Source organism: Ambystoma mexicanum, chromosome 4q (assembly GCF_040938575.1).
Source record: "Ambystoma mexicanum isolate Mex_15411 chromosome 4q, UKY_AmexF1_1, whole genome shotgun sequence".
NCBI lineage: Eukaryota > Metazoa > Chordata > Amphibia > Caudata > Ambystomatidae > Ambystoma > Ambystoma mexicanum.
This window is the reverse complement of record NC_090928.1, coordinates 1,212,923,818-1,212,995,906: the sequence shown is the minus strand read 5'-3', so window position 1 is coordinate 1,212,995,906 and position 72,089 is coordinate 1,212,923,818.

Below are 72,089 nucleotides of genomic sequence, written 5' to 3'. Positions count from 1 at the left end.
TACCAACCAATTACAGGCCCATCACGACCGTCCCATTCATGCTCAAAATACTTGATCGTGCGGCCTACCTGCAGATCCAAGACTATCTGGAACGTAACAACCTCCTTGGATTAAGACAATCTGGCTTCCGTCCCAGGCATGGGACGGGACTGAAATGGCTCTGATAGATTTGAAAACTCAAATTGAAGTCCTGAAACATAATGGGAAACTAGCCTTGCTACTACTCCTAGACCTGTCTGCGGCTGCGGCTTTTGATCTGATCAATCACAAAATCCTATGCCAGCACCTCCGCTCTGCCGCCTACTTCTCCGATTCAGCCAATGCGTGGATCAGCTCCTTTCTCAGCAACAGGCACATGAGGGTATTCTCCCCATCAGCAACCGCTGACCCCTCCCCTATCCAATGTGGGCTCCCTCAAGGCTCATGTGTGCCACCTACACTCTACAATGTGTTCACCAAACCACTCTTTGATGTTCTTGATTATCTGGGTGTCTCTTACACTAATTATGCTGATGACACCCAGATACTCATCCCCATCACAGGTGACCACATTGCGGACGCCAAGGCACTGAATGAAGTATATCTGATAATCCAGGCTTGGATGGTCCAACACGAACTCTGCCTCAATGATGACAAGACTGAGCTACTCATCTTGGGCTCCTCTCAACGGCTTAATAAATCAGATCCCTCCTACCAGTCCTTCATCATTGATGGCAATGTCATTAAAGTGTCCAAGGATACCAAAACCTTGGGCATCTATCTCGACTCCACCTTTTCCCTGACAAGACAAACCAATGCCGTCAGATCAGTGTCAGCATATACCTGCAGACTTATTGCGGCCTGCAGACCTTTCCTGACTACCCCTAATAGCATCACTCTAGCTAGAATGCTTATCATGTCTAAGATAGACTATTGTAGTACCCTTTATCTGGGGACTAGCAAGGCCAACCACAACAAACTGCAAATCACCCAGAATAACGCCATTAGAGCAGCCTTTAATATTCCTAGAAACAAACATATTTCCGATATCAGAACTAACCTGCACTGGCCAAACAGAGAATTTCGCTGAAAACACTTGCCCTTACTCACAAATGCTTGGCCAACAAGGCCCCCCTCTACCTATCCAACCGCATAACACTCCACACTTCCTCCCGACCCCAAAGAACTGCTCAGACACACATCCTATCTCTACCGAGATTCAAACGGCAAAAAGCTGGGGGCGTGAACTTCCCTGTTCTGGCCACCAAGCTCTAGAACACTCTTCCGCCCATTATCAGAGCTGAGCCCTCATTCAATTCCTTCAAACTGAAAACGAAATCATGGCTCCTCGCTCAAATCTGATTCAACCTCTGCTTGCAGCTATCACCTAGAGCTATCTGCCCCCACCAAATTTTGCCTCGCTCAAATCATGTTCCCATGATAAACTGCCTAAATGTGATTGGCTATGTAACACTATTATCCAATCTACTCACTACTGTATGTATATGACACTACGCTCAGCTTGACCAAGCCTTCGTCTGCTGTATATTACTATGTTTCTTGTAAATATACGCCTGACGGTTTATTCTACTTACCTCTGTAACTATGTCTATTTTAATATACATTATATATTAAATTTGTGTACTCTACTGTAAAACCACGCTCTGTTGTATATCTTGTATCTGTTGTACACTTCTGTAACTATGCCTATTAAGTTTTCGCGCCCGGATGCCCCTGGGCCTGGCGCGCGCTACAAATAAATAAAATACAAATACAAAAAAGGAAGTAGCTAATAACGGTACCGCAATTTGCGGTACCGTTATTAGTGCCCTGGTCCCTTAGCGGGACCCGTAAAGGACGTGTGGTCAGACCACACGTTCTTTGAGGCTCCCGCTAAGGGACCTCGGAATTGGGCGGTAAGGGATTACTGGCACCGGTCTCCTTACCGGAGCCCGGTATCCCTTACCGCCCAACTTGTAATGACCCCCATTGTCTGTTATCGCCTGGCTGATGGAAAACAGAATACATTAATTATCTCATGCAAGCCAAAACGTTTAGGCTTTTAAGATAGCTCATTGGGTTATCTGCTGCCACAATTTACGAGCAATTTGCAGGTCCGGTATGAACCCCATCTGTATCACCCTTTGTTTCCCAACTCGTGCAAGGTGTGGTGGCCCACCTCCGGCCACCGGGGCGGGCCACACTGAGTGCCAGGATCACCTGGGGCTTCCACAGGGCTGCGAGCTCACAGCTCCCAACGGGACAACAGGGGTCTCCCTGCAGGATTCGGGGCACTGAATCCAGACACACAGGCTGGGGGCACCCAGCTAGTACGCTGCCACTCTGGGGGTCTTCCTCCCCCCCGCTCCACTTCAACTCACCTCCCCCTGGTGGTCCCCCCATGCTGGCCGGCATTGGGGCGAGGCACACCCTTGCGAAGTGATCCACCTTCCCGCACCACCCACAGATATGTCCCTTAGCCGGGCAGTCTTGCAGATGTGATAGATCCCACCCGCATTGAGGGCATATGGTGGCGCTGCGGTCTCTCTGTGGCCAGTCCCCTCTCCTCATGGGCTTCCCTCCTTGCCACTTGCTGACGCCTGCCACCTCCTCCAGCTTGACCCGTTGCATAGGGGCCTCCAGCTTGAGGTGTTGTCTGGAGGAGTCCATGGCCGAGGCCCGCACCTCTGCCAATTCCTGGGCCTGGCCAAGTTCTAATATACGGTCGAGGGCTAGCGCTGGGTCCCTCAGGACTTGCTTGCGCAGCTTGGATGAATTGCAACCAAAGATGATTTGCGCCCGGATCTCGTCCTCGAAATTGCCCAGCGCACAGGACAGCGTAATGCCCCGCAGCTTTCCATGAAATGCGTCGAGACTCTCCCCTTCCTCCTGTCTCGCGCACCTCATCCTGAATCGTTCGTAGTCCCTGGTGACCATGGGTCTGAAATATTCATTCAGGGCTGCAATGACTGCGACAAAGGACTGGTCATTGGGCTGTAGGGTCCTAAACAGCCCCTGGATGGCTAATCCGGCAGAGTACAGGAGGGTTGGGCGTTTTGCTCTGTTCTTGATTCCCACTGCCTCAAAGTATAGCTCCAGGTTCTCTACCCAGGCTGTCGACCGGGGTCCTAAACTGGCAGGCGCACCCACCACGTCAAACTGAGGTAATGGCGCCAGCTGCGCTCCTTGTCTACACGCCCCCCCATTTTCGTCGTCCGACATGATGGGTACTTAGGGCAGCCAAGAATGTTGCAAACTGCCGGTGGGTCTTAGGGTATCTGTCCCCTTGTGGACGTCTTTGAGGGCGCACAAGCACTCCAGGTGGAGCTGCTACCCTCGGGGCAGATGTAACGCCGGAGGGGTACTGACCCACCTTCCCGCAACTCAGGGGGAGGCCTTATTCCACTGTGCCACCTCACGTTGTAGATGGGAGAGGAAAAACAAACGTTGTTCTCCTCTCCCCTTCCTATTTTCTTTGTTTGCCCGTTTTTCTTGGGCTTCTCCTTAGGGCAGACTGCCTCAAGTGTTCCACAGGATTCACTGCTGCATGCCTGGTTCTATAGGCCACGCCCCTTTCGTTTGTGTCTTGTGGGCTGGGCTCTCAGTAGGCCTCAGCACCCCAGAGGCCACGTCCCTTTCGGGCCGCACAAAAAGCTGGGTCGAAAATGTTTTCACGTGTATTCTTTCCTTTCACCCTTGCAGGCCCGGGTCTTGATAGGGGGCCGGGCAGGATGGCAGAGCTGTTCACCGCCGCGGCGGGTGTGGGGATTGTTGTCCTCTCTTGTTTCCTGGTCCTCCCCTTGCACGCGGGCCAGACGGAGGGTTGGCTTGCCCCCTTCCTTTGTTCGGGGCCGGAGCATTTACTCCCCTCCCCTGCAGCCGATGTCGCAACTCCTCGTCATCACCACGCCCACTTGCAGGCACCAGGCGATCCGTGTCTTCTCACCGCACAAGGCCCCTGGCCCGCATGTGGCACGGAATGCGCCTCCACCTTTCTTTGCGGCTGACGCCACGATGCAGGCACCAGGCGACCCGGGTCTACTCACTGCACGAGGTCCCTGGGCCGCGTGTGGCACGGAATGCGCCTCCACCTTTCTTTGCGGCCGATGCCACGATGGAGGCTGCGGGCTTCTGGCAACCCCCACACAACAGTGTGCGGGGCCCAGATCCCATCCTCGTCGCCAATGTGGTGGCCTGCCTCTGCGGCGGGCCACACCGAGCGCCAGGATCACCTGGGGCTTCCACAGGGCTGCGAGCTCGCACTCCCAACGGGACAACAGGGGTCTTCCTGCAGGATTCGGGGCACTGGATCCGGGCACACAGGCTGGGGGCACCCATCAAGTAACAGCCGTGGCGCTGGGGGCATCCAGGCCGGGCTGTAGGGGAAGGCCGTGATCACACGGCAAGCACACCAGTAATGACACAGACACAAGTTGCCGCTTCCTGGGGCTCTGCTGCACTGCCTTGTGCGTGCCTACAGAGCCCCTTTTATTAGAGAGGCATCACGGCTGTTTCCACCTCGCCTGGTCCCTGCTGTGGGGAGTGTCATTTCCAGAATGAGTTCTCTATGTTCCAGGGGTGTCACTATCTTGGATCCTCCTTGACCCTGCCCGCAGCAGACCTTTCCTTCATTTGTGTGCTGAGGAAATCATTGTGTCACGTGATTTCCATGTGCCTAATGGGTTGGGTTGATGTGTGATTGCTTTTGGCATTCTTCAGAGATTGTTTTCGGACTCTTTGTCCGCAGCAGCTGAAAACAATCAATCGCCATCAGAAGTTGAGCTTCTGATGGCGATTGATTGTTTTCAGCTGCTGATTGGTTGCTGCCGTTGCTGGAGTGAGAGCTCCGTAATCCGAGGGTGCATGTGCCACCATCTTGGATCCCCTTTAGCCACACCTGCAGCACACCCTACCTCTAACCACCCTCTGATTGGATGCTAATGTCACATGACTGTCACCTGACAGTACCAGTCCTATTTTTAGCTGATATCCCAGGGTATCTCTAGGGAGGGCATCTTGCCTAAAGAAGTCTTGGGACTCATAATTTACACTTAACAGGCACACAATAGCCTATATTGAGTGCCTGTTAGGTGTAAATATTGAGTACCCATAACTAGTCTAATCAAATCATACTTATTCCACTTATATTAGTGTTGTTGAGGCATTTAAATAAGTAATGTGTTGCAATCAAGGAGTGGTCCCAGTTTGTACTTCACAACGCTTACCAGGGTCTAGAGAACCCCAAATTAATTTTTCACAGATTATTAATGTTAGAAGTCAAAATAGTCTAACTGAAATTAACATAAATAAAATGGCCAGCCTAAAATGTTTACTTTTAAATGCTCAAATAGCTATTTCAAATGCTTAACGATGTATCCATGGTTATCCATACGGTTTTCATTAACATCTTAACCACCTGTATGGGGTTGTCTTGGCCTGTCCTTGCTTGGATTCCTCCTTTTAGAAAGATGAAACTCAATCAGTTCAGGTGGATCCTTCCAGGTCAGACATCCTCCGGATGGAATGTGGTGGACCTCAGGGGACTATCCTCTCGCCTTTGCTTTTTAATACTTATAATGAGCCACCGGGAGATTACGCGGCTAGCTGATGTCTATGCTTGCACACTTTTAGCTTATTTTGTTTTTAACTTTGCTGTTGCTTCATTTTAACTGATAGACCTATTATTGGGCTTTTATTGCTGTCAGACTTCTCTATTTCTTAAGAAAAGTGCGGTTTGAATCAGAGTCTCATTGTACCCTCTGCACGCACTTCTAAACTAAAAGCTGTAGTTTCAGCACGCTCTTCCATTCAAATCCGGCACGAAGGGGGCAAGTCGGTCTGTGTTGGTCAGTGTCCGGGACGTGTCGGACCTGCTACGCTGTGGGTACGCTTTCCCTATTATGGGAATCGCGGAAGTTCTAATGGCAATTTCAGCCACGAAAAACAGCTCCAATGCTCGATTGGTGAGCATGAGGGATGAAGCCACTGTACGTTTCCTGTCCTCTAATGTTCATCTGCCTATGCTGAATGCGTTGTCTGTTGCCCATTTCAACACAGTGGACTGTGCTGTGCTCGCGCATCCCCTTACACAGGTAGCGAGTGAGCTGGGATCCCATAAAGACTGCACACCATTTGACAGTCGATTGCCAGATACCAGTAAAACATCTTTAGAGGCTTTCAAACGAATGGGCATTGCCGAATTGGGAAAACTACTTTTTGAACTCCCAGGTCTGCAGGCTGCAGAAGCTGCCAAGCAGATCACACTGCGGATATCGGAGGGATCCGGGCTACAACCCGACGAGGCCACTCATAACTCGCCACACGGAGAACTACTATCTAGGGGAGACAACCCAAAAGACATAATCCATCACATAAAAATAAAAAGAGGGAAGGGAGAGAAGAAAACAGCTATTCATGACCCCCAACAAACAAATAAACAAGTAAAGATGGTTAAAGAACTTAAAGTTAGTTTATTAAATACGAGGTCGCTGAACAAACACGCAGAATGCATTCATGACCTCATTATTGAGGAAGATTTGGACATGTTATGCATTACGGAAACATGGTTACAGGACCCCAATGGACCCACTTGTGCTATTTCTTTTTATTTTTTTATTTTGTTTTTGATGCTTACGCATCATTACAAATTTAGATCACATTCAAAAATACAGTAAAACTTTTTACAGCGAATTTACTTCAATTTTAAAATAAATAAATAAAACATGGTTACTAGACAGCAAAACGTTAGAGACATAACGAATATATGTGCGTTCACTTTTATCGAATATTCACAATGCACAAACGACTTTCACAATTAGGCAGACTACATAGTTCATAACCAAGTGCAAGCAAAATCATACAATTAGGCGAGCAGTTATTCATGAATAAGCCTTTCCACAGTCTAAAGGCTATATACATTAGCAAAGCACAAGTTCAATGCAATACATCAATTTTTTATGAGTTTGAAATCTCTGGCTGTAGAGCAATTGCTGCATCTATGATTTTTATCAAACGTACCGTTGCCAAAATTATTGCCTTTGAGGCACCCCACATGCAGCGCGACCAAATTAGATCTCTTCCAAGTTGGGTATTACTGGAACTAAAAGCAGAAATGATTTTTTGTCTATCTTCTTCAAAAACTGGACAAATCATAAAGAGATGTTTTAAAGTTTCGCTATATTCTGCAAGTTTGCAAAATCTGCAAGTAGTGTCAGCAGAAATATGTTCGTTGTAGGACCAAAATTGAGTTCTTGATTTAGTGTGAATAAGGTCAAATTGAAATCGCATGTAGATTTCCCGGGTCTCAGCACTAGGACACAGTGTCAGGATTAGTCAGGCGAGTACAAAGGCAGCAAATATGGCAAGGGAAATGTGCACCCAGGAACAACGACTCAGGTATGCTAGAACCCAGGAGTGCAAATAGAGTGTGACATCAAAACCAATATATGAAAAGGGATGTGGGGTAAGCACCTGACCGCGAGGAAAGTCGGCAAGCACCTTACCCCCAATTGCTGTTACAGGTACTGACAGCGCTAAACCCACGTGGAGGGCCAGCAATGACAGGATCTGTGTACTAACACTCTTGATGGTATTACATAAGGGAACTTAAGAACTGTACTCACGAGGACGAGATACACCTCTTGAATGTCAGCTAGCCCACGAATCCTGTTGATGAATCTGGGACCCAGAAAAGGCTATAACAGCAATGGGAGAAGTAGGGAGGTCCAGAGGACAAGGGCTGAAGGCAGCCGGAATGAGGCAGGCTGCCGGGCAGGGAGCCCAGAGGACAAGGGCTGAGGCTGGGAATCAGCAGAGCGAGATCCGCTGCAATGTAGAGAGCCCGGCAGGGCAAGGGCGGAGACTGGAAGGCAGCAGAGCATGATCCGCTGCTATGTGGAGAGCCCGCAGGGCAAGGGCGGAGACTGGAAGGCAGCGGAGCGTGATCCGCTGCAGAAAACTAAATACCTAAGTTGGAATAGGGATTACAAATTAGTGGGGAAAACATAAGCATTCACACAGGAGCTAGCTACCACCGCACACCACACCTAATGATCAAATGGGAAATGGATGCAGAAGTGCAATGGAAAACATGGAATGGATCCTCTAGAAAGTAAGGATCAGGAGCAGGGAAAAAACGAAATAACCTATGCAAACTTCTCCCTACCCCTCCAAAGAAAAGACAGGAAACTAAACTAAGAGGAAGGCTAAGGCAAATGGGTAACAGCAGCAAAGGACAGAGTCAAAGAAATATAGAACACAGACAAACTGGGCTGCATCTAAAAGGGGAAAGCACTGAGAATTGCTGCCTGCAAACAGGGGAAGACAAAAAGGGAAATCAAGGGAGCAGAAATCAATTAGCGCATGAATCCGAAATTCAGGGCGGAGGAAACAAGAAAACAGGAACAAGGAAGTAGGTACAAAGGCAAGGGACCAGGGACTAGTCAAAAACAGGAACACTGCAAACGATGACCAGTGCTGGACTGAAGTGAGACTGAGGCTTTTAAAGCTGTTTAACGAGCACACGCCTCAGGTGTGCTGACTGCTGCACCTGCAGCCACAGGTGTTGCCTATCCTCCACCCAACCTTGTCCTGCAAGGGTGGAGGTGGAGCAGTGGGCCAGGCATTCTGGGAAGCACAGTCATTTGGTTAAAGAAGCATGCTGGCTGCCAAAAACCTGGAATGGATCCGGAAGGGAAGTAGTTTGGAAAATAGGGATTTAGCGCTCCCAATTCATTACAGCACTGTGTCATTAGGTTCGGAGGAAATGTCCAGCAAGGAATAAGCCCCAAAACATGCCCCCAAGTGGCGGGAACGGGAGCGAAGGGAGCGAGTCGTGACAGTATACCCCCTCCTACGGCCCTCTTCGGGTGCCCGCCACCCGTACGAGACTTCTTCTTTCCATGATGGGAGTGCTTTTTCTTTGGAGGTGGCACTGATGGAAATGGTGGCATGTGGGCAAAGGCAGATGGGCTTCCATGATAGGAGTGTGTTGTCTTTGGAGGTGATACTGATGGAAACGGTGACTTCTGGTGAGGAAGAGACTCATGGTTCAAAGAAAGGCATGAAGAACTTGCAGGACCTGGAGCAGAGTTGGAAGGTCCAGGAAGCTCAGTCACTGGGATTGGACCCTTGTAAGTCTTTGAGGAGGGAGGCAGGCTGGTGCAACTTGCCTTAGACGATGGTAGAAGTTCTGTTAGCCTTTCCGCCGAGAGCGGACATGCGGGAGGTGAGGAAGTTGCTGGCTTCAGGAAATGTTCATGTTCAGCCATTAGAGAAGGTGGCGGCTGAGGTAGAGGTTCAGATCTTTTTTTGTCATCCATCTGGGAAAAGGCTTGTGGTTGAAAATGATTAAGGTTTGACTGCACATATTCTACGCCTTGGATGCCTGGAAGTCCCATGGGTTGTACGAGGCTGGTACTCCTGGTGACAGTCGTGTAGCCACTTTGTTGCACGTTGGATACAACAGCAGGGACGTTTGGCATACTGATAGGAGTGATAGACACAGTACTTGGTATTTCAGGCACACTCGCAGAAGGAGCAATAACAGACACATCTTGAACTGCAGCAGTCATTCCCTTCCTTTGGCTACTAGCACCCAACTGGTGCTTCTTGGCGGAATTCTGTTGCACAAGTTCTGTAGGTAATACGCCGGTCTGCACCACCCCCTGTGCACACCCAGGTGAGTGGTTCTGACTCACCACTTGGTCCAGCTTGATGACTCTGAAGCGGGAGCTGGCAAAAGTCTCAAACTCTGATGCTGCATTTTTAGGAGACTCTGATGCTAAAGTGAAGCAGTTGGGAGAATCGTCTTGTGGAAAAGGCAGGCATTCTGGTGCTCCTCCTGAAGCAAAAGAAAGGCAATCTAAACGTTCATCGACAGTAAATGTTTGGGATTCAGGAGGACTGTCTGGAGCAGTAGAAAATATAGCAGGATCTGATGGTGTAGACAGGTATACCTCTGATGTTGGAAGCGAAGCTAAGCAGGATACCGGTGTATCATGAACTGAAGGCAAACAAGCAATAAACTCTGGAACTGAAGACATGCACATATGATGGACTACCGGAGGCTCTCTGGCTGAAGGATGATCTTCTGGATGAGTCACTGTAGCTGAAGACAGGCAGGCCAGAGGAAACTTTGAAGCTGAAGGCATGCGAGTTGGAGCCATCTCGGTAGCTGAATCCAAACATGTCAGGGTCTTTGGTACTAACCCCGTGCATGGTGGAGGCTCTTGATTAAATGGCAGACATGGCAGCGGTTCATTGATTGAAGACACGTGTACCAAAGATGACTGCAGGGCTGTGGATTGGATCATAGAAGAGTCAATGGTTGTAGGAGGACACACAGAAGTCTCAGAAGTTGATAGACACATTAGTGGCTCAGGAATGGAGGGCACCTTTAGGGCATTAGACTCCTTGGCTCCAGTAACCAAGGACTGAACCGTACCCTTGCAGTCCTTTTCTTTAGTGGGTGACACAGAGTCTCTTTCTTTGTGGAAGTCAAAATCAACCAGTGGAATCACCATAGTAAAGTCTCTGTTAATCAGGATTTCGTCAATTGTCCATTCCTCTGTCTTAGCTTCTGAAAGAGGCAGATTAACAATCAACAGTTCAGGAATCGCCTGCTGGTCTTTTGGTTCTGTATACTGTGGAATGAGTTCATCAGAACATGAAATCTGTACTGTCTCTGACTGTTCGTATTGATCAGAATTGGCAGAAGGAAGAGTGAACCCAGAGGTAAGATCGTCTTCCACATCAGCTTTAACATCTACTTCAGTCTCAGCAGCTGTATCAAGAGCAGGACCTAAGCCTACTGTAGTGACAGAATCTGTGTATGCCACCATTGTGGATTGTGTTTGGGAATCAGAGGCTTGTATGTGTGCTAGCTCAGAATTATGAAAAACTGCTACACAGGGTATTTTTGGTAAAGGAGTGGCTTGTAACTCTTCGGCTAACTGCAATCCCTGATAAACAGCAGAACAATTGTTAGAACCCGTGCCTAGATTAAGCGCTGTGCTAGACGAAAGACCTTCACTCCCAATAGATCTAACATATCGACAAATATCATGGTTTACCAAAGTCTCTACACTCAGGGGCTGAACAGTGTTCACTTCCTCCACATCAACAGATAAAGTCTGAGGTGTATTCAGTAAAGAGTGTAAGGTTTTATTTTCCTCTTGTGCAGAAATGAGTTTTTGTCTTAACTCCTCAAGTTTAGCTCTTAGCATGCCCTGCATTAACTGTACATCACTATCAGTAGGCACAGGGGGAAGCATAGTGGCATCAGGACTGGATCCTGCACTAGCAATCTGAATATGCATCGATTGTACATTGTCCTCTACTGCTTGCAGGTTCTGTGATTTATAGTTTGTCTTTCCAACTTGGTCTGTGTTTCCCTTAAACAAACTATTGACTTTAGACCTCTTGGCATTAGGGACTACAGTCTGTACCTGTGCAACAGAGTATGCGTTAGACTGAGGGTAGAAAACAGAAGTTATGCAAGAAATCCCTCCATTCTTTATGTTGGTATCATGAAACTGTTCTATCTGAGGTGAAGCACAACTGGAATCATGGGGTTCAACAACAGAGGTACTCTCGTATAATAAGTCTAACAGTGTGTTGTTTTCTGCGGCTAAGGCTTGTGCTGACATAGAATCGGGATCAAAACCAAAGATAGAACTAGGAGCAGGCCATGTAGGATGTGCCATCCTATGGGAAAAATACTTTGCACGTAAATGCCCATTCGTGACAAGGAGTTCATTGGAGTCAGGACTAGTGATTTGATTGTCACAGGTAAATGTAGGGGAAGCTTTCTGTACAAACGTGTTAGAGGCCTTGCTGCCTTCTTTCTTAAACTTGCCATATTCAATGGGAATTTTGGGCTGGTCATACTGTCAGGATTAGTCAGGCGAGTACAAAGGCAGCAAATATGGCAAGGGAAATGTGCACCCAGGAACAACGACTCAGGTATGCTAGAACCCAGGAGTGCAAATAGAGTGTGACATCAAAACCAATATATGAAAAGGGATGTGGGGTAAGCACCTGACCGCGAGGAAAGTCGGCAAGCACCTTACCCCCAATTGCTGTTACAGGTACTGACAGCGCTAAACCCACGTGGAGGGCCAGCAATGACAGGATCTGTGTACTAACACTCTTGATGGTATTACATAAGGGAACTTAAGAACTGTACTCACGAGGACGAGATACACCTCTTGAATGTCAGCTAGCCCACGAATCCTGTTGATGAATCTGGGACCCAGAAAAGGCTATAACAGCAATGGGAGAAGTAGGGAGGTCCAGAGGACAAGGGCTGAAGGCAGCCGGAATGAGGCAGGCTGCCGGGCAGGGAGCCCAGAGGACAAGGGCTGAGGCTGGGAATCAGCAGAGCGAGATCCGCTGCAATGTAGAGAGCCCGGCAGGGCAAGGGCGGAGACTGGAAGGCAGCAGAGCATGATCCGCTGCTATGTGGAGAGCCCGCAGGGCAAGGGCGGAGACTGGAAGGCAGCGGAGCGTGATCCGCTGCAGAAAACTAAATACCTAAGTTGGAATAGGGATTACAAATTAGTGGGGAAAACATAAGCATTCACACAGGAGCTAGCTACCACCGCACACCACACCTAATGATCAAATGGGAAATGGATGCAGAAGTGCAATGGAAAACATGGAATGGATCCTCTAGAAAGTAAGGATCAGGAGCAGGGAAAAAACGAAATAACCTATGCAAACTTCTCCCTACCCCTCCAAAGAAAAGACAGGAAACTAAACTAAGAGGAAGGCTAAGGCAAATGGGTAACAGCAGCAAAGGACAGAGTCAAAGAAATATAGAACACAGACAAACTGGGCTGCATCTAAAAGGGGAAAGCACTGAGAATTGCTGCCTGCAAACAGGGGAAGACAAAAAGGGAAATCAAGGGAGCAGAAATCAATTAGCGCATGAATCCGAAATTCAGGGCGGAGGAAACAAGAAAACAGGAACAAGGAAGTAGGTACAAAGGCAAGGGACCAGGGACTAGTCAAAAACAGGAACACTGCAAACGATGACCAGCGCTGGACTGAAGTGAGACTGAGGCTTTTAAAGCTGTTTAACGAGCACACGCCTCAGGTGTGCTGACTGCTGCACCTGCAGCCACAGGTGTTGCCTATCCTCCACCCAACCTTGTCCTGCAAGGGTGGAGGTGGAGCAGTGGGCCAGGCATTCTGGGAAGCACAGTCATTTGGTTAAAGAAGCATGCTGGCTGCCAAAAACCTGGAATGGATCCGGAAGGGAAGTAGTTTGGAAAATAGGGATTTAGCGCTCCCAATTCATTACAGCACTGTGGCATTAGGTTCGGAGGAAATGTCCAGCAAGGAATAAGCCCCAAAACATGCCCCCAAGTGGCGGGAACGGGAGCGAAGGGAGCGAGTCGTGACACACAGCATAAGATAGGATAGACGAGGAACCTGTGCGTGTCTATAAAATGCATATTCCACAAATGATACATATTGAGATATCTGTAGGCAAGTTGCCGCCCAGTCGTTGTTGAAAAGCCGTTTATAGGCAATATTTAATTTGAACTCTAAATCTTCCGCAGGAAGATTGATCCCAGCTAGAATGTTAAGTATTTGCTGTCGAAAGTGTGTAATCGATCTAGGCTGCGATTCTCTCAACATGATGTGGAAATCTTCATAAAGCGAATTTTCCAGAGGGAAGTTCATTTTGAGGTAAAGTTTCAAAAGCCGCCACTGATGTCGAGATGCCAAAGAATTTAGGCCTAATTCATGGCGTACAAGTGCATTTGGCAGGAAGGTAGGGAGGCAAAGAGTCACTTTCCACAGTTTTGCTTGTATTTTGTTTAAGAAGACCAACAAATCTACCAGGCATATATCCAGACCATATAGTATAATGGCCTCCACCTTTTTGGAATAGAACTCATACAAGGGCGCTAAAGTAAACTTACAGTATTTACGATAAATTATGCCATTTGATTTTGCAACGGTAAGATTTTTTCAACTATTGCTCTTTTCCAAAAATTGGCGGAAGCATTATTTGCCAGGTTGTAACCAAGATAAGTCACATGATTAACGATTTGAAGGTATCTGGAATCGATTTGCCACTTAAATTTGCGAATTTTTTTTTAGAGCATAGTATGAGAATGTTTGATTTAGCAGCATTAATGGAGAGATTATTTTCTCTACAAAAAGAGGAAAAGGTATCTAGTTTGCTCTGAAGCCCAGAATGTGTGCTATCAAATAGAAGTACATCATCAGCATACGCAAGCCAAGATAGTTGAAGCTTGCCAAGACGGACCGAATTAGATTTAGAGAAATCCCAGATACCCTCAATGTCCGTCAGGTATAAGTTGAATAGGACTGCTGCAAGATTGCAGCCCTGCTTGACACCAGTAGCTGTGGGAATAGAATGAGTCAAAAGGCCATTGTTTGCAATCCGTACCCGGAATGAGGTATTATGATGTAAAAGAGCAATAAGTGCTACTAAATCAGGGGGGAAGTCGAGAAGCAACATTTTAGCCCATAGTCTGCTGCGAATTACAGAGTCAAAAGCAGATGATAAGTCCAGGGAAGCAATAAAAATTGGTCCGTTTGCAGGTTCATGGGATTTAGCAATCAAATGTGCAAGAATAGTGGTGTTTAATTGGGTCCCCATATATTTTCTGAAGCCAGTCTGTACTTTATTAAGGATCTTCCTTTCTAAGATATATTTTTCAATATCTTTTAGAAGCAATAAGGCGAAGATCTTTGCGGCCACATCAATAAGCGCAATTGGCCTAAAGTTAAGTGGATTATTTAAGGGGCCTGATTTGTGCAAAGGAATAATAATAGAGCAGGTCCAGGACGGGGGAATGCTTTTTGATTTAAATACTGATTGAAATGCCTTCAAAAGTACATTGGCCCAGAATAAAGGATCATCTTTTATCACACAAGGCGGCAGACCATCAGGGCCTGCACACCTTGAGGATTTTAGTTTTGCAATTGCTAGAAGAATATCATCTATATCCCATGGACAAGTCTCTGGTATATATTTAGTTAGATCTGATAAATTTACTTTATGAAAGCGCATAGGCAATGAATATTTGTGTTCGAAGAAATTAAACCAAGAGACGCCGTCGATTGCTGATTCCATATGAGGATGGTCCAGTTTGGACGAGGCTCTAAGAATTTTCCAAATGTCCCTGATGTTTTTTTTGCAGATTAGGCGAATCATGTTTTGATTGCCAATTAGATGAAAATTGGCACGGGCAGATTTAATTTGCATTTTAAAATTTCTTTGAAGAGTATTTTTAGCTTTTATATAGCAAGAAGAGCTCATGTTCAACAGATTTTTCCCAAGAAGACGAAGTGCAAAGTTTTTTTCCTTTTTTATATTAGCAAGACTAAAAGCTAAATTTGGCGTTAGGTTAGAAGTATTAGAATGCTTAGGAGAAGAATCCGCTATGTCTCTAAGGTGGTTCTGTATCATTTGAGTATTCCATGATAATAACGCTTGAGAGGAACTGTCATCAATATGCGGATCCGGCCACCAATCACGATTGACTAAAAAGGTCAGTCGTCGACATGTGGAATGATTCCAGCATATTGAAAGAAAGGGCCTATCATTTTGGACTAAAGCCAGAACAGGTGACTTAATAAATAAGTCAGTTTGGGCCGAAAAAGTGCTCACTAAGATAGCATGATCACCATACTGTGGAAAAAAGGGAATGATTGGCGAAAGTAGGCCTGACAAAAACTTTGAAGTGATTATGTAGTCAATAATAGAATTAGCATTCCCCCTATGCCAGGTACATGGGGAGCTTGAACAATGTGTTTTAATTACACAGAGGTCCCAGCCCGCAAGAAAGTTGGTCCATTAAACACCATTTTCATAGGAGTTTTTGGCATGTTGTGAAACAGCATGTAAAGGAATATCAGAAAAGGCTGCATATAAGTGTGCATTGAAGTCACCACCAATTAAAATCTCTGCAGGAGGATGACAATGATGGATATCCATGAGCGCATCGTTAAGCAAGGCAAGCGCATCAGCAATGGGGAGAGTGAAGGGATTCCAATATAAGCACCACTCTCTTTATCCCATAAATATTAATATTGACATCAACCATCAAAAATAATTGAGTAGCAACTTGGTTATTAATTGTGAATCGTAACTCATTGTTGAGTAGTATGGAAATGCCTCCCACTGGTCGCCCTATTGATGGTTGAGTTGCTACATGATGGAATGCTGTAAAGCCATCCAAAGAAAAATTATTGGAACACATAGTTTCCTGTAGAAACATAATAGTGGGGAGTGAGTTTGCAGCCTTATTTTGAAACCAATTTAAAAGGTTCTTAAAGCCACAACAATTCCAAGACTGAAGGATGAAGCTTTTACATTATGAGTTTATAGCTGCAGAAGAGATAGTCTGATGTGTCAGACAAAGAATCTTTCAAAATATTAGAATTTTTTGCCAGCCGGGGAGGAGTGAATTCTAGAAATTGCGTCGCCTTTTCCAGAGCAGAGAAAGCCTGCAAATCCAATCCCAAAAATAGCAAGTCGTTTTTGTGTTCCCAAATAAGTTTTGCAACAATCGGAGAAAAGACTTTGCAGAGCATCCGATTGTTGTTAGTCAAAGGCAGCTTTATCCAATCAACATCTTGTGAAATAAGGTTGCGTAATGAGGGAATTTTATACAACGTGTTCATCAAGAAGGAACGGTTAATAGGTGCCATGCCATTAATCAGGGGATTGCTAGACCAGCCGATCAGTGTTTGAGTTTCCTCAGGAATATCATTGAAGGCAACTAGGCTACTGTTGAATATTGTGAGTGTTGGAGTAGAGGGACCGACTGGCATGGATAAAGCCGACCCCTCGTGTCTCTCAACACAGATGGAAGCTGGCAGCGTAGAACCAGAACATGTAGAAGTTGCAATGGGCACAGACTGTGCAATGGTGGATTTTGACTCAGCTGACAACAGAGTAGAACTTTGTATAGACACATCAGAAGATAGAGGTTGAAGAGTACTATTCTGTAGGGAAGAAGTTGTGGGTTCTATCCGTGAGACTCTGAGAGAGGGAAGATGGTTTAACACTGGAGCAGAGGGCAGATTATCCACAACATCAAACTTAGAGTTAGCCACACTAATTGAGCATGAGGTTTTTTTATTCTCCATAGTAGGAAAAAACATGCACAGATTAGCTTGACAGGAGGCAACAGGCGGCACACTGCCTCCACCACATACAGCACCTACTACAGCCTTTTGGTCTTCTAAGGAATTTTCTACAATAGGTTGGAGATTTGTAGACCGTAAAAGTTTCTTTTTCCCTTTTTGTGTTTTTTTAACGGATTTCAGTTGTAGGGCAATTTGGCTTTCTTCATTTAATTGACTCGAATTTAGTTGTAAATCTTCAGATTCCAACTGCGAGATGTTCATTGAAGCATCAAGTGTTTCGCAAGTAGCAGCTGAGCCTTGTCGGAAAGGAGCTGCAAAATCAGTAGAAGATGAAGAGTTTTTATTTGCCTTTGATTTATTTCTGCGTTTCAACGCTCTCTGGTATGCCTTTTTCATTCTGCGTGACGGATGGTATAAGTTTGCTGGTCTGTCGGAGGCGTACAATGACTCACCAGAGTTATCACCATCTAAAAGGTTTGTAAGAACAGATGGACTATCTGGAGAAGGAAGAGTATTGTCATGAGGAGCAGTCAGAGGGGGAGGTACCGCAGTTCCAATAGCTTCCAAATCAAATAATTTTGAGTTGATCATAATTTGTTCTATTTGGAAAATTCTATCGTGTTGAAGTTTAGCTATTTCGGCTAACTCAGTGGAAGAAAAGATGGAATTTGTGCAATCCACTGATGGCGATTGTGCTACTGCATTCGCAAAAGGAGTAGGCATGCCATTAAGCAGAAGGGGAGCATCTACTGTTTGAGTGCTTTGTGAAATGCAAACTTGCATAGCAGGGATAGCAGGCAGTCTCTTTCCTACTGACTCAGCCAGACGTTGAGGGCAAGCTGCATGACAGTTATAACGAGCTTCTTGGTTCAAGATGAAGCCCTCGAGTTTAGCAAGTTGCAGCGAGTTAGATGAAATAGAATTTCTTAAGTCCTTTAGAAGTTCATGAGTAAATTCATGACCTTTGTCAAGTAAATTGAGAATACGAGACAGGACTGGGAAAGAGTGTAACTCTTGTTCAATCAGATGGGAAGAATTCACATCGGTCGGTATGGGAGAAATTAGAGGTTGGGAGTATACCTGAGCAGTGGTAAAGTCTTGAGATAAGTGTTTAAGAGTAGAGTCATGGCTGAGAGGATCTTCAAAAAGCTAATTTCTATTTGAAGGAAAAGTGCTTCGAGGCGAACTTCCCACTGTTTTCGGGGCAAGGCACTCTTGCGCAATTTTGTTGGATCGAAGTGAGTCTGGGAGTAAGATAGGATGGAAGTGTACTTGCTCACGTAAGCCACAAGAGGCTGCAGCTGGCGTAGAGGGTCCCAAAGAGAGGCTAATACGGCGCTCTAGGGCAGATATGACACCAGGCGCCAGCATCGAGGTGTCAGAGATGGCAAGGGGCGATTTACCAAGTTCCCCCGAAAAGACATCGGACATGGTGTCCACATCATTCGCTGTTTTTAATGAAAAGGGAGTATTTAGTTTGTCAACAAACAAAGTATCAGGCAACTGAGGAGCGTCTTGCAAAGACAAAAGGAGTCGAGGGGGAGACATTGTTTCTATGTCATGTGAGCTGACAGTATGAAAGGCACTAAAAGAAGGCGATTGTTTCGAAGCTTCCCTCAATTGATCAACCTCCGCAATTGATTTACGGGGCTTGAATGACTGTGGGATTTTTGCCACTTCTTTTAGGCATTTGCCATTCCTAAGTGTCGCGAGTGAGGAATCCATGGGAATAGCTATCTGCACCTGATCGAAGGAAGAAAACACAGTGCACACCAAATTGTAAATCACCCAGACTGAACCATGTGAAATGTAGAATAAATACGTCTGATAACGAGAGGCAAAGTAGATGTAAATCCCAACTGACACGCAATGCCTACCACAAAACCAGGGCAACCCCACGCCACGCGCCGCGCACCGCGAACAGCCAACAGTCCTTTGCGGTGCTTCGCGGTGCGCGGCGCGGGTGCGCCGGAGAGCCGAGGATAAGGGGAGGCGTAAGGGGCGTCACCAGGCGCGAGCCAATCACAGCGTACCTTTAAAGTAAAATGAAGAAAAACAAAATTAGTGGGATGCTAAACATATAATTTTTAAGTTAGCACCTCCCACAGTCCAAGAGCACACAGTCCTTTCTCCTTTCCCCAATGCCGTGAGGAAGTGCAATGAGAAAAAAAGCTCAATCACCTGGAACTGACGAAAGTCAGGCACTGCAAGGAGTTACACAGTAAGACGTCCTCCTTGTAAAACGGCAGCGCAAGTGTGGATACTGTGGCAGATTCACAGACAATTTTTTTCCAGGCGGCACACAAACAGCTAGCAACTCAGTCCAGGACAGCCAACAGTCCTTTGCGGTGCTTCGCGGTGCGCGGCGCGGGTGCGCCGGAGAGCCGAGGATAAGGGGAGGCGTAAGGGGCGTCGCCAGGCGCGAGCCAATCACAGCGTACCTGGAACTGACGAAAGTCAGGCACTGCAAGGAGTTACACAGAAAGACGTCCTCCTTGTAAAACGGCAGCGCGAGTGTGGATACTGTGGCAGATTCACAGACAATTTTTTTCCAGGCAGCACACAAACAGCTAGCAACTTAGTCCAGGACAGCCAACAGTCCTTTGCAGTGCTATTGCAGTCCCGGATGGGTACCATACACGTTACGCAAACAGAGAGACCGGGCTGGGAGGAGGTGTAGCTATTGTTATCAAGGGCTCTAACCATACATATACATCCACTACGACCTGTTCTGGCTGTGAAGTTTTACACCTGAAACATTCACCAACAAATAACAGCACTATAAACATAATTTGAATTTATAGACCCCCATCTCTCAAAACAGACTTTAATGTGGAATTAGCCCAGCAACTCAATTTGTTTCAAGGCCCAAATACCGCCACTCTGGTAATGTGTGACTTTAACCAATGGAGAGGGAACGCAAAAGACAAGGAAGCTATAAACTTAGAGAAAGCAATAAATAACAGTAATTTCCAGGTCACGAATTCTGACCCGACCATGACTAATGAGCACCAGCTAGATTGGGTAGTTACCCATAACTTAGAAACAAGTAACTGCAGCACAACATTGTGTATTTGGACAGACCATTTTACAGTAACTTTCAATCTGACTCCTCTGCATCCCAAACAGGACAGCCCCAATGAGTCAAAGAGGACCCCAAGCCACAACTACAAGAAAATTGAAAGGGCAGATCTGAACTGTGTATCAACGCAATCTTGGCTGAACACAAGGAAGAGGTCACGTGTGAAGCCATACTGTCAAATTTGTCCCACCATTTGAAGGTACTAGGAGATACAAAAGCACCTTCAACATCTAAACTGATTAAAACCAATAACACGCACCAAAAAAAAGAAAAAAAGAAAAAGAGAAAGGAGTTGGCTGAAAGAACCATCCGTAACAAATAAAGACAGTTGGAAAGAATATAAAAAGCCTACAGGAAAGGCATTCTCCTGGCAAAGAAAAACTTTTTTAGCAACCAAATTCAATCAGCAACTTGACTAGTAGACTTTGATTAGTAATGCGACTAGTAGACTTTTTTCGATATATTAAAATCAATCGAAAAGCCTACAGCCATAAATACCACCTTTATTCCGTCACAGGAAGACTTTAACAAAGCTCAGACAGCATTTTTTTATAAGATCAAAAAAGCCTGCAAGCAGATCACAAGTGCCCAAACATCTCAGCCGTTATTTGCTCCGCCACCTACTATAGTCACACCCAACCATTTTAAAACCTTCAACTTCCAAGAGATCTCAGTGGAAGATACACTGAAAACCCTTGCCACAATGAAACTATCAGCTTGCGTAGAGAATGTTCTGCCACCTAAAATGATTTCGGACAATGCAGACATCTTTGCTCAATTGCTTATGAGGATAATAAACGCCTCATTCGAAGGGATTGTGTCCTCCGACATTTTTTCTGTAGAGAGCGCTGCGCGTCGACTCCGCCGAGTCGATGTCCCTCGACGGCCACCGTATCGGCGCCGACGTCTCCATGCCCATAAATAGCCACGCACTGCGCCCGTTGCTCAGTTCCGTTTTTCCGCGCTTCGTGGGGCCTCGGAACGTCGTTGCTCAGTTCAGTCAGGTTTAATATCCATTTCGTCTCGAAATATTCCTTATCGTTCTCGATGGCTTCTTCATCAGAACCGACGACGCCGCGATCCGGCTTCAAGAAATGTCGTGACTGCGGTAAAAAAATGTCAATAACGGATCCACACAGGGTCTGTTTATGGTGCTTGGGGTCCGAGCACCATTGTTCGGAGTGTGAGGACTGCATGTCCATGACGGCGAAAGTCCTGAAGGAGCGAAAGGGGAAACTCGAGAGAGGTAAGTCAGCCAAATCCTCCTCGAAGGTTTCGTCGGCTGAGTCGAGGCATTCGTCTCCTCGGCGTCAAAAACACTCCCATTCTAGATCTCAAAGCAGCTCCCACCATTCGTCGAGATCGAGACACTCAAAAAAGAGACGTCGAAGGTCCCATTCCTCGTCGTCTTCTGTGTCTCCAAAAAGAGTTTCCTGTCCCACCAAACACAGTTCTCAAGCTGAGTAGGAGGAATTCAGAAAGAAAATGTTAAGCGTCTTCGAGAACGCGGCCTCGACCCCCTCGAAGACAGCTGAGGGTGATACCCCGGGTGAAAAACCCAAAAAATCAAAACGCCGCGAGTCGCAGCACCCGGCGAAACATTCCACCCGAGAGCGCCATGAGCCATCGGGTAAGAAGGCACCGTCTTCGACGCCGTCGTGGAAGATTCCTTCGACGCACGGATCGGCGCCATCAACGCCGTTGTCGAAGGGTTCCTCGACGCATCGGTCGATCGACTCGACGCTGACGTCGACGCTGACGCCGATGAAAGAGAGGACCAAGGCTCCACAGCCAACGGTGATTTCAAGGGCCTCCGGAACGACGACGAGACCGTCGTCGATGCCCTCGAGTAGGATCCCGATCTTCTCGAGTTCTTTGAGACCCCTTCCAGTTTTTTCGACGCCGTTTTCGGCGCCTTCGAAGCAGGTTACATCGGCGTCGATGACATCGACATTTTCTCGTCCAATAACGACGAGTTTAGCTCCTTCGGCCCTAGAGATGGGCTTTACTCCATTTCAGAGATCAGAATACCCTGGTCTTTCTTCAATTTATGAAGAAGGGGAAGACTCTGACCAGGAAACATTTGGTTTTCAAAGAACCACACTGCCTACTGCAGAGGATTTCACCTCTGAAGAAAGAAGGCTGAAGGATCTGCAGGAGTCACTTCATGAGGCAAGTGGACTGGACACTTCCCCAGAAGTGGAATTTGTAAAACCAGACCCAGGGGAACATGCCGAAACACCATATAGAACCCTGATGGCAAGAATAATTGAGTTTATGGGTTGGTCTGCGCCTTCACCTGTTTTCCAACAGGATGATCTGACAGATATATTGGACAAAGGCCCACAGGAGGACCCGGTGGTCCCCTTCCATGCAGCCCTACAACGAAAAATTGCATCCAATTGGGAAACTCCCGAAGTTATCCCAGCAGTCAATAAAAGATTGTCGACAAAGTATAGGGTAGCGGCTGCTGACCCTGAATACCTGTCAAAACACCTGACCCCAGAGAGCCTGGTGGTTCAAGCGGCAACTTCATCCAGCAGTAGGACTGCTTACCCTACTGTCCCACAGGATAGGGATGACAAGAGGTACGACTCTATGGCAAAGAAGGTCTTCTCTGCCTGTAGTATGGCGTTGAAGTCCATCAACGCCACCTGTACGCTCGCCAGGTTCAGTCACACACTATGGGAGTGTGCTTCATCGGCGGCTGACTGCATACCCGAAGGAGAGGAAAAGGAAGCCTTCCTTAACATCATTAAAGATGGCAAAGATGCCATGTGCGAATCACTTCAAACGAGCATCGATTCCGCTGACAGTATCAGCAGGGCCATGGCGGCAAGTACCACAATCCGCAGGCATGCGTGGTTGCGAAAGTCGGGCTTTGCCCCTGATGTACAGGCCAGACTTTTGAATATGCCCTTTGACGGCTCTTCATTATTCGGGAAAAAGGCTGATGACAGTCTGGAAAAGTTACAAACTTCTAAAGCAGCAGCAGAATCCTTAGGAGCTGCTATCCGCCAAACTCCTTTTTACCCCTCAGGAACCTCTGGAAGAGGAAAGTCCTTTCGCTATTATTCCGCATTCGGGAAAGGCAGAGGACAGCCGGCTCAAAGAGGCCAAAGGAGATCCACCCGAGGTGGACGAGTCAAAAGTACTAAGACCGCAGCAGCAGCAGGTGCCTCTTTACCCTCGGCATCTGCATCAGCCGCCCCCAAACCACTCTGAGACCTTCACACACAAGACACCTGTAGGGGGCAGGTTAACTCACCATCTGACGGAATGGCAGGCTATAACGTCAGATGCTTGGGCGTTGGAGACAGTTGCCCAAGGTTACTGCCTACCCTTTTGTACACATCCCTCAGAGTCATCCACCGGGGAACAGCTCCCTAAAAGTTCCAGATCCGCTCCTCTTGCAGGAAATTATGGACCTGCTAGAGAAAGGTGCCATAGAACCGGTACCTGTAGCGGACAGGAACAAGGGCTGGTACTCCCCCTACTTTCTCATACCAAAGAAGGACGGAGGACTGAGACCCATCCTGGACTTACGAGAATTGAACAAGTTCCTCAGGAAGGACAAGTTCAAGATGGTAACTCTCTCTCAGATCCTTAAGCCCCTCCAGCTCCAGGACTGGCTGGTATCTCTGGATCTTCAGGATGCTTATTTCCATGTGCCAATCCATCTCAAGCACAGGAAATACCTGAGGTTCGCGATTGGCAGCTCTCATTATCAATTTCGAGTTCTGCCATTTGGGTTGACCTCCGCCCCGAGGGTCTTCACCAAGCTGATGTCGGTAGTGGCGGCGAGTCTAAGGAGGGAAGGGATCCACGTCTATCCCTACCTAGACGATTGGCTGATCAGGGCCGTATCTTCGGAGCAGGCCCAGACCCAGCTAGATTATGGCTGCCTCTTCCTTCACAGACTGGGCTTCTCCCTCAATTTAAAGAAGTCACAGATGATACCATCTCATAGACTCCAGTTCATTGGAGCGGTCCTGGACACTTCCCTGGGAAAAGCCTCGCCACCAGAGGTGAGGGCTCAAGATATTCTACAGATGGTCACCAAGTTTCAAAATGCCCAGCGTCTCCCAGCCTTCAACTTTTTGAGGTTGCTAGGCCTCATGGCATCCTGCATCTTCCTTGTGTCAGAGGCTCGCCTGAGAATGAGATCTCTTCAGTGGGCACTGAGAAGTCAGTGGTCACAGTTCTCAGGGAGAATGACAGACCTCCTCCGGATTCCGGACAAGGTAGCCCACGACCTTCAATGGGGGGCCTATCCAGAGAACATCTTGAAAGGAGAACTGTTTTGGCAACCATGGCCGGAGATAACAGTAGTCACAGACGCCTCGCTCACAGGGTGGGGAGCCCATGCCAACGACTTGACCATCAGCGGTCATTGGTCTCCATCGGAGTGCAGACTACATATCAACCTATTAGAGCTGAGAGCGATCAGACTAGCGCTGAAAGCTTTCCTGCCATCAGTACAAGGGAGAAATGTCCTGATAATGACAGACAACACGGTGGCCATGCACTACCTCAACAAAAGAGGAGGCGTAGGATCACTGCCACTGTGCAGAGAGGCAATTCAGCTCTGGTTTTGGGCAATTCGGGAAGGAATCTCTCTATCGGCAGTCCACCTAGCCGGAGAGAAGAATTTGACAGCGGACGCTCTGAGCAGGCAGAGCACAGTCTCCCACGAGTGGGAGCTAGCTCAGGAAGTCCTTCAAGAGATCTTCGCCCTTTGGGGAACCCCTCAGGTGGATCTGTTCGCCACAAGCACCAACAGGAAGTGCGATCTGTTCTGTTCAAGGGAATTTCCCCCGAGAGGAGCTCTAGGAGATGCGTTCGTAGTGGACTGGGAGTTTCCACTCCTTTACGCGTTCCCACCAGTCCCTGTTATTCCTCAAATGATCAGGAGGTTGAGAAGATTCTGGAAAACCATGATCCTAATTGCCCCGGATTGGGCCAGGAGAACGTGGTACCCGGACCTTCTAGATATGTGCATCTGCCCTCCAATTCGTCTTCCACTCAAAGAGAATCTTCTCTCGCAGAAGGGAGGTCAGGTTCTCCATCCAGACACCAGAACCCTCAACCTTCACGCTTTGCTTCTGAAAGGTTGAGGTACAAGGATTGGGATCTCCCTGATGACGTCATGGAGGTGTTGCTTTCGGCCAGAAGACCAGCAACAAAGTCTTTATACCTCTGCCGTTGGAACAAGTTTTGCAGCTGGTACACGGGAAGAGAATATCGACCCTTTTTCATGTGGTACACCAACGGTGTTATCATTTCTACTCTACTTGGCAAACTCAGGCCTTCAAGTTGGCACTGTAAAAGGCTATCTCGCACGCTTTCTATCTTCAAGTGCACTGCGGAGGAACCATCGTATTTCAAAATTACTCTAGTGGTACAATTTCTCAAGGGTCTAACTAATGTTTACCCTCCAAAACCATTCCAGGTTCCATTATGGGACTTAAATTTAGTCTTAAACTTCTTAATGGGCACTCCATTCGAACCTCTTCACTCTTGCGCATTGAGATTTCTCACACTTAAAACTGTTCTACTGGTAGCACTAACATCTGCTCGGAGGGTGAGTGAGCTACAAGCTCTCTCCTGTAAACCCCCACATACAATCTTCCACAAGGACAAGGTTGTCCTACAGGTGAAGCCGAATTTCCTCCCAAAGGTGGTTTCTGAATTCCATATTACTCAGAAAATTACCTTGCCTTCATTCTACCCTCCTCCCCATCCGGGGAAAGAGGAGGAAAGGCTACACAGGCTGGACCCTAGGCAAGCTCTCAGCTTTTACATAAGCAGAATGGCTAGGATCAGGAAAGCAGACCAACTATTTGTAGGATACTCAGGTCACAAGTTGGGACTACCCATAACAAAACAAACCATCTCCAGGTGGATTATTTTGGCGATCCTGGAATGTTATAGACTAGCAGGGAAAGAGCTCATTCAACCAGGGGTATCGCAGCCTCTTCGGCTCTCCAGAGAGGGGTACCGGTCCGGGACATATGTGCGGCTGCCACATGGTCGTCCGCACATACATTCACAACATTTTACAATCTGGATTCCTCCACTGCTCAAGAGACCAGATTTGGCAAGGCCGTATTACATTTGGTCCATCCCTAAAGGGATACATAACACTATCACTCCCTCCTCCAATTACATACCACTGCTATGGGAGTCTATCAAAGATAAGGAATACGTCGGAGGACACAATCCCTTCGAAGAACAAGTTACTTCTTACCTGGTAACGTTCTTTCGACGGGATGTTCCTCCGACATATTCCTTATCGCCCCTCCCATCCATCCCCACAGTGATAACTTCCCTTGTGGATGCAGCTTTCGCTCCTTCAAGGTTACTAACCGATTCAGGCATGTCTTTTCGTATGCTACAAAACGGAACTGAGCAACGGGCGCATGGCTATTTATGGGCATGGTGACGTCGGCGCCGACCGTATCGGCGCCGACGTCACCATGACCATAAATAGCCACGCGCTGCGACCGAATGTAATAAGTTACCAGGTAAGAAGTAACTTGTTCTTTCGGGACAACGGGACAACAAAGTCACATCTAGCATTAAGATTGTCACTGTCACCCCCCTGGTGAAGAAACCTAACGTAGACCACAGAGACCCGAGCAATTTAAGACCTATAATTAACTGCAACTTTGTCATCAAAGGGATGGACAAGGTGGCCACCGGCCAATTACAGGCCCACGTAGAGGAAAATGATATTCTGCACCACCAGCAATCCGGCTTCCGAGTAACTTTGTTAGATCTCCAGATACACATGCTGAACTTGGTATATAAAGGAAAGAGAGGCCTCCTCATTCTTCTCGACTTAAGCACGACCTTTGACCTCATCGGTCACGGCCTGATCCAACGCGCCTTGGAGAGAGTCGCTAATTGCTCGGAGGAGGCAACCGCATGGCTTATGTCATTTCTGTTAGGAAAGATTTCGTAATTGTAGGGAATTTTCCTTCCATGTGGCAACCCCTAAACTTTTTGCTATTGTTTTTAACCTTGTTCTTGACTTTGCCAGAGAAGTACAGCCTTCTGCCGCACTTCTCTGGGCTTTCGCTCCTTTCTTACGGGGAAACTGACATGCCCTTAAGACAGTCAGTACCGGGGAACGCTGTTTCCCGTAGTTTCTTTTATCATGTTGCGGCTTTAGTGCAACATGACACAAGAGGGCACTGTAAGCTAAGTTACAGCTCTCTTGGGTCTCTAGCCTTCTACAGGCCCTAGATACTCTTTTAGGATGGTATTTGATCGGTGCAAGTCATTCAGGGACTGGAATGGTGGCAGCGATCGTTTTGTTTATTTTGAGCTCCTTTTGGCGTTCTGAGCACGTTTTACGCACTGAACCCAAAATGGTGGCCTGGCTCCCAAAATGGCCAGACCACGAGGCTCCTTTGTCCTGTCCACTGACCGTCTTGCTCCCTTCACCTTCCCCAGGTCGGGCGACCCGGGGCCTTCCTTATTTGGGCATGTACTTTCCCGCGAAACGTGGTTGCTTTCGCGGGCTTCTACATGTCGTTTGTGTGCCTCCAGGGTGTGGGCTGGGATGTCTGGTCCCAATACACATCCTGGGTGCCAGAGAGTCTGGGGTGGTGTGAATGCCTGGGACCACCGTGGTCCGTGATTGGTCCACGTATGGTATGTGTGTTGATGAGCGGATCTCCCATTGGCTCCCCTCCGTTTTGGCGCGAAGGGAACCGTGGATAAGAGGGGGCTGGAAACACCACTACCATGTCGATCTCCTGAGTTCTCACGAACGAAGGAATACAGGAGCCAAGTATCCTGCAACCAAGAGGCTGGACCGAGGAATCGCTGGTGACCCGCTGAAGGAATCCTCCTTTGCACTGCTGTCGTCCTGTGAAACCCTTTCCTCCTTTGATCGAACCAGAAGGCCTGTACTGGTGCTTCGACCTTTGGAATAGCAGGAACAGCTATTCCCGGCGACTTCATCATCTCCTGCCAAGTAAGCCTTCGGAAGTGTCTCTGGGCCATCCAGTTGACTGACCAGCTTACAAGGGAGTCCTGCTCTGTAACCGCCGCCAGGTTGTGTTGTATTTCGAGTCCTTGTCACTCTCCCACGCTTCGTACACTTGGCGTTCCCAAGTCTGAAGGGAGGAGTGTACATTTGGCTCAGATACACACGGCCGCTCCGTTGTCCTGCTGCGGCAACAAACTGTGCTGGTTTCGTTGATTGGGACGTCTTTTTGCTCTACACGACTACGAGGCGTTCCCTGCTCTTCTGAACCTGCCAGCTGCTGAAACTAATGTGGAGAAGCCTGGGTCTGCTTGCTTCGGGGACCGGTGAGTAGTTTAGCTAGGATCTGGTCGCCCTCCTGCAGTATCCCATTGCTTTTCCCTGCTGTGTAAAAACAGCACCCTTTTGGCCGTACTTGCGCTCTGCTTCTGCCCGCTGTGGAGGCTGCGCTTGAGTTGCGGAACCTGTTCTCCTTCTGCTGTGCACTAACCCGAACTGCCTGACTTCCTCCGAAGAGCTTCCCCTTTTGCCCGTTGGCACCGGCGTGGCAGGTACTTTGAGCACAAGGCTCCACTCTTCGCAGGGCTCGGACTTCCATCTAGTTAGGTGCCTCTGAAGGCGAACTGAGTCTAAAGCGTTATCGCACTGCCTGTTTTCCTTTCCTTTCAGGTGGACTACATATTTCGTGCTTTAAACGCTTGCGACTGTGTATTTGTATATATATTGTGTTGATATGGTATGTGTTGGTTTAATATTGTGATATTGTGATTTTCTCGCTACGGTCATTGTTTTAAAGGCCTTAAAATAAATGTGTATCTATTTTTGATATAACAACTGTTTGGAGTAGTTTGTAAGCGCTCTTGCTTTGTGTGCTCATTGCGGGCTTTCAGTCACCCTCACCCCTCTTGAGACCTAGTCTTGACCGCCGCGATCACTACCTTGATTGGTCTGGCTTGTCCAGAGGTTACCCTGTTCCAAGTAATTAGGTTGGCCTTCTGAACTTCTGCGCCACCAGGACAGAGTCCAGAAATCCGTCTTAACAATTTCTAAACAGTATGAAATCCAAGGTACACTGGGGTAATAAATTCTCCCACGTAATGGACATACTGTGTGGAGTGCCACAAGGAGCCAGTATATCCCCTCTACTTTTCAAACTATATCTACGTTTCCTTTGCAAAATTCTTGACAACATCAATGTCTATTTTGCTAACTACGCTGACGATACTCAGTTGGTAGTGGAGCTGAGTGGAGACTATGGGAAGGATAGCGACTTCATTAAGACACTGTACAACAACATCGAATCTTGGATGGACCATAACTGGCTCTGCCTTAACGGCAATAAAACCGAGCTGATGGTTTTCGGATTCACCCAACCACGAGCTAAATTAACACCCCAATATGAGTCCTTCCTCATTAAAGATCTCCCAATAACAATAATGAGCAAGGTCAAGACCTTGGGAGTGTATCTTGAGGCCTCTAGGAGCACCGATGCCCAGGCATCGTACGTGAGCAAGAATTGCTCATATTATCTAAGACTCCTAAGAGCAATTAAACCGCTCTTAAGTGAGGAGAACTGCGCCATCCTAGACAGAGCAATCATCCTCTCACGTCTCGACTATGGGAATGCTTTAATGCTCGGTGCAAGTAAACAATGTATTACCAAATTCCAATACATTCAGAACAATGCAGTTAGAATCGTCAAGCAGAAATCTAAAACCGAACACATCAGCAACGCCAGGAAACAATTACACTGGTTCTAGGTGGAAAACAGGGTCCACTTTAAAGCAATGACACTGGTCAACAAGTGGCTCCATGGGCAAGCCCCGGTTTATCTTAAATCCAAAATCTCCCGATACGTGCCAGGCCGAACACTCAGATCGGAAACAACTGGCCAAATTATGGTACCCACATACAAGAGAGCGAATGGATTAGGCAGAGCTTTCCCAACAGCTGCCGCTGGCAAATGGAACAACATACCACTAAAGCTGGGATTGGATCCCAACCTCACGAGCTTTCGAAAAAAACAGAAAACTCATCTTTTCAAGTAAATAGGATACAGACACTGCCTTATATAATTGTTCTGTTCACTCTGGCCTGCCAGTTGTCCTGTCATTGTATGTCTCTATTGTTTAGCGTCTCTTTGTAGCACCCTGATGTCTACGGGCGACCGGCGCAAAACAAATAAATAAATAAAACATCTTTGTGTACATCAGTATGCTGACGACAAACAATTATATTTTAAAGTGCCATCCATGGAGGGAGTCCTGTCTGGGGGACTGTCTCTGTGCTGTCAAGGACTCGATGTCTCCACTTTCCTTAAAATACTAACCCACAAAAACGTACTTTTTCTTGGTATCTTCTGCCTCATATGGTTTCTCAAGCGAAGATAGGTTATCTTCGATCTCTTTCTAGAAACTCTCACCCTGTTGTCCTCTGATAGGATATGATATGGCATTTGTAATGCGCCTATACACAAGTGTTTCAAAACATAACGAGGCAAGGAAGGGGGAACAGAGACAACGATCTTACTAGGCCAAGTGACATTTTATTGCGCAAGTGCAGGGGATGGGGAAGGGAAAAGTTATGCCTAGTTACGGAGGGGAAGAGTTACGCCTCTACCTCGACATCGGGAGATATTCATCGCTCACTGCAACATCAAGGATGCAAGGTAAGCCCCGCTGGGCTTTCTCAGCTGTGTGCACGATGCTGGTGATTTTTTGTGAAAAATTCTCCTCTGGCCTAATTAAGCGTGTGTCTATTGCTGCTTTAAGAGAAATACAATCTTTCTCTGCGTGCATCTGCTTTGGGTGTATGCTGACTTTACCTCCTTTGACTACTGATGCGAGCAGGCCATTCCAAGATGGCCACCCGCACCTTTGCGCACTGGTGTGCCTGATCCTGTGGCCCTGATTGGGTGAGGCCTCCTTTTACATCGGTCTATCCAGAAGCCGGCATGCTTGGCCGGCCCTCCTACCAAGGCCCACTCCTGGCCCTGTCTGCTCCATGTCCGCTGCCAGGATGCTCCGAGATGAGGTCCTGCCCTGTTCTATGCATGTGCCTTCCGAATTTGACTTTCTGCATCTTTGTGCTGTAGCCGCCATGCAACATGGGGTTAGGCTCCATTAATGTGCCCTCCGATTTTGACTTTTTGCATCTTTGTGCTGTAGCCGCCCTGCAACATGGGGTTAGGCTCCATTAATGTGCCCTCCGATTTTGACTTTCGGCATCTTTGTGCTGTAGCCGCCCTGCAACATGGGGTTAGGCTCCATAAATGTGCCCCCTTGAACTTTTGCACTTCTGTCTGTGATGTGACTACCTCTGTACTATGATGTATGTACCTTGATGTATTTACTTCCGGAATTTCCTGTCCTGTAACCATAAGCACTGTAACCAATCTCTTAATCATAAGCGCCTATAGATACCTCTGGATTTGGTGCGCTATATAAATAAATAAATAAAGTGCCATGAGAAAGGGGAGGGGGCAGTGCTGTGCATGGGATCAAAACAATAACAAGAAGTGCGGCCAGCAGGTGCAAGGTTAAGTGCAGACAGCAGGTGTCCAAAAGAGCAGGTAGGGGACTGTAGTGTTACAGATACAGACCCAAGTGCAAGGGTTGCCGGAAGGCACTGTGGGTGTGCATCTGGGCGGGTAGGGACCTGGGCCCGAAAACAGAGGGTAGCCAGGTGACCAGTGCAGAATCAGACAGGAAATCAGCAGGGGAGAGGCTACATTTCACTGATAAGGGTCACATTGCCCAGTTCATGGGATATTGTTTTTTCAACTGTCCTTATTAAAAAAAACATTAAAAGTTGTATTCCTCCCTCAGACTTTCTTACTGCTGTACAATCCTTGGTCTCATCAGGCTTGATGGTGGAAATACAAATCTAATAGGCCTTCCAAGTTCCCTTAAAAAATTCTGCTACACTCTGCAGCCCAACTGATTAAAGTTACAGGAGCATATTGGACCTATTTTGATTTCTCTTCGCTGGTTAAGGCTCTTGCTTTACAGATTATTTCCTTTAACACTGCTCAAATATCATTCTATTGTATGAAATGACTTGTAATTGTTTTACTGCACCCCAATAAACTTGTGTCAATGTTGCGCTTCGGAAATTTTAAACAGAAATATTACCTTTTTTGATGATCACAGTAGATTAATAACAGCACCTGTTATTTAAACATCAATAGTCAATGTTGTTATGTGATCAGTATCAATGGTTCAATAATACTTTATAATGTGTGAGTCTAATTCAAAAAGACTACCTTTGCATTCAATATGTTATTTTAAAGGCTCAGCTTCTTCACTGCACAAGGAGGGTTATAAAAAAGCGGTACTGTGTATTTAAATGCCCGCACAGCACACACCGCGCAATGAATTGTTATTGGGTGCTGGGGCAAGGCTGACAAAGAGGGAACCGAGGCGCGCACAGGATGGACGCAAGTGCGAAGACACGCAGGCCGCTTGCAGAGCCACTCCTGCAGCGCGCAGTCACGTGTCCGCCTCACACGGGGCACGTGCAGAAAGGAGGGACTTCCTGCGCTCGCCCTCCTGGCTGTCCCCGCCTCCTGCCCCCAAGCGCGCGCTCCTATGTTCTCTACTATTGGCTGGCTGCAGCTGGAGGGCGGGGTCTGTGGTCGAGGGCCGCTCCAACCGCTGCACCGATGGTGCGCGTGGCGGGTGCGCGGGCCCCGCGGAGTAAAGTGTAAAGCGTGTGGGTTCCGTGCATTCTAGAGTAGTGTGGCCTGCACCAGTCTCACGGGCTCCTCGGCGGCCTGCACGGGAGGGAGAAGCATCGGGCCGGGGCAGAAGAGGCCAGCGCCGTCGCAGGCAGGTAGCTGGGATGGGTGATGCGGGGCTGGGAGGCGGATTCTCAGTTCCTCGCTCCCTAAAGTGCCTTGATTTCACAGCTTCTATTTGCAGCACTTCCTGGGGCATCGACTATGGACTGCATGGCAGGAGCTATTCTTGACATCAGTTTATAGCATTAATGTTGGCAATCTACTTTGCAATAATAGTATTTTACTGCCGTGAGTTTATTTTCGGATGTACATCTTCCTAAGCAGTAATATGTCTCTCTCTCTGTGTGTGATCTGTAGGTTGCAGTTTCGAATCCCGGCAAGGCCAACTCGGCCTTCCATTCTTTCAAGATCGATAAAGGTGTACCGACTTCAGTTTTGGTGATAATTGTAATAAATATGTTGTATGTACATCGCTTTGCCAAAAGCGCTGTATAAATAACCATTTGACCATGAGATTAGGTATAGAATTTAGCATGGAGTCCTTTCCTCTCTGCACTGTTGTATCATAACATTACCATACCATTAGGTAGTAATAGCTCCAGGAAATGAGGACTTTCATTAAACATCAAAAGACAATTCTGCTATCGAACCTCAAAACACACAATACAATTCATGTGAGCTTTACTATGTAATTGGATAGGTTTTTGTGTTTTCAACCTTTAAATATATACAGGAGAGATCAAATGGCTAGACTTTAGAGAAATACTGAAAGATGTATTCTGTCAAAATGCAGAAAGCTGTTGCATAGTAATGATTTACATACAGTTTTTGCACATGTCGGCTGAATGTCACATACATTTTACTCTCTTGCAAGGGAGATAAGTCATTTTTACTCCCTCGAAATTACATTTACTCTCAAAATTTAAAAATAGTGAGTAGAATAATCCCACCTCAAAATCTTATCTGGAGCATTGACCAGGATTATGTTGTCTGCGATAGGGTGGCTTGTAGAGATAAGAGCCTCCTGCAATTGATTACAATGACATTGTGTGCCATAAAAATCCAACCTTATGAAGTAGAGGAATTTACTAGTCTATAATTTTGCATAACAATACACGATCGCTTACAATTGTGTGCTAGACAGAGCTGTGCAAAACAATGCAACAACTGATCAACACTAATCCGTGCACTAGTCTATGGTGGTCACCCAAAAAGTGCATGATGTAGCTAAGAACTAATTTTCAAAGGTGCATACCTTACAGAATGAAATTGGCAGTAGCTGCCCACGACATCATGTTTAAAAACATGATCATTGAAAAATGTCCTATTCGGCAAATGTACGAAAAGGAGCACTCCTGACGGACCAAATGAAGAAGAGCTGCTCCGATCGTGTAAAGTGGAATCTGCAATGCCACATTAATTCTTCATACGCGCTGGCAACAACTGAAGGTTACTATATTCACCATACAGCATGGCGATATTGCACCAACCCCAAAAGTCCCAAAGAATGTAGTGCTTGGGGCATGTTAGACAGCATGCGACACTGTCCATACATTTGAGTTTTTTGCATAAAGGTTTAAACATTGGGGGTCACTCAAGATTAAGCAAGGCTAAGGTAATGACATTCGTATGAAGAGGGAATGGTACGACTGAACTGTATGTTGAGAGAAGCGCAGGCTGGCATGGCAGACAGTAGGCAAGGCAGAGAGTAAACACTCATTTATGGCGCTGTAAATCCCCCTTTCTTGATCCTTACCTGTCTATTCTGGACCCTGCTTGTCCTGATGTTTCCAGACCACCCAGGGTTTGTGTTAAGGGATTGTTGGAGGATAGGTGCAGGAAGGCAGGGAAGTGGGATAGGGTAAGGTAACGGTCCCCAATTTCTTAAATGTTGAGGCAAACTAAAAGAAGAAACTGACCACCATAGGGTCTGATGTACTGACCACCATAGGCTCTGATGTACTCGCCTGTAGTGATTCTGCTGAGAGGTTTACAAATATCAATCGCGTGGCACTGCCATTTTAGAGTGCTAGCTCTTAGTAGCCATTTGCGGTCATTGCAAAAGTGCACGCATAAAATGTTCAAAACACGGGCAAAATATTTGCTGCCGTCAGCCAATCCTGGACACAGTGAATTTGTAGCCGCAAATGTATAAGAATACAACGTATCCTTACCACCCTTCACTTACAGTGATGTATGCAGGCTTAAAAACACAAGTGGCTGGTACACGTACAAATGCCGGTAATAACATGTACCAGCTCTCTTTTACCAGACAGGCCAACTACAGCTTTGCTGTTCGGGGTGGAGGATTTACCTCTAACAAAGAGCAAAAAACTGCTGGTATTACAAGTGCTGGTAACAGTATTATCTGCCTGTATTACCGGCAGATTACAAGTGTCGGTTTAAACGGTAAATCTCCATTCCGTGGGGTCCCATAGGACTCCATGGGTGATTTTGCCAATATTGTAATTGTAATTGGTTATTTATAACACGCTTAATACCCAGAAGTTTCTAAGAACGGACCCAGGAATCAAACCTGTGTTGCTCCGCGTCATCTTGCTACCAAGGCGAGCGTGTTGCCCCTGAGCTATCCTTCCTAGACATTTTACCGGTAACGGTATTACTGTGCTGGTAATATCAGCAGTTTTTTACCAATAGGAGTCAGATTTACCTCCAGCTCCTCCATCCCTACTGGCAAAGTTGTTGTTGGCCTGCCCGGTAAAAGTGCCGGTAAACATTATTACCCGTACTTTTTCCATGTACCGGCCAACTTATAATGAGGGCCCTAGTCTCACAGTACCGATAGTGTAAGTGACTTATCAGTTTCCGCATAAAACTGAGTACAAAGCAAGGGACGTAAAGCCGAAGGCTTTTTTTTACCTGTAAAAAGTCAGGTCAAACAAAACAAATCAAAAAGAAAGGGTGTCCCATAGAAGTCCATCAGTGGAACGCAGCAAAAAGAAAATCTTCCTAACATTTTGCATGCAGGCTCTGCTATGAAACGCTTACACCATTAGATGGCAGCAAATCCAAGGGAAGCTAGGGATCATGAACTCGGTACGCCACCTTTTGGAGCGTGCCTTTTGGCGCCGATCGCTTTGGCACACCACTTTTACCGCAGATTGGCACAAAAGCAGCGAGGGGCCGTTTAGACACAGCTGACATTGTAAATGGCTCTCGTGCCAAATGGAGTCCTCCTAATATCTATAGCAGGATGGAGGTTAACAGTGTTTTTATGGTCGATTCCCCTCAAATTACCAGTGCTTTTATATTATGCATAGAAAATATTGCAGTGAATAAAGATGCTATGAAAACAAATAGAACCGTCTAATCTATGTGCGATTGGTGCATATAAAGATACAGTTCTGCAACCACCAAATAAACGTAACAGAGAAATGAAGTGTCTCAATCGCTGGACTCTGCCAACGCTCATCTGACAAAAACCTTCATCAAATTGTGCCAACCTCTTATCAGCATGAGGTTTTTTGCGCCCAAAGTACCTCCGCTGTAGAATGGCCATTCTTTAAAAAGCTAGCCATATAATCTTAGACCAAAACTGATCTTCCTGGTACCTCCATCGCAGCCATCCCTCCTACAAGTAAGCGCCTTGAGGCAGTTCACTTTGGAAAATGACGCTATGTAAGTGTAGCAATGTTTTCGACGTACTCCAAGCACTGGTGTTTTGCGCATTTAGTTGGCTTGCAATTGTGACCTCTGCGACAGTATAACAGCACCTGGCCCTACAACATTAAACCAATAAATCCACTGCAGCAAGGTGCAGACAATAACCGTTTTCCACGGTCTTCTATAAAGCGCTTGGTCCCCCTTTATCCTTTCGTCAAGGCGCTTGACCCCAGAATGAAGGCACAGGTCGGAGCCGTGTGCATAAAAATTATCACATCCTTTTTTCTTCTTATAGTCCAAATGAAAGCTATGAGTTTTTGATAATTTATAGTTCGTGGCACGAGTTTCAGTGGAAGACCGTCCGATCCTGAAAGATGCTTAACAATCACAGACACGTGTGGACTGTCCGGCAAAGAAGAACCTGCCAAGGGGCAGCTAGCTGCTACAAACAAAAACAGACTTCAAACTCGTTAAAAGCAGCCGGGGTAAGAAATGTTTCCATCCTCTCCCTGAACAAACTCTGCTCCTTTATGTTAGGTTATGTTATGTTAATTAGTACCGCGCACCGCTACCACCCGCCTGCAGGCGCCAGCGCCAAACTAGCTGGCGCCGGAACAGCCGCGCCAAAATATCCTGCTTCGTTGTGAACAGGGGTGGCTGCTGTCTCCCGGCTTTCCTAACCTGCTCTGAATGGACTCCACACGTAAAAACCTAGAGGTGAGAGCCCAGCACTAATACACAGCACCACTTGACCAATGCAAAGGCCTACATGATCAAAGTTTGAGTCTTTTCCCACCAGAATCCGAAAGGCATTCCTCCTAAATTAGACGTGTGCCAAGTTCTCGTGAGTAGTTGAATATGAAGGAACAGGTGAGCGGAGGGATGAGTAGTCTCCGCTTGTGTCATGCCCTTGTAGTGCATGTTCTTGGGTGTTATACTTTTACAGAGCTCACTCAAAGTGTCTCCCCTACATTGTGCCCTTCTTTTGTTAAGACTACTTTCCTACTAATATGCATCTAGTCCAAACACTTATGCAGAAAGTTGACTGTCTGAGGAACACAACTTGTGCTGTCAGGAAGCAGCATTTTTTGTGTATAAATGGGTGGAACATTTGTGTTCTATTTTTCAGCATATGGTCCAGTTCATTATTGCAGAGACTAACGAGACTATAGAAGGAAATTGTAGTGTTCCACTTTTTAAAATGTGTTTGCCACTACTAAAGAAATATTTCTACTTGTTTTCATGTATTTTTTCGTTTAGTTTACAAAGAATCATTTTGTAGACCTCTTTGTCCAACTAATGGCACAAGACTTAATTGCCACGTTGCTTTATCGGCGGCTAACATTCCTATTCCCTTTCGCTTACTGCAAATGCCTTCATAATATATCATTTGTTTTGTAGCTTGCCTATCCGAACTGGCTGGACTCGTTGACAAAAGATGGAAAACACAGAGGGGTGCATGTCATTTGAAGAGAAAACAGCTACTGCACTAAGGGTAAGTTAGTGGTTTTCGAAAAGTACATAAATAGTAAGAACAATTAATCAAAGGCGGGTTCTAGGTATGCTGATGTGCGAATCGCGGAGCAAATTATCAGGTGTAAGCAACAGGTGAACCACATGTTAAAGTTGGACTAGAGAGCGATGAGGGCGAGTATGTTTGCTGCAGATCTGCACTGATTAAACCTTTTTTTTAGTTTTGGCTATTAGCAGGGTCTGTAAGTGCTGCCTAGGAACCAAAACCATTATCTTCGGAAGTGAATATCGAAAGATGGGATATGAGAAGGGACCCATATCCTGCGGTTGTTGTTTGGCCTTTCATCCACCCATTGACCGCCCACTGCTTTACTAGTCAGTATGGCCCTTTCCCCCCACTTCCAGCCCCTCCCTGCCCAAACAGAGCTCTTTGAGCTCTCTGAGCAGCCTTCTTAATGTAAGGGCTTATTTGTAGCTGTAAACTAGTACATGGTGTAATAAAAACGTCTTAACCAAGTGTGCCTTCATCCACTTAATTTATAGACAGTGTACTTGCATCTGCCCCATGCTCTGAATTCCAGTTATAAACATGCAAAGTCACAACTACATAGTTTTAAGGTGTTAGTTATTTGCAAGCCACTGCCATAATATGCTCAGGTACTAACCAGTTGCAAGTTTTTGCAATCTTATTGCCAGGTAGCCCATTATATCACGGCCTGAAAAATGCTGATTCCATACCTACAGAAATGCTAAAGCTGTTGGCCTTGCTAATGCTTGTTTAGTCCTATGTGCTGTACAGCAACTTAACCTTGTCCCCATGTTTGTCTGCAAACTTTGGCTAGCCAGATGTTTTGGACTACAAGCACGGCGTAACCCGCAGCCCTAGCTAGTATAGTCAATGGAGGGGTCATGGAATCCTGTTCCTAAACATCTGGCGGGCTACAGTTTGCAGATACCTGCTGTGCAGCCACAGTCCCAGCACCACCATTAATAGCTTCATAAGGTTTAGTAGAGCACATACCTGCACAGATCGTCTTATGAACTAACAGTCATTTCGATTTGGAGGCAAATGTTCATTGTTTCCAGGCAAAGAGCACAGAGTATGGGTGTTAAATGATTGCTGGTTTATACACTAGATTAGCCGAGCAAACATGTTGCATGAACTAAAGAGTCAGTGGATGCCCAAAGGGCCAGGCTCCACCTAGCAGCTCCGTTGACACAAAGGCATGCATCCAGGCGCCAGTGTTTGGCACACACCGAAGTGGGTGCATTCTCCGCAGCCCCCTCAATTGCTGCAGCCTGTAGTACATTCTGTGGAAGTGGCTGACCAATACTTTAGGCATGACCGTGATGTAGTCCCATTAATCAGTGAAAGGAATACCTTAGTAATACGTAGAGGGGCACACCAGTATAATGATGCACATGTCATTATGGTTTAGTGGACATGAGAGAGACATTTTATGACTTCTGGTGCAAGGGGGTATTATCTCCTGGCCCTAGGAGACCAAATTAGAACCAAAACCCATATAACCTGTTGTTGCCAACAGGCTACCCCTATGCACTCTAGTGGGGTCGAATGACCTATTCTTCTTGAGTAACACACAATTGTTCAATGTTGCTTTATCTATTACCTCCAAGGAGAAATGATCAGTTGTACCAATACAAGTAACAATCTCACACTTCTCCATGTGTTTAAAAGCAACATTTACTAATTTTTAAACAAATTTCAAATAAAACTTTCAACAGAAAGGTCCAATTTCACCTTCGAAATTACAATCACCTTTCTCATGAAAACAAAGTTCCACAATACAATGCTATTGTGTACCTTATACTGTGGCTCCATGTGATACAATCAACATTATTTCCCTTAATGCAGTGATCGTTAGTGCAGTTTTAGTCTTAGTTCAGTCATTCAAAAGTTAGCCAACACGTATCGGATATATCATCCGTCATCGGGGTTGGTTCAACGCGTATCGGATATATCATCCGTCATCAGGGTTGGTTCAACGCTTATCGGATATATCATCCGTCATCGGGGTTTCTTCAACTCGTAACAAAATATCTTATTCATCTGTGATTCTAAAATTAGCAATAATACGTATTTTAGTAATTAACTCATCATCTTTCTCAACTATCAGAATGAGTACAAAATTCAAGTAATCTAACCTTCTACGGTAATGCTTCAATAGTGCTGTAGCTAGTCGCTTTGGTCTGTCCGTAACCAAATCTCTTCTTAGTGGAGACCCTGCATAAAACAATAACCTACATCACTATCATTCAGTTAACCATGGCCTAATTCCATGGTTTACAAATGTGTCCAATCTGTAGTACATTGACACTTCATGATTTACCTGGGCACTAGGACCCCAGGTGTTGTGCCGGTGATCTTAACTCCTCCTATTCCAATATTCAACTCAGGTAGGGATACTTGTCTTGTACAAGATGAAATCCTAGGAGAGATAGAAAGCGCCTCATCAGTGTCTGTAGTTCAACCAGAGTTAGTTATTCCATCCTCGTTTAACCCTATTGTTATGCTTATAAGATACCTAATACCCCAACAGCTATACTGCGAGAATAATTCATCTAAATTATTCTATGGCAAACTTGATGCATGTTTCCTGTATGACGTCAAGAAAATGGTATATGCCCTTTCACTAAATATGACTCATCCAAGTTCAGTGCTGTACTATGTGTGAATTAACTGTACGGGTTGTGAGTCATCTAATAACTCATGTGTCCTGATGCTATTCCATGTGTCGCAACTAATGATCTTGTCTGAGATTCAAAAACGGCGTGCATGCCCAAAAGAATATTCCCCGTTCACCGTACTGCAGGTACATTTGGACTACGGCGTGCATGCTGAGAAAATATAGACAACAGAGTGTTTATCTTTTGGCGCTACAGAGTGGTACGGCTTACTGCTGTCCGTTTCTGCACGCCAAAGAGAATTTGCGACAGAACCCTTAGGAGGTAAGATAGGCACTATAAACAAAATCTAGCCTGAATGAGATACACGCATTATTAATCAGGATTGAGTAAAATAGGGTCATATTCTTCTAAGAAATCGAAGCTGAAAGAAACAGGACTTGGAATCAGAGGCAGGTGTGAGTTGATAGCAACACCTGTGAGGATGGTACTTAGCAATTCCCAAGCTCCACTGACCAGAAAGTACTATCCCAAGTGGAGGAAGTGGCATTAACAGTGAACACCTTAGTATTTGTAAGATAGATTTTGAGATGGTTGACATCCACCAGCTCTTTGCTGGTAACAGACAGTTGTTCACACTAGTGGCTGTGATGTTTCCTTTTCCAGACATCTTAATGAACAGCTTAGTGTTATCAGCGTAATTCAAGATAAAGACGCCAGAGGTCCTAATGATGTTGGCCAGTGGTGACATATAGAGATCGAAAAACACAGGGGAAAGGGCAGAGGCCGGAGTGTCCGCACGTGTTAATGATTTCTTTTCAAAAGTAAAAATATCTAACAACTGTTTGTGATCGATTTGTTAATGGTTTATTCCATTTTGGAACCCGACGACTGATGCCCTGTAGATGCAGGTCTTTGAATCTAACTATAGAAAAGATGAGGGTCTTTAGGATCAACAGTTCGATGGGTCCATGCCTGGTTTATTAAAGAGGACTGTTATCATTGCCACTCTCTTAGGTTCCAGAAGTACCTTTCTTTAGTGCCTTTGTGATATCCAACACATTTTAAAAACTGAGCAGGTATATCATCAGGACCCGCAGCCATTTGTTTTTTTATAGATCCTAGCATAGGTTTTGTCATAATTGTTTGTATATGTGTGTTTGAGACACATATATAATAAAAAAGCAAATTGGAGAAGTGTCCTTTTCGATTGCTATTGCATAGAGTTCTATGATGCCAATAAGGTCGGGACTTCCTGTTTTGTGTGATTGTTTGATGTTCAAAGACCACATATACAAATAGAATTATAGCTTTAAGAAGCCAGGTTGGAGCATGTGAGCCAAATTAACTGCACAAAGTGCAGCCTGTTTTGCAGTCCATTCAGTCAACTTGAGGCGGAGAAGTGGTGAATTGCTGGTGAAGGCCCTCTGATATATGAAACAGTCAAAGATCACCACACATTCTGAGCAGATTTTTACGGCCAGCTTTACGTGTTGATGGATACACATCTTATGTTTTTCAGCCTGTGTCCCATGCTGATTGCCATTAAGCCCATCATTGATCATTTCAAGCTGTTTCCCTGGAACCATGATGCTTATTGCAATTCTGCATGAATTCTTTCCACCACATACCTCAGCTGCTAATGTTTGACCAAGTTTCCTGTGACGACTTAGGTGTTTATGTATTTTTGTTCACCTCAGAAAAAAGTGGAAATGGGGAGGCAGATAATCATTGAACAGTTTAAGCATACCCGGCAGCGCCTGCTTGACCAGGAGCGGACCTTCTACAGCCAACTGCAGAAGATATACAAGAAAGTAACAGCCACAGAAACTGCACATTTGTCCGAGATGTCAATGCGGCTTGTCACTTCGAAGAGCTGGTTCACGTACATTGAGGACGGTTTGATTGAGTCAGCCAGTGCCTCCCTTAAGGTGAGCAGTTAATTCATGTCATAATTTGAAGTGGTTTCTGAGATGTAGCCCTAACAACAGTTTTATTTTTGTAATTTGTATTTGGTTGGATTTATAAAGCGCTTTTGCCAAATCACTGCACGTTCATTTTCAGCACGGTACAATATTCATGAAGTTGACAAAAATAAGCTTAATGGTCAGAAGTCGAGACGTAAATGGAGGCGTGGGGTGAGAAAAGACAGCGGGTGCGGATGGACGAGTTAAAGATAGGCCGGAGAGGGGCAAGTTGATAGGCAGGTAGACCGATAGGAGGAGAGGAATTGTAATCCAGGAGTGACAAAACAAGAGTGGAAATTAGTAGTTTAGTTGCTTGAAAGGTCAAGTATGCCGTAGTCTTACGTATATTGTAGATTTGCAAACTGCAAGCTCGGCCAATATTAGAGCTGTGGGAAGCAAAGAAGAGGGAAGTGTCGAAGATCACACCGAAGTTGAAAGCTGTTGTGGACAGAGGGAAAGAGGAAGTGGGAAAGGAGATAGGGGAAGAAAGAAAAAGGGGGGACAGTAGTAGATGAAAAGAAAATAATCTGTTTTAGAGGCATGTAGGTGTAAAGAATGAGAACACATCCAGGATTGTAGTCCAGTAAGACAAGAGGAAATAGTGGCATGGAGAGATTCAGAAAAAGTGGAAGAAGAAGCAAAGGTCTGAGAGTCATCGGCATAGAAATCAGATAATAGTCAGAATGAAAAAATTGTAGCACAAAAAGGGGAAGGGTACAGTGAAAAAAGAAGAGGACCCAGAACTAAACCTTCAGGGACACCATAGAGTAGGGGTGAGGTGAGCTAGGAGAGTGTTTGCCAGCCCAGGAGATGGAGAAGGAACGTTTTGCAAGAACCATTGCAGGAAGGAGCCACAGGCCACAAGAGAAGAAAGAGTAGTGGTCAGCAGTTTCTAAAGCAGGCGATAGATAGGAAAATAAGAATAGAGCAACGTTTGGAGTGACAGGCAGAAAAAAGGGAATTAGGGACACCAAGAAGAGCAGTTTCAGTAGAGTGGAGTGGGCGCAGGCCTGATTTAGATAAAAGGGAATTTGTGTCAAGATAGGATGAGATTTGGGAATAGATGACTCGTTCAAGTATTTTTAAAAGAAAAGGGGAGACGAAAGTTAGGATGAAACCTAGCAGTTGCTGAAGATCAAGTGATGGTTTTTTAAGAAGGGGTATGATAACAGCCTCCTTAAAGCCAGGGGGAAGCTAGCTAATGAGAGAGGTAAGAAAAGGGATTAGTAGAGTATGGACTTAAATAATGTGAGTGAACTGGAGAGGATTAAGAGGAGAAGTAGTTAGATGGGCAAGATGGCAAGCTGTATCCTAGTTAGAGAGAAGTGGGAAAGAAGATAGCGAAGAATCAGGAGTAGGTGGGTATTTAATGGCAGAGAGGAGTGAAGCAACGTGACTTTGTTAGTAAGGAAGTAGCAATGTTGGTTGGAGAAAATGAGGAAGCTAGGGAAGGGTCGGGTGAGAGAGAAGACATGATTTGGTGATGGAACCAAACCCTGGAAGTAAAGACAGTAAGAGAGGATAAGGTGAGAGAAGTGGGTCTTTTCTGCTAGCAAGAGGTAGGAATCAAACGAGGAATGTAGGGGTCAGAGTAGAGAGATGTTTGCACAAGAGGGATGTTTCTCCCATTTCTGCTCAGTCTGACGCAAAGAGGCGCTAAAAGAAGTGGCAAGCCAGTGATTTGGAGGTTTATGAGAGGGACGGAAACACTGAGTTGGTTAGAGAGAATCAATAGTTGTGCCAATGTTAGTATTAAGAGAAGATAGCGCATCATTAGGTCAAAGAAGAGGGAAGACAGTAAATGAGGCAAGGGGGGGGGTCGAAGGGAAGAGATCAAGTTTGGAGCATTGAAAGAGGACAGGTTACGACTGGTAAAGAAAGATTATGTAGTGGGGCGGTCAGAAAAGGTGGGGCATATAGTGGTAATAGATAGAATGAGATGGTCAGAAGCAGCGAAAGGAGAAGCAGATACAGGTTTAGTGGGGAGATTTGAGGAAAAGATTAGGTCAAACGAGGAACCTGAAATGTTGAAAGGAGGGGGGTGAAGCTGGGTAAGGTTGAAAGTGTCAGGTTTTGGAAGAAATGAAGAGGATGAATGGGTGAAGGAGAGATGTAGGTTGAAGACTCTAAGGAAATAAAGCGGAGGAGAAATGGAGAAGAGAGGAAAGAAGAGAATCAATGTCGTCACAGAAGGAGGAAGGAGAGCACGTGGGTAATAATGAGGAAAGTGAGGAGGTGAGGTTTGGGGAGGGAGATGTAGTGGTGTTCAAAGATAGAGAAGAATGGAAGGGCAGCAGGATAAGGAGAAATAGCGGAAGAAGTATGAAATAAGATACCAGACCCGCCGCCTCAGCCAGAGATGCCTGGGGAATGGGAACAATTAGAGAGAGGCATGCAGCGGTAATAATATAAAGAGGAGAGATCCAAAGTCCGAAAAAGGTATCTAGGATTGTGTGCATTTTATTGCAAACAGAACGTGCATTTAGAAGGCAGATGGAAAAAGATGATGCATCAGGCACTGTTAAAGGGATGGAAGAAGAGGCATATGGATTACGCTGCCAGGTTGTGAGTGAAAGGAGGAGTGCCTCGCATTCTGGACAGAACAGAAGTATGGAATAGCAGCAGGCATTAGAGAAAAAGAGTAAGGAGACTGGAAACTAAAGTAAGAAATTAAAGGCTGTGCAAGGAAGAATGTACATGAAGTTGCCAAGAGATGCACAAAGCCCTTTTTTTTAAAAAATAATTTTTATTGGTTTTCACAGCAAACAATGAACATTCAACAAAACCAGCAGTAGTTATAATAATACATTAGCATCATGTACATATCGTTAAATATCTACCGCTTGCACCTTACCCTCCCCCAACTCGAGCCTACTCCACTTCGCATTCTGCTTCTCTTTCCTCCGGGGGAACCTCCCCTTCCGTATTCTCAAATGTTTCCTGATCGCTTAAGCAGTCCTGGGTGGACCCATATAATGTGGCCACTAAGTGTTTCCAGGCCGTCAGGGTTTCTGGTTCCTCCTCCCCTCCCCTACTGCCCGCTTCATGCCACACTGCTGTTTCGTCTTCAGTCCATTTCTGGAGGTCACTCCACCAAACCTCTACCTTCGGTCTGTTTCATGCTTTCCACCCCATGACAATTATGCGCTTGGCAAGTGTATATGTCAAGTCCTTAAGCTTGCTTACATGTTTAAATTGGCGCGGTCTAGGGAACCCCCCTACCATGCATGCCCCCACTGATTCCACCTTTAGCTTGATCCCTTTCTCAAGTAATCGATGGGCTACTTCTCCCCAGAACTTCCCAATTTCTGGACATGCCCATAACATGTGTGTCATCCCTGCGTTTTCTTCCCCGCATTTGGGGCATGTTTGTCGTTCGGCGTTCTTAAACCGAGCTATCCTTGGGGGGCGGGGGTCAAGTATGCCCTGTGAGCTACATATAGCTGTATTTCTTGTAGCCTCGCGTTCCTAGACACTTTTTTAGGGTACCCTTGAGCCCCCTCCCATAGCCCATCACTCATGCGTTCTCAGGCTTCCTCTTCCCAATCTAGTCTTACTTCTGCCACTTCCTTTCCCACCCTGGTCATCAGCAGCTCATAGATTCGAGAAACCTCATGCCCTCCCTTTGCTATATCATATATTGTTTCTATGGCCGTGTCAGGTTTATCTTCCAGTATTATTTCAGACCATGTCTCTCTGATCCGCTGTACCATTCTAGTATAAGTAATATACTGCCCTACGTGTAGACCCGTTTCCTCTGCCAGCACTCTGAATTCCTTTACTTCCCCCTCCTGCCATATGTCTCCCACCGTTGCTATCCCCACCGGTTCCCAGTGCCTACAAATCGTCTTCCTTAGTTGCACGTCTCCTCCCGTCAATGCCACTAGCGGCACTTGCGGAGAACACAGGGTTGGGTTCGCCATGACCTGACAAGCTTTGCGCCATATCTTCCATCCCAATCTTAACATCCCCGGGCGCCCTTTTAGCTCAGATTTGGGTAGCCATATCACTTCTTTCAGAAAAAACAGGGCACACTCCGATCTCAACAGTCTGGACTCTGATGTCGAGTCTTCCGTTAACCATTTGACCACATATTGCAGTTGACTGGCCAAGTAATAGGTCTCAAAATCAGGCAATTTTATACCCCCTTTATCATACGTGTTCTGCAACTTCCATAGGACAATTATTTTCCTAGTTCCATGCCAAATGAAGCCCCTGCATATGCTCTGAAGTTTGACAAAGAAACGCTTTGGTATCATGTATGTTATGTTCCCAATAAATGTAGTAGCCTAGGCAACACAACCATCTTCAACAGCGCTCCCCTCCCCATCATGGCCAACGGGAACTTAGTGCAGAACCTCATGCTATTTTCAATGTTCACTACCGCCTTCTCAGTGTTGTGTTTATATTCTGCTTCCGCCGCGTGATAATTGTCAATCCCCAGGTATCTGAAAGTGCTGGTCTCCCAGGGTATTTGTAAGACTGGCAGTTGTTCCCGCAGGACCACTAGATACCTCGATTATACACGATTCCTTGGGATTAACTGCAATGCCAGAGAGCAACGCAAATCGCTCCATTACTTCTAGAATGTATCTCAAGTATAGTAACATGTCATCTGCATACAATGAGATGTAAGTGTGGTCCCCCTTTTGTGTAAATCCTGACTTCCTTGTATTGTTGTCTCAAGTATATCGGCAGGGGTTCCAATGCTAGGATGTATAACATCGGGGACCAAGGGCATCCTTGTCTGTTGCCCCTACTGAGTTGCCACCTCTCGGAGATGATCGCTCCCGTCTTAACTCTGGCTAGCGGGGAACTGTACAGTAATTTCACCCACGTAAGGTACCCGGGCCCCATCCCATATTTTCTTAGAGCTGCCATCAGCCAAGGCCATTTGACGGAGTCAAAGGCCTTCACTGCATCAAGTGATACAATTGCAATCTCACTCGAGACCCTATGACTCGGGGGAGTCGTCTGAGGTTGTCTGATATGCTTCTGCACGGGACATATCCGGACTGATCAGGGTGTATTAATCTGCTTATAACCTGTCTCATTCTATTTGCCAACACAGCCGTGAGTATCTTGCTGTCCTGGTTCAGCATCGACAGCGGTCTATACGACACACAGTCCGTGCTTGGCTTATTGGGTTTGGGGAGTGGGATAATGATTGCCTCTCTCAGGGATTCTGGTAGCGTCCCTGTTTACTGGTAGGTAGTTGCTCAACCACCGCTTCTAATTCTTCCATTGTAATTGGGGCATTTAGGTCCTCTCGCTCTTCAGCACTTATTTTTGGCAGGCCAATATCCTCTAGTGTTTCCATTATCTCGCTACTTTCACTCCCTCCTCCTTCCCCGTACAATCGTTTATAATATTCAAGGAACTCTCCGTTCACGCCCTCTTGGGTATCCAATATTTGCCCACTCTCCCCCAGTACTGTTTTGATCGTTGGTCTGGGGGTCTCACTTCTTTTTTTTTAGCTTTTTTTTTTATTTGTATTTGGTTCAATTACAAAAAAAAAATTGTCGAACCTTTACAAAACAGAATATAAAAATTAAAATATTTACATTTACAACATATCACTTTACGTCATCCTATAGACAGGTTCAAAATAGAGGATATCGTGTCAAACACTTTATACCCTCTAATTCTTAAAATTTCAGCAATTCTTTTTCAATATGCTTACACAGATTGACCAATTCAAATATCAAAGGTTTGTGTGTACCTTGCATCATGCGTACCCAGAGAAATTGCATGCAATCTTCAAAATCAATGTTCACAAATTTCGAGAGCCGATTGGTCCTTATTGTTTTGAAATATGGGCATTCAAGGATGAGATGTTTCATGGACTCAATCGGCTCTTTACAAGAAGGAAAACGGCATTTTGTTAACATGGGTTCACTGTTTTTGCTCCAGTTTGCAGTTCTTTCTCTAGTATGGTATAAATTCAATCTATACCTAATGTAAGATTGTCGGGTATGGTTGCATGGAAATAAACCACATGGTCTCACTTTTATACAACCATGCTAGCAATCTCCCCGGCTTGTCTCCCCCGCGTGTTGCCTCTTTCTTGTAGTTTAGATTGCACAATCTCTCCCAGTGCCATGGGCATTCCTGCTGCAATTGGCTTATGGTTTCAGCATCTTGCCGGGAGTTACCTCCTTTACCCAAAACTGTCTCTAGTTTTGCCTCTGCCGTGCCTCCCTGCAGCCCTTTGGATTTGGCTATAGCAGATCCTCTCATCACCACCTTAAATGCTTCCTTGAGTGCCGGCCGATTCAACACTCGCAGTGTTATTTCCAAAGTATTCTATAATTTCTTCTCGCAGGTCCTCCCTGAACGCTGTGTCTTTCAGTGCTTCAGCTCTGAGTCGCCACGTTGGGATCACAGCTCTTGGAGGCAGATATTGGCATGTTAGGACCAATGGCGAGTGGTCCGAAAGGACCCTCGCTTTGTACACTGATCGCACTATTTCCGCCATCATCTCCTGTGAGGCAAACATATAGTCTAACCGTGTGTACAAGTTTTGCGGGGCAAAGTAAAGCGAATACTGTCTATCGTGTGGGTGGAGTAACCTCCACCTATCCTCTAGCCGGTGGTCTATCAACAGGTTCTTTAGGGTTTTGGCAGCGGGGGTGGGTTTGTCTGATTTCATGTCTGACCTGTCTTCCCTTGGGTCCAACGTGCAGTTAAAGTCGCCTCCCCATATTACTGCCCCCCCTCGCCCAGGTACAGGCTCATTTTGCTATACAGGGTCTTGAAGTAAGCCACTTGTGTCTTGATTCGGGACATATGTATTGATAATGCATATTTCTTTATATTCTATCAATCCCCTTATTGTCACCATTCTCCCATCCACCTCCACTGTGGTCTGTAGCAGTTGGAAAGGGACATGTGGTGCTACCCAGGTGATCACCCCTCTGACATACGCCGAGTACGTTGCACCTATGATGGTCTCCTTCCATTTCCTCTGTATCGCCACTTATTTCTCTTTCGTGAGATGTGTTTTCTGTATTAGGGCTATATCTATTTTCTGCCTTCTTAAGTACATCATAATCTTGTTCCTCTTCAGGTAATTGTTGAGCCCCCTGACATTCCAGGTAACTATCTTAAGGTCCCCCATATTTCGACCATATCCAGTCCCCTCCATTCTCCCTCTCTTCATCCGCTTTAAGCGCAGGTGCGCATGTGTGCAAGCTCGTTTCCCAACAAATAACACTGCAAATCCCCCAACTCCCTTCCCACCCCCCACCCTTCCCTTCCCCAACTGCCCCAACTCCCCAAACAATTCCCCAGCTCATCCCTGGATCTCATGCTACCCCGCATCTAGTCCCTTTTTGCGGCCTAGCCAATACTCAGAACCCAGCAGGGGGATACTTTACTACTAATATGCTACTTGGGAGTATAGGTGTGTCTCCTCCGTTCCTGCATTGAAGCTACAGTTTATGATATGTTCCTATATGTTAAGCACTGCATAACTTCCACAATTCAGGTGAACTATCTTCTGTATATATTATATATCCGGGGTACGGATCTAATGCGCGATTATAATCTAGTCCCAAAGTCAATATACGTGCTGTACTTATCTCCATAGGATCTATATGTCCGCATGTGTGGCCTTGCAAAGGTACGGATTCACTTCTCCATCTCCTTCTCCGCCTGGTCTCCCAGTCCTGACGGGCAGTTCCTTGCGTCCAGCCATGCCATCACGTCCTCTGGTGAAGAAAAGGGCCTTGTTTTTATGAAGCACTTTCATCTTTGCCGGATACAACAGCATGTATCTGTAGCCCGCCTCCCGCAGCCTCCTTTTGACCACCACATAGTTCATACGCTGTCTCTGCACCAAGAGGGTGTAGTCCGGGTACGCAGTGATGGTTGCCGATGCTCTGCTTATCGTCCCCCCTTTGCGGAAATGTTCCAAGATGTTCTCTCTGTCTTTATAGTTCAGTATTGTAGCGATGATCGGCCGCGGGGTGGGGGGGGGGGAACTTCTCCCGGTGGCGGTTTTCTGACCAAGGCTCTGTGTGCTTGTTCCACTACGAACCCCTGGCTGAGTGCTCTGCCGGTTATCTCTTGCAGTAACATATTCTCGACGTAATTTGTCGGGTCCGATCCCTCCTTGCCTTCTTGAAGTCCCACAATGTGTACATTATTTCTGCACGCACGCCCTTCTGCTTCTTCAGCTCTGCTTTCGAGGTTGTGCACTTGTTGTTGCAACGTGTGGATCTCTTTGGCATTGGTCAAGCACGTGCCTTTGTTGGCTTTCACCTCCTTTTCCAAGTTCCCTGTGCGCTCGAACATCTTGTCGCAGTAGATTAACGTCCACACTTACTGCGTCAATTTTGCACTAGAGCGAGGTCTTCAATTCCTGGATAGCAGCGCCCATCTTGCTCTCCCAAGATACTTTTAATTCCGCTATGGCATCTAGTATTTGTTTGTCGCTGCAAGCTGTGATTTCTTCCTGTTGTGTGTGCTGTCCCTTAGGTCTGGCCCCTTCCACTGCTGGTGGTGATTTAGCGAACTCCTCTAGGGTAGGTTGTTTCCCCCTGGCTTTGGGCAACTTAGATGCCATCTTCACACGAGTAAGGCAGACGTGTCAGGTGCTGTTTTGTGATAGGTCTCAATCCCCGAGTTGGGGACAGTTCGCTCTGTTCTTGGGGGTTTATTTTTTGTTGTTGCTCTGCATCCGTGGTCAGTGCTGTTGTGGCACTGAACAAGGCCTGCTGTATGTCTTAAAAGTGCAGGCACAGCTTATCTACCAGCTGCAGTCCTCTGGCGTGTTTGCAGGTACTGTATATTTTCTAGCTACTTTTCATTTAGCTGCAGTTTAGCTCTGGATCATGCAGGATCGCAGGAGCGCTACAGAGTGTTGACCTACTGCATGGCTCTGAGCCATGCCCCCCACAGAGCTTATTTAAGTTCTTTATCAACCCTCTCTCCATACATTGGTCCCGGCATACAGACTTGATATTAGTAGTGTCTGGGTGTGACACTATCTGCTAGTCCTTGTTTGCCTGCTCAAAGCAGCATTCTGTGGTTCTCGTGCTCCCTGCGTTTTCACCTTTGCATTACGCCTGTTGTTGCTCTTCTTGGGAGTCTCACCGCGTCCTTTTGCTTGTGAGGAGTTTATGCTCCCAGCATGCCACTGGGCTTGGATACCCTGGCTCACTGTTTATCTGTGAGACTTGCTGTAGTGGGTCTCACAATGGTACCGCCCCGCATACAGACCTCAGTGCGCAGGGACTATGTTGTGCTGCACCCGCAGTACCTCTGTATACCGGCCCAAAAATACTGTCTCCCCCCAGCTCGCACCCGTTTCCCGGCTGCTCCTTTTGGAATCCGTTATTTGTGGTGCGTTATCCCCTCTTCGGGTCCGCTGAAAGCACGCACTCCTCATCCCCTCTGCAGTGGGTGTTTTCTTAACCAGCTACGGGCGACACGGCACTCTGTGTCCCAGTGTCTAACCAGCTCTGCTTTCTCGCTGTGTGCTCCTCTCGTTACTTGGTTCCGAGCTTGCCCCACTCAGCCGGCGTTTCACGATGGTGTGTGTGCTTCATTTGGTTCTCAGGCGCCCGCAGCCGTCGGGCTTGCACACCTTCCGCTCTCCCAGCTTGTCACAGTTTATGTTGCCTCAGGTCGTCCAGGGAGTGCCAGCCCACTGGTCCTGCAGCACTCGACGTATAGAAGGTGATGTCAGGGCTTTCCTTTCTGTTCCCACTATGGGCTTGTCCCGGCTCCAATCGGGCCAGTCTATTGTACTCAGCGTGGGGTCAGCCGTTGTGCGGCTTCTCGCACCATAACCGGAGCGGATTCTGTCCCGTCAGTCTTCCGGGCGTACAGGGCCCTCATTTCAGAGACTTCTGCACCTTAGCACAAGGATGTTCGACCTGCAGGGTTTCATTGAATACCCCGCACAGGTTCTCCCACACGGGCACATTTCCGCGCTGCTGTATGTTGTTCCATGAGCATGTATCTTCTCGTGCTCGGGTTTCGTCTGTGACCCCGCTTGCGTTTTCTCCTGGTTCTATCTGCTTCAGTTTTGTATGGCGAGTGTCACCAGTCCCATGGTGCATGCGCAGTTGATGAAGGCGGAAGGCACCGTCTATGAAGCTTGCGCTACAAGCCAGTTTCTGCACAGGACGGTCTGATCCTTTGTTCCTATCGCGGGGCTGGCCGCCATTTTCTCACACATCAATGCAATCCGCGCTCGTTGCCTTTTATGCCGTAATTATACTTCTACTGGTCGGATCTGCATGAACTGCTTCTCCATCTGTGCCCCATAATTCACACCACGGCAGGTATTTTGTTGTGGTTCATACGTCCGTTTAAGTATGTCTGCACCTCAGGATCAGCAGGAGACGGTCCGGAACCTGTCATATTCCATGGCTGCTTAGCCACGCCCCCGATGCACAAAAACCTTAATGTGAAAGAGTTGGCGGCAACCAGATGGAAGGAAAAGCTGCTCAGTGTGTGAGATAGTGACCTACATGGTGAGATGAATTGGAGTAGTTTACGGAGGCATATCAGTCTGCATCCAATCACAAACAGTAACAAACAGGAGGGGTCAGCGGCCTTAGAACTGGCCGTCCTTTGAGAAGGTACACCTAAGGCACGGGGCTCAAGACAGAGCAGTAAAGAAGGGAAGAGTTCTGTGCCACGTGATGTAGCTACGTGAAGGTTGGAAGAGGCAGGTTGGAGGGGCTGAACCGGGACCCGCGCCTGTGAGATGTAAGTGCTGATGGGAGTGAGGGGTGGTGTTGGTCAGCCAGCGGCCATGCTCAATTGCACCACAGCTGCACTGCAGTCAGGAGAACCAGAGTCCCAAGAACAGGAGGATGAGCCCAGTTGCAGATATCAGCTAAGCCCATCTTTATTCTGACCAGTACATAACAATCTGGATAAGAAGCTATCCCTAGTTCTCATTTGGGTAGAGTTTGATCTTTCCTTTCTCTTCATCCCTGAAGTGGAGGGACCGTAATCATGGTTTTACCAGGACTGCAAATGTGCCATTGACTAGTGATTACTGACTCTTGGTGAGTAAGAAAAGGTGTGCTGTGTGTATGTGTAGAACTGAGGCGGTGACTGACTTTTTATGGCTGGTGTGAGACAGGCATGGTATCAAAGAGTGACACAGACACAAGAGATATAGTTTAAAAACCTTTATTAGGGTGGTCCGATGGTCTAACACCTAACTTGCCCTAACTCTAAGGGGGGGAATGTTCCCTACCTAAAGAAAATGAAACACCTGGGCTAAAGAAAATCATATATATGCCACCATACAGACTGGTTTTGTCAAACATCTCGGCACAAATGTGAATCTATTACTATTAAACTTACTAAAACAGGAAGCCATCAAGAGCAAAAGACAAATATACGCCGCATTTATTGACTTACAACTTGCTTTTGATCTAGTCAGTAGCAACCAACTATGGGCAAAACTGAGAAGCTGGGGATGCCCGAACGACGTACTAGAGCCAATAATACAACTCTACAATAACACATCACTCAGAGTGAGGTTATCAAAAGATGGAACTATATCTGAAAAAATCCTCACATTTAATGGACTCAAGCAAGGCTGCCTATTGGCAGCGATTTTATTCAATCTGTTTACTGCAGACTTCGAAAGAGAGACTTACACCCCAGAAGCAAATCCTCCAAAGTTGAACGCCACATGCTTCCCTTGTTGCATGTATGCAGACGATATTGTTCTTTGCTCACAAACACAGAGAGGCCTACAAGTAGCATTGACAAAACTAGAAAAATACATGACTACAAACAACCTAAAAATAAACACGCTGAAAACTAAAGTGATGTTATTAGCCCAGACAATTCAAAAGAAAAGCAATATGAAACCAATGTATCTATATAACCAAATATCAACACAAGTGTCAACTGTGAAATACTTAGGAATATGGCTGAATCAATCACCCACCGAAAAAGATTGGAGTAAACATCTACAAGCAACAGTACTTTCACTAGCAAGGCAAGGTCGCTATCTACATCAAAAATTTGGGAAATGTATTATGCAACCTTTCATATTTTTCTACAGACAAAAAGTGGTAGCGATCCTCCTGTATGGGAGTGAATCCATGATTAACATTAATAGCTCGATATGGCAAAAAATTAGGACACAGTGCTATCTTTCCCACCATCATTTCCAATTGCACTGATTAGATATGAACTCGCTCTTCAATCTCTGAAATCACTCAATATATGGAGACAACTGGATCTCTACAAGAAAATTCTCACAGATTCCCGCTTTACAAATACTAAAAGAAAAAGAACCCTCTTCCGAAGCATCTGCCCTGAAGGCATGGAAACTTCATATGGACAACATCAGATCCACAGCTAAAATCGCGACAGAAATGCTATGCCAACGCCCAGAAAAAGCCAAAACAAAAATCCGGCAGAATGACTGGATTGAAACAATCGAGTCGAAAGGAAAATACAAACTAAATTTGGAATGTAAATTTGACAACCACTCAACATGGGAATCTTCAAGCTGGGAATCTTCCAGCTTATCTACAAAGATTCCCTTCCATGCAAATTAGAGATACTTTCTTGCGGTTCCGACTGAACCTTTTACCCACCAGAGATCTGTTGACAAAGAGGAAACTGCTGCCTCTTGATATGGCACACTGCCGTTTCTGTAAACAAGAAATTTAACCCGAAACATTGAAACACAGCGTCATAGCCTGCCCCGCTTTGACTGAAAGAAAGACTTTAATTAGAGACGTGTATAAGACGACAACAACGCAAATTGAACCAGAAGATAGATGTGCAAAATTCCTTCAAGGAGGCACAAAAAAGGAAATCTTTACTATTGTTCATTTTCTAAATATGGTCCTAAAATAAAACTGAAAGATCTTACCTGGACTTAGAAGACACACATCTGTCAGTAACGATAGATGAAAGGTTTAAATATGTAAACCAAAACAATTTAATAAAAAAAATTAAGGGAAAGTTTAAGTCAGTAAGTCCAAAGCAAAACCAAAGCAAAATACTGTCTGTGCCACAACCTAAGCTTGCCCTCACTTCTATAAACTAACAATGTGCTGGTAATGTCAAAGTAAAAACTAGTGTTCAAAAGGAATAGTATCTCTTCACTGGATCTTTTGCTTCAACTCCTTTCCCCAAGTTCAATCAAGGATCACCAAATGTTCTACAGTTTTCTCAAGATTCAAACTCTCACAGTTTAATATATTTCTCAGGCTTCCCTCGCCCAAGTTCACAACCCTTCTGGCTTTCACAATTCAATAGGCTTCTTATGCTTCCCCTGCCCAAGCTCGCAGCCCTTCTTTGGCTTCACAATTCAACTGGGTTCTTAGGCTTCCCTCGGCCAAGCTTGCAGCCCTTCTTTGGTTTCACAATTAAACAGGCCCCTCAGGCTTCTCTCGCCTACGCACAGCCTTTTTATGGTTTCACAATTCAACAGGCCCCTCAGGCTACCCTCGCCTAAGTACGGCCCTTTGGTTTCACAATTCAACAGGCCTCTCAAACATCCCTCCTCTAAGCACAGCATTCCTCTGCTTTCCACAATTCAACAAAGTTCCTTAGAGGGTTATCTTTCCCATATTCAATAGTTCTCTCAGCTTTATCACACAACGTTCAATTGCACAGTACAATGGTTAACGTGGCTCCCCTGATCTGGGCGCAGTAGCCAGGCTACACAGCCCAACCATGACAGGTGCCTAAGCTTTAGTTATGCTCCTCCTTGTTACTGTACTTTCCTTCAATTTCAGTCTTGCCGTTTTTCAAACTACAAGTCCCATAATGCCTCTGTTCTTTGACATTACCACTTTCATTGTATTCAGAGTTCAATTCAATATTCACCATGTATCCGGTTTCTTAAGGAGTTTTATTCGCTCTTCAATCTGCAGCGAAACTCCTTTTTTCTCCAAGCGCCACTTTACTCACACTTCTTGCCTTCGCACAGATCCTCTCTTCAGTTCAGTCTTTCTTGTGGTCTACCGAGGCTTTCGAGAACGTATCTTCGGATAAGCGACCACTCGGGAACACTGTATCCCTTAACATCTTACTTTTCCATTGCTCAATTGTTCAGCAGTTACGAGAGACTCTTTAGAACAGGTATTGCTTTACCTGCGTTCACTAGTATTCAGCCGCGGTTCACATACCTACCGGGTTCCCTTTAATTCAACTCACCGGCTGCGTTTCCCAAGCGCTTTTCATGCTTCTACTTTAACAATCTCTTCCACTGAGGTCAGGGTCTCACCACCTACCCCTTAGACACTACTGGGCTCTCAGTGGAATAAGCACTTCTTCTAGTTTGACACCACACGCCTTCGGGCTCCCCTCTCTGGACTTCTCTGGCTTCATGGAGATACAGCTCCCTTGCCACTTTTCCTCTCAAGAGCGTCTCAGCGTCCCGTTCTCCTCCAGCTGAACCTGGGAAATTCCAGCATCTCTGCTGCTTTTCCAACTTGCCTTCCCTCTGGTTCTCGTCCTCCCGATCGTGCTCCCACTCGTTCATTTTGCCTTCTATGATCCTTCCTTTTATAGTTCATGGGAGTAGTAATAGGTTGTAGGTGAGAGTAATTAGGCTCAAATGCCTGACTCTGCCTCACCTTGTTTGGGGTACATATGTGTTGTGTACATATGTATGCCTCACCAGTCATCTTCTTCTTCTGAGTACCAAGTGGTGTTTTGAATAGGGTGTGTATTACTCTTGGCTCCCTCTTCCTCGTCTCAGTACTGGTTGGGTGTTTGTGGCAGAGGGTACATTTGGTCTTACAATACCCCATGAAGGCTGAGGGAATGTTGGGTAGGTCAGTGTCCTGCGAGGGGGGGATACCATGTCTTGCCCTTGGGTATTCCTTCCCCAATCCTTAAGGACCCCCTACTCCCATGGTCAGGATCGAAAGGCGATGGCCCTCCCCTCGCCACCTAAATAATGGGATACCCGGGGAGTACATGTGAGAATGCCCTCAGGTTTCTCACATTGGCTAGTAGCTTGCAACTTGACATTTTTACCACGGTTTAATCTTTTGTTTACCATGCAATGACCTGTAGCATGCGACCTGCCTGATGCATGCGACTAGCTGATAACGCAAGGACTGGGGGAGCTGAAGCGGATGCGGGGAGAGAGCGAGGGATGGCGGTTGGAGCGGACGGCGACAGACGGTGCCTGGCGGGGCTCGATAGATACTTCTATATCTATAGAAATATCTCCCTATACTTCTCACCTCCTAATAAAACTCTGTTCCCACATCACTCAGCCTCCAAGCTTACATTACATATGGCAACGAGGATACGTTTGAATTAGTATCTGTGCCGTAAGGGGAATGGGAAGAAGCCATGAAACAGGACATTGATCTAAGCAGACTCAGACGTGAAGTGGAAGAGGACAGCCCTCAAAGGAAGCATCGTTTTGAAGAATTGGGTCTTTTACCATACTGGAATGTAGTAGGTGATCTGTATGTCCAAGGAGAGATGTTAATGCGTGGTGACAACATCATTCCTCCATGAAATGTTCGCCAACGACTCATTAGCCTGGGTCATGAAGGTCATCAAGGGATCATTAAGACCAAACAAAGAATAAGGAGCAATTACTGGTGGCCAGGCTGTGATCTTCAGATCGAGAGAGTCGTCAAGGAGTAGCCAGTTAAAAAACAAAGTAGCAAATGATCGGTCTGGTACTGAGAGAAGCAATGCTCTGCCTGCTTTGGGAGATAAAGTGAGGATTAAACTTCCACTTTGCAAAGGGTCTGAGCCCAATGTAGTAACTTAGGTGTTTAAACATGCTGCCAGAGTGGAGGATGGACGTGTGTGGAACATGGAGAGAGTGTCATTGGTGAGGTGTAGGTGATGTGGGAAGAGTTTGTGTTGGCAAAGGAGAGGCTGATCCTGGAGTGTTAGGACGATGCAGTAGTGAATTTTCCTTGCCTAACGATGCAGCTGGAGATCTTCGCCAGTGAAGATTGGGGAGAATCTATCAGAGGCCCGAGCATGCACATTTTTATCCAACTGTGAAGAGAGGGAGATGTGTAGCATGCGACCTGCCTGATGCATGCGACTAGCTGAAGACGCAAGGACTGGGGGGGCTTGAGTGAAAGCAGGGAGAGAGCGAGGGACGACGGTTGAAGCAGACAGCGAGAGACGGTGCCTGGCGGGGCCTGATAGATACTGCTATATCTATATATCTCCCCATACTTCCCACCTCCTAATAAATCCCCGTTCCCACATTACTCCATCTCCGAGCTTACTTTACAGACCTGCTCTCCCTTTTGATCCTTAGATGTTTTTGTTGTTTGCATCTTCTCCTTTTACCGATCAGAGCTTTCACCACTCGTTTGTACGGATAAAGCATTATTCAGCCCTGTTCTAGGTCTAGCCAGCGAGAATTTCAGCTCTAGCCTAAAGTATTTTTAATTGAAAAAGAAAATGCATTGGGTTTCAGTCCTATGTGACCCCCTTGTTTCATGAATGTGGGCCTAATAAAATTCAGGGATAATTTCGTCCGACTCGTCCGACTACATGTGTACTTCCATGCACTTGAGTTCCCTCTGTACAATTTTCATCAGTTACAAGATGTGGCAGAAAAGCTTTTTCCACTATGTTTTGGAAGAAGTATTAATGCCCCTCAGAATTAATGATTGCGGGGCATGAGTCATTGTTTTTGCGCAGCAGGTGAGAGTTTCAACTTCAAGACCCTCCTAGGCCTCTGCATGGGTGAATTCGTGTTATTTTTCCCCACCCCCAGCCCTGTTGTGCGCCATCTCCCAAGACCTCCCACCCACCATCCCTGATTGGTGCATTCACCTGGTGCTGTTAGGCCTACCGGCCCACACAGCTTCCAGTTCGCTTCCTTTGTTTTTGCGAAGCAGGTGAGTGTTTCAACATCAAAACCCTCCTTGGCTTCTGCCTGGGCGAATTTGTGTTATTTTTGCCACTCCCAGGCCCGTTGTGTGCCCTTTCTGCATCCATCCCTCTGCCCACTTCCACTTCCGGTTCCCCAGACCTCCCGCCTCCCAGCCCGCCCACCGTCCCTGATTGGTGTGCTCACCTGGTGCTGTTAGGCCTACCAGACCGCACAGCTTCCTGCACGCTTTTTTTTTATTTTTGCAAAGCAGGTGAGTGCTTCAACTTTAAGACCCTCCTGCGCCTATGCCTGGGTGAATTTGTGTTATTTTTGCCACCCCCACCCCCGTTGTGTGCCCTCTCCGCATCCATCCCTCGCCCCGCTTCCACTTCCCGGTTCCCCAGACCTCCCAGCCCGCCCACCTTCCTTGATTGGTGCGTTAACTAGTCCTAACTGACCTTCCTAGAGCAGCCCTCTGCCCGTTTAGCCCCTGCGGCTAAGGGCCCCAAGGCAAAAGGCGGCTCCTACAGAGGCAGCTCCATATAGTGTCTGCAGGTGTCAGCAGGATAAGCCAGTGGCCAGCCGTCAACCAACAGCTACTACTAAGGTAGGTGTGGCCTGAGTGTGGAGTAGAGCAATCACTCTACTCTGAAGCCTGGCCACTGTGCCTACCCTCTGAACCCGGCAGCACCACAACATTGAAGTAATGTTAGTACTCCCTAGATTCATGTCTAGAGGGTTCCTACTGAGATATTGCTGTGACCTATTTACTTGTGCTGCATACTCTCTAGGTGCTTTGGCAGTCTCTACTGGTGTCCCAAGTCTATGCGCCGCTACTACATCTAGACTTCCACTCTACTGTTGCCCTCTTTGGCCCTCTCCCACTGTCCTGGTGTCCAGAACCTAGACGCAGGTTCTACAGCTAAGGCCACTGCATCTACTGTTAAAAGTACATCAATCTTCAGACGCTGCCCATAACTTCCCTCCGGGATGGAGATCCCAGCTCGACAAAGACCTCCTCTCCAACCCGTCTTGATCCCCTGGCCTCCCTGCACCATAAACCCCTCACCCCAAAACTCACTATGTGCAGCGCGTAACCCGCACTCTAGCACACAACTTCACAACTTCCCCAACCATCCCCCATCTAGTCGCAAACCATGAACCCCCACCCCCCACTGTACAACAAAACACCCGGCCGCCACCTGCCCATTCTACCACCATCCCTCATCCAACTCTAAGATCAGAGGAGCAATCTGGTGCACCATATGCTCAACCCCCACTCCTCATCCCTGCCAAACACATCAACATCAACTCTCCCTCTGGCATCTATTGAGAACAACCTCATACCGCCCGCCCATACACTACGCCCATTATCAAATTCACAATCCTGGGGAGCTCTCTGGCGCTCCAAACACTGCGAACCCACCTCCACTACCACACCATCCTTGTGCCCACTGAAGAACTCCCCACCCTCTCAACCTACCTCCCATGCCGCCCTCTCCCTCCCCCTTAATCCTTACTCGACGCCCACCAACAGACCCCCCTTCATGTCCCTTCCCTTCTCTGAAAGTAGCTTGTCTCGCCCTTGCTAGAACGGTAGCCTCTTCTCCCTCCCTTGCTAACCCCCCCACCCTCTCTCACAATCCTATGGCACCAAAACCCACAAAATGGCGGAATTGCAACTGGTCCTCTCCCTCAACTCTCCACACCTCACCACTTCTGCTTCAGTCCACCCTCCCTGCCTTTCCCTCCCCTACCCTCAGACACTCCCCTCTCCCAGTTTCCACCCCCTTGCTCTTGACTTCTCACCCAGTACTCCTAAACCCCCAACGGCCACCAGACTCAATCCAAAAACTACCCGCCTAATCCCGCACACCTCAAATGACCCACTCTCCACCCTCCCAACCCCCGTGACCCACCACTTGTCTCTCACATTCCATCTTCTGCTCGATTACACTTCCCGCCCCCATCGCCGTAACCCTCTCACTCGACACTCAAAGACCACAGACATCCAGCTCCCCTAACCTACCTCAACCGGTCTCAACCATCCTGAACGATCCTAATTGGGCACCCATGTCCGCTGAGCTCCCCTTGCGATGAGCATCACAAAAACCACCTCCCCTCACAAAGTCACATGCATCCTTTTTAATGTCCACTCCGTAGCAAAAAATAGACACAGCATCTTTGACCTCCTATACTCTGACAATCCCGATCTCATTTTTATCACCAAAACCTTGTTCTCTGACGACTTTGCCCTAGTAGCACACAAAGCCTTCCCCCCCTGGCTACTCGCTTATTGCCCACAGTAGACCCTCCTGAGGTGGCGGAGTGGCAATCCCCTTAAAACCCAATTTCTCTGTCTCGTAGAATCCCAGACATCCAATGCCTCCTCTGAATCCCTTCTGGTAAAACTCTTGCTACCATCGACCTTCACCCACAGCTTCTTACTCATCTACAGACCCCCTGGATACAACAGACATTTTGCCAACAATCTCTGTGACTCCATAGCCACTATTCTGGTAAATCACCCTTCTCTTACACTCCTGGGAGATTTCAATATCTAGTTTGATATATCCAACAACCCCATGACTCATCCGCTGGTTGACAGTCTTGATGCGCTCAACCTCTCCCATTATACCACTGGCCCAACGCACTCAGGAGGGCACACCCTTGATGCAATATTCAGCTCCCATGACCTGGTTTATATATCCAATGCCAAACCGCTTATCTGGATCGACCACTTTGCCATCCCTTTCTCTATCCACACACCTGCCCCTCCTCCTACAGCACCTCAGCCCCCACCCCTCATCTCAAATGCTGGAACAAAGTCAAAGTCCTCCCTGGCCTAGCTGAAGCCCTGCTTCTCCATCCCCCTGCTATGCTGCCCCGTGATAGACCCTTAACCATCGATTCCCTCGACTCCTGGCTTAATGAATCACTAATTCGTCTCACTCCCTTGCACCCACACCCTGGCGCTAAGGACTGTCCGCCAAATGGTTCTCGCCCCACCTGAGTAATGTCAAAAAACAAAATAACTCTCTTGAACGCAAATGGCGAGCATCTAAAACCGATCTCAGCAGATCCATGTTCGCCCTGCACCTCCGTAATTACAAATCTGAAATCCGAAAGGCCAAAAAAGTCTATTACAATAAACAAATTCTCAACTGTGGCAATCGCAGCAAATAACTCCACGTGATCATTTCGGAATTCGTGAAACCTACATGCACCTCTGCCCAATCCACCCCCACACAATCACTCTGCACTCCCTCTCTCTACATTTCTTCAACACCGCACTTGACAGGATGGCAACCCTTAACAGCAAACTGTCCTTGCTCTCCCCCTTCCCTCCACGACCCCTCCTGATTCCAGTGCCCGACCCCCCTCGACTCCTGCCCCGCCTCTGTCCTGAAAGAAATATTCTCCTCTACCTGCACAGGAGAACATGCGAGAGCCATACTAAACGACTCCCATCACCTCTGGCATCTTCCCTGATGCCTTCAAAATAGCGCATGTCAAGCCACTTCTAAAAAAGGCAACCCTTGACCCCAAGAATTACAGGCCGATCTCCAACACCAGATTTCTCGCGAAACTCATTGACCAGACTGCATTTTCCCAGCTCAACTCCTTTGTAGAATCCAACAATCTCCTTGACCCCGCAGAATCAGGTTTCAGACCGTGACATGGAACAGAAACCACTCTGATCTTGATCTGGGACGATCTCAAGGTCACTGCAGACTCTCAGGGCTGCGCAGCACTGATACTCCTCAATCTCTCTGCAGCCTTTGACACGGTTAACCATTCAATCCTCAGTGACCACCACCACTCCTTATGAATCCGTGGCACTGCTCTCAAATGGATTGCCTCCTTCCTCTGCAATAGGAAACAAATAACTTTCCTCTCCCCCTTTGTCTCAACTGCTTGCTCGGTGAACACTGGAGTACCCCAAGTCCCATGCCTATCTGCTCTCCTGTTGAACCTCTATCTAACCACACTACCAGGAATCATCCGCACGCACAACCTCTCCTTTTACAACTATGCTGACGATACACAAATTATCCTAAGAATCCCCAAGACAAGCAACTACCCTCATCCCGGCCATTTATTTATTTATTAATTTATTCACATTTCTTGAGCGCACATCAGACCGCAGGCATCGTGGCGCTAGTTACAGTTTTGTTTATACTTAGTTACATACAGTTCATGTCCGTACAGTTACATTAGACGATCTATACTTTTTTACATATATGCGTTGAGCAGCAGGAGAACACGATCTATACTTTTTTACATATATGCATTGAGCAGCAGGAGAACACGAGAACAAAGTTAGTTGAATAGGGCGGTTTTGAGTTTTTTTCGGAAGGAGAAAAGAGATGTTTCAGCTCTGAGGTCAGTGGGCAGAGAGTTCCAGAGCTTAGGTGCGAGGAAGGGGAAGCCTATACCTCCTGCCTTGGTTCTGTTGATGCGAGGTATTGTTAGTTGATTGGTGTATTGTGATCTTCTTGGTCTTGTGGATTGAGATCTACCTATCGCGTCTGATAGGTAAGAGGGAGCTGAGAGGTTGATGCATTTGTGCATGGTTGTAAGTATTTTGAAGGAGATACAATCCTTGACTGGGAGCCAATGAGCTGTTTTTCTGGCTTGTATGATGTGTTCTCTTTTCGGTATGCTGAGGGATGCTCTTGAGAGCGTTGTTTTGGGTAGTTTGGAGCCTAGATATTTTTTTTTTGGAGGTGCCGGCTAGGAGTGCATTACAATAGTCTAGTTTGGCTCCTATAGTTGCCCTGGCGATGGAGAGGCAGTTATCCTTAGTTAGGAATGGTTTTATTGCGTTAATGAGTTTAGTACTCAGTGCTGAGGCCGAGATTATGACGCTAACTTGTTTGTCCATAGATAGGTTAGCATCTATGTGAACCCCCAGTGTTTTGACTGAGGATAGGACTGGGATGATGCAGTTATCTATGTGGAAGTTGATGTACAGAGGGTTGAGGTTGGAGAGGGTGGATTTCTGTCCTAGAATGAGGATTTCAGTCTTGTCCCCGTTCAAGCAGAGGCCGTTAGTAGCCATCCATGCTTGCATGGTAGAGTAAATTTGCTGCAAGGTAGTGGCGTCTTGGAGATAATTCCCTGTCACGGGGAGGAGAACCTGCGTGTCGTCGGCGTAATTTGTGTAGGTGATCCCCAGTGTGTCTAGTTTGTCAAAGAGAGGCTTGGTAAAAAAGATTATAGAGCGTGGCCGGCAGTACAGGAACCTTGTGCGACACCGCAGTGGATGATGGAGGGTGCTGCATGTGCTGTGTTAGAGAACACTTTCATAGCTCTACCCTCTAGGAATGATGTTACCCAGGATGCTGCGTCCTTAGAGAAGTGTGCAGCGTGCGTTAGGTGACTGGTAAGTGTAGTGTGGTCTACCAAGTCGAACACAGCTGAAAGGTCAAGGAGAAGGAGGAGAGCGGGCTTGCCTTTGTCTAGGATGTTGGTAATTTCATTTTTTAGGTCTAGAAGGGCAGTTTCAGTTCCGTGTCCCTTGCGGAACCCAGATTGTCTTTTTGCTAGGACTGCGTTCGATTCAAAGTATAATTGAATCTGTTTGTGGGCGGCCTTATCAAGTATTTTCAGGAGGAATGGGACTGTAGTTATGGGTCGGTAGTTGTTAGGGTTAACAGGGTCAAGCGTCGTTTTTTTTTAAGAGAGGGCGCACCCAGGCCTCTTTAGGGCTGTCTTGGACTATGCCAGTTTTGAAGGATGCATTGATGAAAGCTGTGAGAAGAGGGGCGAGTGGTTCTGTGCAGTCTTTGATAATTTTAGGAGGGCAGACATCACCCTTACATAGTGAGGGTTTGAGGTGTCTCAGGATGTCAGTGACCTCGGCCTCGGAGATTTCGGTAAATGCAAATTTGGGCATGTTTCTTAGTTTTACATTTGGTTTTGTCTGTGCATGTGTGCTTTGCTTAGGTAAAGTATTGAAGTGGTGGGATATCTTATTTTGGAGGAGGTTGATTTTTGCAAGCATAGCAGATTGAATGCCTGTGCACCATGCCTCGTATTTGACGATCTCATCAGGGCATGTCGGAGGTACGGTTAGTTCTTTGAAGATATTGAAGAGTTCTTTAGAGTGGGAGTTGGCAGTGGAGATGCGGTGGTTGTAGGCTTCAGATTTAGCAAGGAAGATGGCGTCTTTGTATTTTTTTGCTATGGATTTGAATTTGTCTTTTGTGGTATCACAGGGGTTACCCTGCCAACTTTTGAGCGCCATGCGTTTGCCTTTGTGCAGTCTGGAGTTCCTCTGTGAACCAGGAATTGGAGTGGAAGGATTTTTTCTCTTTTTTGTTTTCAAGTGGGGCAACGGTGTTGACAGCCATTGTGATGGTGTCTTTGAATATTTCTGCAAGGATGTTAGGGTCTGCGGAGAACGGGGGCGCTATGCAAGGCAGATTGAGGAGTGCCCTGACGTTGTCAGCGGTGAGTTTTTTGGCACTTCTGGCTAGGGTCGTCGGTGCTTTGGTAGGCACTTTTGTGCTTTGTGGGAAAGGGATGTCAAATAGGAGAAGGTTGTGGTCTGTCCATGGGAGGCTAGTATTGGAAGTGATGGTTGTGTTACAGTTGTGGCCTATAATCCAATCTAGGATGCGTCCTTTTGTGTGAGTAGGCGATGTGATCTTTTGATAGAAGCCTAGGTCGTGGAGGTCTTTGGCTACAGAGATAGCAGTTTTATCCTTAGGGTCGTTGAATCCCAGGTTAAAATCACCTATAAGTAGTGATTTCGTGGATTTTTTAATGTTGTTTCCTAGGAGGTGGTTGACTTGACCTATGAAGTTAGTGGTTGGGCCGGGTGGACGGTATAAGGTGTGAATATTTATTGTGCTATTTGGAGAGAGTGCTAACTTGACTGATAGGATGTCAGTATTTCCTTCTTCTTGGTGGGGTACGGTTCTGATAGATAGGGTTTCTTTGTGAATAATGGCTACCCCCCCTCCTGTTTTGGCTATCCTATCTTGTCTAAGGATGGCATACCCTTGTGGTAGGGCTAGTGTAATGGCTGGGCCGGAAGCTTCGTTGAGCCATGTCTCTGTTATAGCGAGTATGTCTAAGTTTTGGGTGGTTATTAGGTTGTTTACTTCTAATGCGTGGGCATTGAGTGATCGTACATTGATTAAGGCGCATTTGTATAGTGTTGAGCAAGAGTTTTTTGTAGGTATGGTGTGGGTGTTTGCTTTGGGTACCATGGTACATTGAGAGTAGTAGTTACCGCTGGGTGTGGTAAGCGTAGGTTTGGAGCTGTGGCCACTGCGTATAGAGGTGTTGTCATGGTGGTGGAGTGTGTGCACTTTGGAGGTGCGTGAGCTTAGTAGGTAGTTTCTTTGAGGTATGCGTGTGGGGGTGGCCTGGCGGTGGATGGGGGGGTGCGGGCTCTGAGTCTGCCTAATCTGAGGCTGAGGTTAGGTATCAGTGCAGTGTTGTTTGGAGTGTGTGAAGGCTTGGGCAGGAGGTCCATGTGTGTGGACGACTAGAGGTGGTTTGGTAGTTGAGCTTTAGCGTATGAGGGCGAGGTGTGGTCATCAAGGTGAGTAGCGTGCTTACTAGGCAACCAAGGTAGGGCAGAGAGTACATACTGTGTGTGAGTTTGTTGTGCTGTGTGTTCTAGGGTAAGAATGTTGGTCATAGGCCTGGAGCAGGTGTTACTGTTGAGCGAGATACAGATTCCACACTAAGGCAGAAGCACGATACACACTATTGGCCTGGAGGGCAAATGCACAATACACACTATTGTTGCAATGAAGCTTATCTCCTTGAAATTGACTGATGGATGACAAAAAACCACCTCCTTCTGAACCCTGATAAAATCAAAATCATGGTGTGCGGCAATACTGCCCTCCTCCCACATCCGCTCCCTCGGTCCACCTCCCTGCCCCTCAGATTTAGTCAAAAACCGAGGCTGCACTATGGACTCAGGCCTAACCCTCTCCCGTCAGATCAACAACGTGTAAAAATGCTGTCACTACCACCTCAAATTTCTCAAACGCATTTTTCCCTACCTCTCCTACCCCAACAGACTTGCCGCTGTTATGTCTATTGTGATGTTGTGACTGGACTATGCTACCTCCCTATAGCTGGGAACACCGGCATACCAACTCAATAAACTCCTATTTGGCCCAAAACGCTGCCGCAAAACTGCTCCTCGCACTGGGACACAGAGACCACATCTCCCCCGCTCTCTGAACCCTCCACTGGCTCCCAGTCGGACGAAGAGCCACCTTCAAGACCCTATGCATCACTCACCGAGCAGTGCACAAGACCGCCCATCGTACCTACAAGAGAAGATACCCATCACACACCCTAAGATCAAGCACTGCCCTCCTTCTAGTGATTCCAACCTCGAACTCTGTCAGGATCAGAGGATCCGCCTTTTCAACCTTGGCCCCAACTCTGTGGAACTCACTCCCTCCACATATCCGACATGCCCAAGACTATGGGCCTCAATACGAGTATGGAGGCAGCCATGCCCTTAATAAGGGCATGGATGCCTCCATACCGGGGTCCAGTACCGGGTTCCTCCAATGAGGACTTACCGGGCAGTTCCAACCACGGAGGACCAGGTAAGTCCCCATTAGAAAAACCCATCCCCATTCGAGCCCCCATAGGGCTCAATGGGAATGGGGAGGGAGCTAATAACGGGCCCATTATTTTTTTTTTTTTTTTTATTATTATTGAATATAGTTGTATTACAACAACTTTTTCAATTTTATACATGTTACAAAAATCCATTCTTTCATAAGTAAAAGCAATAAATCAATAAAACAAGCATTTACAATTACAATTACAACCATCTTCCAAATCAAATTTCACAATTTAAGAGTGTTGGCTTAACATGATGTATATCAATCATTCCAGGTTTAGAGATTTTAAAAAATTGATGGTAGCAATCCTTATGCCCATACATTCAGTTGCAGCCAGAGCGACCCATCTGTTACTTGGGTCTATTTGTGCAAAATACACAAAATATTTGGCAAAGTGAATGTTTCTTAAACTCAAAAGTTTAGGGGCTGTGCACTCCAATAATAAATGTTGCAAGGTTTCAACAATTGTTGTGTTTTGACAAAACCTGCACCAATTGAAGTCTGATGTGATTTGTCTCCTTACTTTAACTTCCCTAGTAGGCCAGATATTAAACCGCAGCCTCAGGATATCAGATCTAATAGCAGAGGAAGGAGAGAAGCACAAATACGAGGCAATGTCTTTATAAGCTTTAGGTCCAAATATTGCAGGATCAAAATCTTTATAGGTTAAACACTTTACTCGGGTCTCAATCCAGTCCATCATGTGGACTTTCTTCTTTGCTCTCTCTGGATGATCTAATAAAAGGCTCAGTGATATATCGGCCTTTACCATAATAGAGAGAACATTTGAGGACCACTGTTTAGGGAACATTTCTGCTGAGTTTAGTATGTAACTGGAGATAGCCGACAAGGCAGAATTGTCCTGTGTTGAAAGCAAACATTTACGAAATAAAGCGCATAAGCGCCAATTATGTTGGGCAATTAATGAAATTAAGCCCAATTCATAACGCATCATCACCCCAGGAATGCATTGCGGTAAATGCAGAATGGCTCGCCAAAATTTGGATTCTAAGTGATTAAGAAATCCAGTTGGTAAGATTTGCGTTTCCATACCATAAAGAATAGTTGGGACAACATTTCGATTCCAAAACAGAAGGGCTGCTTTGAGTGAGAATTTGCCATACTTGGATACAATTATTCGGGTCTGACAAATTGCCATAGTTAGCTTCTGTTTAATTTTGTTCAGCTGTGAGTCTAATGTAGGACAACCATAAAAAATAACACCCAAATAAACATAATTTGGAACTATCTTTATGGGAATTGTCTCAATTTGCCACTCTAACAAATGCTTGCGTAAACCTTTAGGGATAAACGTAACAATCTGTGTTTTGGCAGTATTTACAAGTAATTCATTTTCTTTGAAATAGCTGCAAAGTACTGACAGAAGATTACGAAGGCCACTGGGTGTTTTTGACACAAGGACAAGATCATCTGCATACCATAATGCACTAATTTTAACACCATTTAGCATTGGAGCATCAGCCGCTATTTTAGTAAAGATCCAACAAACATCATTAATAAAAAAGTTGAACAAGGCTGACGCTAAGCTGCATCCTTGTTTTAACCCTCTATACGTATGAACAGGGGATGATAAAAGACCTTCAGCGTTTAATCTTACAAAGATCTTAGTTTTTGAATGCAATGCGAAAATGATGTCTATAAGAGTAGAGGGACACTCCGCTTTGATTAACTTGTTAATAAGTTTAGGTCTTGAAACCGAATCAAAGGCGGAATGTAAATCCACAAATGCAAAATATCTAGGCTGTCTCTTACACTGGGCTTGTTGTCGGATAGCATTTAAAGTAAGTAAGTTAACACTAGTACCCAGACCAGCCACAAAACCAGTTTGTGCTGGGTCACGTTGACAGGCTGCAGATGCCCAGATATTGAAATCTCTTAATACTAACTTGGTAAACAACTTCCAAGGAGCGTCCAATAACGCTATCGGGCGATAGCTTTTAGCGTCCATGCGATCACCCTTCTTATAAATCGGGATAATCACGGACGAGCGCCAAGAGTCTGGTAAACATTTGGTTTGTAAAATGTGATGAAATGCATTGTTAAGAATTAGAGCCCATTCATTTATGTTTTGTTTAAACATCCAGTTGGTAAGTCCGTCAATGCCTGCTGCTCTTGACGAGGACGCTGTTTTAATGAGGGACTGGATGATATTTTCAGTACATTGCAGCTCCCAACATCTTGCAGTACTGCCATTATAAATGTAGCTACTCATCTTAGGATCGTCATATAAAGTGTTGAAGTGTTTAATCCACACAGCTTCATGAACACCATTGAGTTGGAAGTACGCTTGTGGAGCTGTGCCACATTTATTTAGCAGTTCCCAGATCAAACCAGAGTTTTTATTACAACATGTTTGTAAAAACCTTTCACTATCTAGTTGGTATAGTGCGGCTTTCCTTGACCGTGCCCAATTTCGATATTTTGTATTGACAGACCTGACCGCTTTAATTTGTTCAAGTAATGGTAATTTTCGAAGTTTTCTGATCTCTTTGCGATGGGCTTTCTTTCTCTCATGGAGAGCCATATCAAACCCATGAACATGACTTCTCGGTGGCCTGTTGTGAACAGGCTGGATATTTGCAAAGGTACTTAGAACATCTATATAGGACATAGCCCCTTGTGCTCTTTGATTGTTTAGTAAAATTGCTTCATTCAAAGCCAACAATTTATTCGTAGACCACTTAAATCGATTTTTACCATTATTTACTGCCAAGGTTTGTTTATAATAACGTGCGTTTTTTAAGCAATCGGGCGCTGGGACTGACCAAGATAGAGCTAGCAGATGATGGTCGCTAGTTGTTTGTTTTACAACGACAAATTTAGAGGCATTCATAAAGATATTGTTAGATATGAAAACATAGTCAATTGTGGATTTTGAATTACCTTGCTCCCAGGTGTTCATTGAGGGGATATCTCCTATAATTGTGCCATTTGCCATTTTTAAGTCTAGATCTTTCATAAAGGACATCCACCGTACTCCATTGCGATTTTTACTCGTTGGATTATGCTCGACACATGAAAAGTTTATATCACCCATTACAAGAGTTCCAGATATATTGCCCTGAATAGAGATCAATTCAAAAAGAGACGACAGAGCTGTGTAAACATTATCATCAGTGATGCCTACAGGGTTTCTGTACACATTAATAAGGGCATATGTGCGCTTCTGAAAGGAAATTTTAACCAATTGTATGTATTTATTTGGCGCTCGCCAGGGGGAGATTTTATAACCCTTGCTTACTTTCACCGCAACTAATAGACCGGCAGTGGGTCTACCTTTGCCACTATGTTCAGCTGGAAGGAGACTGAGCTCATGGTCATCCCAGACGGGCGGCTTTAGTAACCATGTTTCTTGTAATGCTACAATATCATATATATTCAATTGATTATTTGATGTCCATTGCAAATGGGAGGAGCCTCGGGCCCGTTATTAGCTCCATGGTCCCCTCGCTGGACCCGCTAAAGACGCCTGGTTTTACCAGGTGTCCTTACCGGGTCCCGCAAGAGAACCTCGTAATAAGACATCCCGTAATGAAGGGTGCAGGTCCCGTACCGGCACTCTTCATTACGGGAGCGACATGGCCATAATGAGGCCCTATATGTCCTTCCATAAAGCTCTAAAAACGTGTTCCTTTCCGTAACACCAACTATGACCATCTGTGGCGACGAAGACCTGCAACCTGATGACAAATGCTCAATGAGATCCCAAGCAATGACGCCACTGAATATGCTTATTAAGCCACTACATAGCAAACGCGCGCTTGAAATACAGAATAGCGGGCTCCTTAGATTATAACCCCATCGAAGCACTCACCTACCATATTACTATGCTTACTCTCTACTCTACACCAACACACAATTAGAGTGCAGCTACATCCCTCGATCAATTTCGGCCTAGCTGCTCACATACGAACATTACTCCACGAACACCTCATATTCTAATAAAACGCAGTTACATCCCACGAATACCGGCCTAGCTGCACACAT